The sequence below is a fragment of the Spinacia oleracea genome, chromosome 1 (genome assembly GCF_020520425.1).
Source record: "Spinacia oleracea cultivar Varoflay chromosome 1, BTI_SOV_V1, whole genome shotgun sequence".
Taxonomy (NCBI): Eukaryota; Viridiplantae; Streptophyta; class Magnoliopsida; order Caryophyllales; family Amaranthaceae; genus Spinacia; species Spinacia oleracea.
In genome coordinates, this window is record NC_079487.1 from 100,151,068 (window position 1) to 100,212,015 (window position 60,948).

At 38.3% G+C, this 60,948-nt stretch overlaps 2 long non-coding RNA genes across 4 annotated transcripts; both read right to left on the reverse strand.

Annotated features, from left to right (window-relative positions):
• Window positions 1-41,717: 41,717 nt before the first annotated feature.
• On the reverse strand, window positions 41,718-43,042 carry LOC130466066 (uncharacterized). 2 transcript variants are annotated; one of them, XR_008926088.1, is made up of 4 exons: window positions 42,687-43,042; window positions 42,483-42,545; window positions 42,298-42,398; window positions 41,718-41,781 (listed from the first exon to the last, which is right to left on the reverse strand). It is a non-coding gene; the product is annotated as an uncharacterized lncRNA (long non-coding RNA). The 2 variants fall into 2 exon arrangements; XR_008926087.1 differs by lacking the exon at window positions 41,718-41,781 and having other exon boundaries at window positions 42,043-42,398; window positions 42,687-43,007.
• Window positions 43,043-48,952: 5,910 nt separating this feature from the next.
• On the reverse strand, window positions 48,953-50,287 carry LOC130466067 (uncharacterized). Of its 2 annotated transcripts, XR_008926090.1 has the most exons (4): window positions 49,922-50,287; window positions 49,718-49,780; window positions 49,533-49,633; window positions 48,953-49,016 (listed from the first exon to the last, which is right to left on the reverse strand). It is a non-coding gene; the product is annotated as an uncharacterized lncRNA (long non-coding RNA). The 2 variants fall into 2 exon arrangements; XR_008926089.1 differs by lacking the exon at window positions 48,953-49,016 and having other exon boundaries at window positions 49,143-49,633; window positions 49,922-50,249.
• Window positions 50,288-60,948: the final 10,661 nt, after the last annotated feature.

Consider the following 60,948-nt stretch of genomic DNA (forward strand, 5'->3'; position numbering starts at 1 on the left):
GAATTTCTACGAGGGCGTAAGAAAAGCACTCGATTCTAAGAAGCGACTCATAAAAAATAAATAACTCTTTGTGTCGTTGTTAGGCCTCCTACGACGACAATGCTCGGCACCAAAAACCGAACATGCTAATAATTATGAATGCCACACGGGCAAGTGTTTCGAAAATCCAAAGAATGACCAAAGAAAGAACTAAAAGTGTACCAACAAAAGAAAGAGTAAAAAACCAATAGAGAGAGTCGAAGTCTAGACTAAGTAATACTTGAAACTTTGGGACCTAAACTTTAGCTTATCTTATGCGTAGGACTGGTCCTGCCACTTGGTGCCGATCAGGAAATCAACGGTTAGTGCGCCTCGAAGATACATCGTCAACACCAGGTTTAGTGACTCCAAGCTCCGTCCGTCATCCCTCATTTCAAGGATCTCCGCTTCCCCAACCTCGATTCGCACCCTCAAACATGTCCATCGAAGAATTGCAAGAGCAGATGGCTCAAATGACCCAACTCATGGGCCAACTGAAAATGGAAAACGAAGCCTTAGCGGCTGCACAAGCCAAAAATGACCTCGATAACGAGAAGAGGATTGAAAAAATGGTCCTACAGCAAACCATGGGGAGCAAGTACTTCTCCCTCGATCCTGAACCTTTTCCTGGCAAACTACCAGAAAAGTTTAGTTCATCTGACTTACCAAAGTTTAAAGCCACGGATAATCCCCGTGATCATCTATTGAGCTTTGTGAATGCCATGAACTTGAAAGGCGTGGACAAGTCCATGTATTTACCCGCCTTTCCTTTGTCCTTGGAACCTGTGCCGCTCAAATGGTACTATCACCAGGACCCTAAGCTCTTCCCCACTTGGGAAGACTTTGTCAATGTCTTCATCAAGCAATACTCGTCGAACATGGATTTTCAAGTCACCATGCGCGAGCTGGAAGTTCTCTTCCAAAAGAAAAATGAGGGTTTCACAACCTACTTTGCTAGATGGAGGGATCAGGCGGCCCAGCTAATCAATAGGCCTCCCGAAACAGAATTGGTCCAAAAATTCATTGACAACCTGGACCCGGCCTACAGACAGTACCTTAGGTACCTGGGACTTGACACTTTCAAAAGAGTTTATGATGTGGGAATAAAGATCGAGGATGATCTCGCAAAAACAATACAAAGTAAACCCGCATACAAAAGCAATACCTACAACAGGGGCAACACATCCCAAGCCCAAGAAGTCCATGCCGTAGAGGAGACTCCCGCCCGAAGAAGCCCTGGAAGATGGGTCCGAGACCGAAAGTTTGCCCCACTCGGGTCGACTTTGGTACAAGACTTTGAAAGACTAACCAATCAAGGAAAGTTGAGACCTATGAAGGAAATAATTCCCTTGGTCCAAGTATGCATTCAATGTTAAGTCTAATAAATGCGGTTCAGTATTAATTAACAAGTTAATAATTCAGTGAGATCAAGTGAGCTGAATGCCTGACTAGAGGCCGCTTCAGTTCAAGTGGAATTAATTATATTAATCCACAGCTTACTCTTGACTGAACCCGTAGGGTTACACAAATAGTACGTAAACGGATCAAGTATTTAATGGCATTAAATACTCCATCTATGGATATTCGGAATCGACGGATCTTGGTTTCAGTGGGAGCTGAGATCGTCACAGGCAAGAAATGAATACTCCGGAAACGATGATATTGCCGGAAACGGAAATATGGATCGTATCGGAAATATAAATATTATCCAAGTCGTAGATGTTGCCGGAAACGGAAACATGGTACGTATCGGAAAATATTATCGGAAATGGAAATATTGCCGGAATCGAAAATATTGCCGGAAACGGAAATATTGTCAGAATCGGAAATATTATCGGAATCGGAAAATAATTCCGGAAACGGAAATATTAAATATTTGTTCGAAACGGAAATTGATTCCGGAATCGGAAATATTAAATATTGTTCGTATCGGAAATGAATTCCGGAACCGGGAATTTAATCGGAAGCGTATCGTACGAATAAACATCGGACGAGCTTGCTAGACGCAAGGCCTAGCACGAAGCTAGGCCCAACGCCTAGCAAAGCCCGCGCGCGACCAAAGCAAGCAAAGCCCAAACGCGAGAGCAAGGCCAGCAGGCGCGCGCCCCTCGTGGGCTGCGAGCACTTGCTGGGCCTGGGCTCAGCGCGCGCATGGCGCCCCTCGTGGGCTGCTGCGCCTGCGTGTGTGTTTGTGCTTGCGTACGAAACCTTGATCGGTTAGGATTCGTATAAGATTGATTTCCTAAGTCTACTAGATAAATTAAGTGATTGAATTTTAGATTAATTCAGATTCACTAAATCGTTTCCTAGTAGGATTCTAATATCCGATACCCATGCCCTATAAATAGGTGATCAATGCTCACAATTTATATCGAGTATTCAAGTATTCAAAGTGATTTTTGAGAGCAAAAATTCAGTCATACAATTGCCTATATGTGCCGAAAATTCTAAGTACCTTAAGGGCGATCCTAGTTGGTCAAGCTTAAGGCGGATCCGGACGTGCTGTGGACTATCTACGGAGGGACGACACTTGGAGTCCTAAAGACTTGTTCTTGTTCGGTTCGGGCGCAGCTAGGGAAGGCACGCAACAAAGAGTATGCATCTAAACTATGCTAAATGATTATGTGTAAATAATATGCTTTCCTGGCTTTATGGTTTTTCCGCATGATTTATGAATTGTCATATGTATCATAACCTAACAGTGGTATCACGAGCCTCTTATTATTTTCATAATCTAAATTGCATGAACATGGTTAAATATTACAAATTTGCAAGAATTAAAAGGGGTGATTAATTTTCGTAATTGTTAATTAATTGCAAATTGCGTTTATTTAATTATACGTACGCAGTTTTTCGGCAGTTTCTTCGTTACTCATCCAAATCGAGTGATTTTTGTGTCAATTCCGCATGTAAAAGGCATTCTTAAATTTTGACAAAAATAAGTATATTTCGGCCGAACCCAGAATTCTCAAATTCGAAGCCTAACTATGACTTTTCAGAGGTTTTAGTTTTTCGAATCTAAAATTTCGTAAATTTAAGATGTTAAATTAAATATTTGCTATTCTTGTTGATAAATCTTGAATTTTTGATTGACCTACTGTATATGTTTAACAAGTTTGAATGCCTAGCCTTGTTAATTATGCAATCTAATTTGTAATTATGATTAATTTGTTGAAAATTGGAATAATTTAGAATTAATTTGATTTTCATAATTAGTTATAATTTAATTAGATACCTATGATTTAAAACCACCATAAAAATTGTAAATTTATGTTAAATTTTAAATATTTATGACCTAGACTTGAATCCATGTTAATCGGAAATCAATTGAATAATAAATTTTTGATTTTTCCCCCTAAAATTATGAAATTAATAATATTTATTAATTTGTCATTAATTTTGAATATAAATTTTAAATTTTTATGCGATTCGCTCATATAACTTGCACGCACAAAGCAATGGACGCTACGTGTTACCCTTAAGGGGTGTTGTATAGTGCGGGCATGTGACGACGAGCAAGGGAGCTCGTCGCCCATGCTGTACGAATGCAATGAGCAAGGCCATGGTGCACGAGCACAAGGCAGCAGCCCTGCCTTGTGTCGTGGGCTGTGTGCGATGGGCGAATGGGCGAGGGCGAGAGCAAGGCACGAGCAGTCGCGTGTGGGCAGCAAGCGAGCTGCGCCACAGCGCGCACTGCCTCGCGCAAGCGTGCGGAGCCTCGCGCGCAGCGAGCGCAAGCTCGCGTGCCACGAGTGCTACGCCCCAAGCATCGATCGCTCGCGCGCAGCGAGCGCTATTGTGCGTGCGACGAGCGCTGCGCCCAGCGATGGCGTGCGAGTGCTTGTTGCGACGTGCGACGAGCGCTGCGCCCAGCGATGGCAAGCAGCTCGCTATTGCGACGTGCGACAAGCGCTGCGCCCAGCGATGGGCTGCGGCAGCATGCTCGTGCGTCGAGCGCTGGCGCGCGCAGCGAGCACCAGCTCGCGTGATGCCTTGCGATGGTGAGTAGTAGCGATGCGAGGCAGCGCATGGGCTGCGCGCACATGGCCAGCGATGGCTGTGTGCGTGTGGCCCATGGGCGTGCGTTGCGTGGGATTGTTGCGTTGCGATTAGATCGTCTTGAAATTTTAATTTGAAATTTTCAGTTTACGTAATTTTAATTAATTTTAAAATTGATAATTTAAATTATTTTCTTGGATTTTAATTTTGAATATTGTAATTATAATAAATTTTATTTATTCTAATTATTTTACTAAAATTAAAATCATGAATTAATTTAAATACGACTGAAATTAAATTAAACTTTTGGATTCAATTATAAATTTATATGAGCTTTAAATTTTAATTAAATTTGTATGTTTCCGGTTAGACTAGAAATACATTTTTATGTTTAAAATTAGTAAAGCATATGAATTTGTTGGTTTAAGTGGGAGCCCCTTTTAGTCATAAACTCTTGATTAGGTCTACAAATCCTTAAGGTTAAAACAACTTGATTAGAATTAATAAGGACTGAATAATTTGTAGATTATTGGTGCCCTTGATTAATTGCTGCAAATGTTTATGTGATGCATAATGTGTTTTACTAACCAGCTATGTGGGCCATTCATGATAATGAATGGGTGAGTGGTATATATTGTATATGTACTGTTTTGCAGGTTATGAAGTGACTAGTATGGCCCAAATAGGATAGAAAATATGGTCTGCGTACCATTAATTTGAATGTAATTGGTCTAAAGTATCAAAGTTGTTTTTCAATTCAAATATGGTCTGCGTACCATCAAATAGTTGTAATTAGTTTTAATTATAGCTTATCCTATTTGAAGAAAATGGTGCCTCCCACGGAGATTTTCAAGACGGACTTTGAAGTTGAAGCTTCAAGATGAAGTCGGGCCATACTAGATCACATTTATCTTATGCATGCTTTAAGTTATTTATTGCTTTAAATATGTCTTAATTATGCATGAGATCAAAGCTTGATTATGTTGCATGATTAAGGATTTTAGTTCACTTAAAATCTAACCAACATAGTAAGAGCCTTAAGTTCCAAACTTAAAAATTGAGTTAAAAGGTGCCATGCCGAAATATACACTTGCTTGGATATCCTTTACATCAATCTAGTAATAGTTTTCGCTCAGCGAGGTGTTACTTATTGGTCCTAAAGGGGCAAGGTACACAAATAATTGTGAGTACATGTTAGTTTTGGTGAAACTCAACGATATAAGTAAGGAGTCCTTTTATGTCGTGGCAAAATCGATAGGTTTACCTAATAAGTTCTTAGACGTACCTATCAACCAAGAGTAGTTTCTAGACTATTAGCAAAAGGCTTTTGCTTACCTAAAATGTTTTAGAATTGAGTCGACAAACTGTGCTTAATTCTTCAATGGTTTTAGGGTCTTGGAATCATTTTATTCACACCTGCCGGAACACATAATTCGAATAAAATGCTAATAACTTGTTTGAATTGCATGATTGCTTTAATTTTCAAGTTATTATTCATGATAAATGTTTAGACTTTGCATGCTTCAATGTATGTTTTAATTATTTTTTATAATTAAATATCTTGCACTGCGGTAAATCCTTCTAGAAAGGTAACAGTAAATTTCCTCGATTGGTAGTGAATCCAAGAACGATTCACGGAAATGAGAGAAAATGAGCAATTTAAAATGTACGTTTCTTATAGCGACTTTGATGGTTGTTTTCGAGTATCAAAATCGAATGGCAAACCAATTGGTGCTTGTGAATTCAAAATACAATGTAGTTTTGAGATCATAAAGCATTGAGTTTAAACGCTCAGCTTTACCAATGGTTAACAACCTAATATATATCTTTGTCCATTTAATTCTCGAATGAGTCTAGTCCCTAGACATTCGAATAGATCGATGCTTAGAGAACTTTAGAAGCTTCTGGTAAGATCATCTAGTTGAAACTTAATATTCAACATAAATTAAATGGTAAGAACCTTGTTCGGGTGACATTGGACATGTCTAACAAAGTATAAAAGTCAACACTAAAGAATTCAATTCTTAAGACTATAAGAAAGGGTACAAGAAATAGGAAAACGAGGAACAAATGAAAGGAATTTACGATTCCGTTTCTACCTATAAGTTTATGTTTAAAGAGAAGTGACCTAGCAATCAAACTTCCTTGGTATCATATACCGCTTGAGGTTCTTACTTCGGTAATAACTCAAACAATGGAAGCTAGGATACACTAATGACCTACAAGTGGGAAATGAAGCATGGCAATGCTACATTAGTTGTAGGGTCATCTAGTTTGTTTTAAGTCCTTTCAAAGGCTGGAACTTAATGGCTATTTTGTTCCATAATCAACATACCTAAATTTCTGTTTTCAAACACAGAAAGACTCACATTCAAGAAAAACAAAAACAATGTTTGTTTGTTTATTTGAATGAAATGATCAATTACAGGTTGAGTCAATATGCTTGATTAAAACAAACAACTCTTTAAAGAACTTTACTAGGTTCAAATCAACCCCTTGATTTGAGTTCCACTAATCTTTGGCATTGTTGCTTAGACCATATCAACAAGTTAACATTCATAAGCTCTATTTCGATGGACTTTTGAAAGTTGATTGATTTCTAGATCAATTTAAGACAAGCTAGTCTTACTTGTTGAAAGTAACAAACGATATGAACTGTTGTTAGAACGCCTAGACAATAGAGTTCAAAGCTAAAGAAAGATTTTATGACTTTATTATTTCACATGGATTTGAGTGAATATAGGTTTATTTACTCAAAGTGATATAAATTTGAATCAGTTTGGCTAGTTCAAATATTCAGAAGTATAAAATCCACTTGGCAAGAAATCATAAAGATCTAGGTTAGATCATGTTGATGATTACTTGAGACCAAATATGATCATCAATGATTGTGTGTTGTAATTTCACAATCTAGCTCCATAAGATATGGCATATCTACGTTGGAATGATCGAAGTCAATTAGTACTTGATTCGATCAATGATGAATCATAAAGACTTTTCCTATAATCTCTAAAACAAAATGCTCAACTACCACCAAACTAAACCAAATCCGTCAAAGCTGTTGAAAAGTAATTTCAGAATATCTTTTCATAATATATATCTAGGGAGTTGCTAAACTCAGTGGGAGCTTAGTGTTTGTTATTCGACAAACTAAGGCCCATGTCTAGATATATGTTTCATTATGATTTATTCAAATGAGACACAAGGGTATTGTTTCTACCACGAATTTTTGAGAACATAATGTTTGTTTGCTCGAAATAATGTCCTTTTGGAGATTCGTTTCCAAAATGACAAGTGGGAGAAAATAGACCTCGAAAGTGTTCAAGGCGAACAACAAACATAAACGGACATTCCGGAGACTTTTCGAAGTGCTTCAGAAAATCCGAACTTATTCTTTAAGGACTTTAGAAGTGGTTTTAGAGAATAGACATCTCTTAGAAGACTTCACAAGTGCTTCAAGGAGAAACAGAATATTCAAAGGACTTTCAAGTGGCTATTGATATTCTATTTGTTTGATGTTCTATACCCAAGTAGGCATAGAGTTCAAGTCACTGAAACTATGCGATTCTTCTATTAGATAGTGAAGAAACCTACAACTTGCAGTCAAACTATTATCACAAAGGTTAATGAGTTTATGACTTGTAAGAAAGCTATGACGAAACCCAGATTCCCTAAAATGGTTAGAGGCCATATATAGACTCAAATGTTTTAAATGGTTAGAGGCCATAAAACATACTCAATGTTTTGATGACAAAATTGAAATTTTGTTGATTTGCAAGAATAGTTTCACACCTATTGGTTGCAAGTTTTTTTTAAACCATCAAACATGAAATTGTGTTCACAACACAAAGCTAGATTAGTTGCTAAAAGGTTACAAGCAAATTCACGGTGTGGATTGTGTTGAAACCTCATGCATAATCGTAATGCTCAAGTCTATAATTCAAGCAATGATTGCATATTGGTACATATAGCAATTGGATGACAAAACGTATTCCTCAATCAAATGTTGGAATAAACTATGTACATGGTATGTCATAGGATTTGTGGATCCAAATAAATGCTTGAAAAGGAAAGCTAGCTTATAAAATCTAAGTACAAATTTAAGCAAGCAATTGGGAATTGGAATTGTATTTTAGTGAAGCTAATAAGTATTTTAGTTTCATAAAATGTACATGATTCTTATAGATTTATAAGAAGTTTAGTGGGAGCACGTAAAACTTAATTGGTCCTATGTGTATCACACACATATCTCTCTATTGAGAAATAACATTCAAATACTAATGACTTAGATTTGAGATTATTCATCAATGATGGACCATGGCGGAACTTAGTACATACTGGGTATTAAGATCTATTTACAAAGATTTTATATTATTGTTTTGGATTAAGTAATGGCATTTACTAAATCAAACACGAAATACTCCATTGGAGATATTCGACCCATGTGAATAAATCTAAGTAAAGAATGTTTGAACTATGTATAAGCATTTACTAAGTTAAACATCAAAGGATCTGAGTAAGATTCTTAACCTATATTATATGTCAAAGAATTTAGCTGGATTTAGTATCTACTGAAACTAGATGAGCTAAAGTTACATGAATAGAATTCAATTGGAATTATTCTGCAAAAGAATTTATCATGTATGATATAATATGAGGATCGCCAAAAACGTATCGTATGACTTTAGGCATGACGAACATATACCAATCTCTATTGATCTAAGTAAAGATCAACTAGATTGAGATCAAGAATACTTATGGTACTTGAAAAGGTACATAGGAATAGTTCTTGATTCAAGGAAATAAAGATATGCTAAATATTGATGCTACACGCATAAACACTGGCAAAGGATCAAGCAAAGACCCTTTGGAGTTAACCATTGACAAGGACGAGCTAAAGAGCATCGTGTTTCGAAATGGCAACATGGATTGGAGACCATGAGTTGTTGCGTGGGAAATTAAAATATTAATTTCTACGTTCTAAGATACAGCTGGAAAGTCTTCCACATATCTGTGAACTGCTTGGATAAGCAAATCCAAACAAAGCATCACTAGCAACCTAAACAGTTGAAGTAAAAGTACTTATTGCCTAAGAAGCAATAAAACAGAGTTGTTTGTATTTATGAGTTCTTCATTGAACTTAGGTAGATCACATGTCTGCTGACTTGATGATTCTTCATTGAAAAATGCGTAGAACCACTCTTGTAGCTGGACAGACTAGATCACAAAATACACATACTCAGAAGATCTTATCATCCTATCTCAAAGAACATTCGGTGAAAGGGATATTAAGATTAGCAAAGCATGATAACTAAACCTATGCAACAAGTGAGAAGCAACATTCACATTGTAGCACTGGAAATCAAGGATAGCTTTGAATTCCATGAAATGTTTTAAAGATGGGTTAGAGGCCCATGGTTGTAAAACGTTGGGGTTGAACATTTATCATATATGAAATGTATTTTCATATTCCATTTAATCTTGGTTTAGTGTTAAATGATGAGTCCCTTCAATTTGACGATATATTCAAGATAGACTGTCAGGACCAGTCCTGTGACTAAGAAATGTCTATCAAGTGAACTTGAATGTCAAAAGGTTGAAAATGGTCCCTAGTCGGAGTTTTCTATAAAATTGGACGTATAGAAAACGTTAGACGACTAGAATGCAAGATGACTAGTAGTTCTGTTTCTTGAACTATGTGGACATGGCAATGTCATAATCATTTGCATAGATACTTACTTTGGGAAGACTAGTATCGGACAAGACCTATGAAACTTTACTGTAAGAGATGAAAATCTGTCATAAGTAAATTTCATTAAAATTATTAGACACTAAATCCTCAATACCTGAGTGATTTGAGATTACTTGTTTGAGAACTGGTTGCTTTGACGTTGACCAACCGTCTCACCGTAAAAGGAGGCTATAAAGGCAACGCTCAGGTAATCACCTATCAAACGAAGTCTAATCTCAAGATCGCAAGATTGGGATTGTCCTCCCATAAATCGGGATGAGATGCTTAAAAGTTGTACAAGGCCACTCGGAGAGCTAGAAACTGTGAAATGCATGGCCGTGCTCGGATGAATCATAGGCTATGATTATATGTTTATTTGATCAGTTGAACTCTGAAACCGAGGAACACCTCTAGACATAATAAGGATGACAACTCTTACCTTATGTTCAAGAGCAAGCATCGAGCGACAAAGGAATTAGGAAATGCATACTTGTCCCTAAGGACAAGTGGGAGACTGAAGGAAATAATGCCCTTGGTCCAAGTATGCATTCAATGTTAAGTCTAATAAATGCGGTTCAGTATTAATTAACAAGTTAATAATTCAGTGAGATCAAGTAAGCTGAATGCCTGACTAGAGGCCGCTTCAGTTCAAGTGGAATTAATTATATTAATCCACAGCTTACTCTTGACTGAACCCGTAGGGTCACACAATCAGTACGTAAACGGATCAAGTATTTAATGGAATTAAATACTCCATCTATGGATATTCGGAATCGACGGATCTTGGTTTCAGTGGGAGCTGAGATCGTCACAGGCAAGAAATGAATACTCCGGAAACGATGATATTGCCGGAAACGGAAATATGGATCGTATCGGAAATATAAATATTATCCAAGTCGTAGATGTTGCCGGAAACGGAAACATGGTACGTATCGGAAAATATTATCGGAAATGGAAATATTGCCGGAATCGGAAATATTGCCGGAAACGGAAATATTGTCAGAATCGGAAATATTATCGGAATCGGAAAATAATTCCGGAAACGGAAATATTAAATATTTGTTCGAAACGGAAATTGATTCCGGAATCGGAAATATTAAATATTGTTCGTATCGGAAATGAATTCCGGAACCGGGAATTTAATCGGAAGCGTATCGTACGAATAAACATCGGACGAGCTTGCTAGACGCAAGGCCTAGCACGAAGCTAGGCCCAACGCCTAGCAAAGCCCGCGCGCGACCAAAGTAAGCAAAGCCCAAACGCGAGAGCAAGGCCAGCAGGCGCGCGCCCCTCGTGGGCTGTGAGCACTTGCTGGGCCTGGGCTCAGCGCGCGGGCGCGCATGGCGCCCCTCGTGGGCTGCTGCGCCTGCGTGTGTGTTTGTGCTTGCGTACGAAACCTTGATCGGTTAGGATTCGTATAAGATTGATTTCCTAAGTCTACTAGATAAATTAAGTGATTGAATTTTAGATTAATTCAGATTCACTAAATCGTTTCCTAGTAGGATTCTAATATCCGATACCCATGCCCTATAAATAGGTGATCAATGCTCACAATTTATATCGAGTATTCAAGTATTCAAAGTGATTTTTGAGAGCAAAAATTCAGTCATACAATTGCCTATATGTGCCGAAAATTCTAAGTACCTTAAGGGCGATCCTAGTTGGTCAAGCTTAAGGCGGATCCGGACGTGCTGTGGACTATCTACGGAGGGACGACACTTGGAGTCCTAAGACTTGTTCTTGTTCGGTTCGGGCGCAGCTAGGGAAGGCACGCAACAAAGAGTATGCATCTAAACTATGCTAAATGATTATGTGTAAATAATATGCTTTCCTGGCTTTATGGTTTTTCCGCATGATTTATGAATTGTCATATGTATCATAACCTAACAACCTATAGGCCCCACCCGTGACCCTCCTGTCAAGGGCAAATATTGGGTCGAAGGTACTTACTGCAAATTCCATCAAGGAAATGGGCATGACACTGAAAACTGCTGGAATCTAAAACATACGATCCAGGACATGATAGAGGATGAAGTGATACCTCTCCCTAACGTTGGCAAACCCAACAACAACAAGAGCCCAGTCGGCTCTTGTCACATCTCTCTCGACCAACCAGAGAACTTCGACCCCACGGTGTATATTACACCTCAAGGTGCACCACTCGCTGTGGTCCCTATGGATCGAATCGAGAGGGAAGTGTGCGGTGTGTGGGATGATGATGCTGAAAAAATTTACCTATCTCAAGTGTCGGGCCAGGACCTCTTTACTGAAACTTGGCCCGGGCATGCTCTCATTGACACCACCCCTCAGGAGCCCGAGGTCGACAACCTCACCCGATCTGGAAGAATATACCAACCGGATATTCGCCCACCTCCTACGGACGATATCCCAGTTAGACAAACTCCTGGGAATGGACGGCACACCACCGTCGCAGAAGTCATTGAAAATCCTCTCTTGAAACAACTAAAAAGAACTAAAGCCGAAATTACCATCTGGGATCTCATGTGTACTTCAAAGGAACATCGCGAAAAGCTTATTCGCTCACTCGACCTCATCTCAGTACCTACAGATATCACACCTGACTCACTGGTTAGCCATGTCACGAGAGATGCTGGAGAAAAGGCCATAGTTTTCACTGACAAAGACTTGCCCAAAGAGGGGGGTGCTCACAATAAAGCCCTTTATCTAGTGGTTGGATGCAAAGGACAAAACATCCCCCTAGCGCTCGTAGATAACGGTTCGGCGGTTAATGTTTGCCCATTACGAACCGCCCATTGCTTGGGGCTAGGAAACGATGACTTCCAAACCTCCACGCAAGGGGTACGAGCTTATGATAACTCCCGAAGGCCTGTGTTGGGAAAAATCAACCTTACCATACAAACCGGGCCTGTGGCACGCACCACGGAGTTTCAAATAATTGACATCAAGCCCACTTTCAACCTCCTCTTGGGGCGACCTTGGCTCCATGACTTAGGAGGTGTGGCTTCTACCTTGCACCAAATGGTTAAACTTAACCATAACGGCGTAATACTAGAAATCCGCGCCCCTCCTCTCGACGTCAGTTGTACTATGGTTGGAACGGCCGAAACTGCAGACGACCTTTACGGGTTTCAAATGGAAGAAACAATCCAGTTCATCGAAGATTATGATCCAGCATTCCTAGACCCGCATGCATCCCGAGTCATCCCTAGAATGCTGTTAGCTCAAGGTTATTTCCCTGGAACCCCATTGGGCATAAGGAAGAAGGAATGCTCATTCCATCCTTTACCCAACAAATCTACTCCCTTTGGCTTAGGCTATGAACCAACGGAGGAAGATATTGCTGACCACCTGTCTAGGCTACGCCTTAACAAGGCCAAACAAACCACCCTCCTTCCCCCATATCAAAGAACCCTTAACGGGATGTTCGTTCGGGAAGGAGAAGGACACCCATGCTGTGATTTCCCTGAACCCTTCGTTCAGGATAGCTTGCTAAAACCAGGATTTGAAATCTTCCATGACTGCCACACCCTGGATGAGGCACCCCACCTCACCAAGACTAAAACAGCTGAAATATTGGACGACCAGGCTCTATGGACATTGTTTAACGAATCGAGGCCTATGGAGGACGAGACTGTGACGACTACCCTAGCTTTACAAGATGATGGTTTCGATCCAACCCGGTTAATCGCTCCTGCATCAACACTAGAAGAGATCGAGAACGGATGGGTGAAGACATATTAGTGGGTCAATGCAAAAGGAATAGAATTCAAGATGAGTACCGGTGAAGGACCAAAGTTTTACGAGACTAAACCCAAGGCTTGAGCCACATAGAGCACCGTAGTAAAAAGCGCCTAGTAGTTCTTTAGATTGGTAGAAAAATAATAAAGACTTTAGATGGTCCTAAGACCCCTTAGAATATAGGTCAAGTTTGTTTCAGTGTGTTTTCCTTACTTTCCAAATTAATAAAGGCGTAATATTTCTCCTAAAAATTTATTCTAACACTAAGCAAACACCAAATTTACTTGCAAAAATACAAAAATAAAGAGGCGGCCCACTCTAGGTCCAACAAACGAGGCCCACTCGGTCTTGAAATAGTGCCATGGGAACCAATTCCCGAAACCCACAAAATAAACCGTACTCTCCCCTTCATATCCCCAAAAACATAAAAGTCAACCAGTATCATCATAAAAGTCAATCCATGCAACCCAAAGAAATCAAAGGAAATCAAAATCCAAAACAATGCAAATGTTGCTTAAAAGGGGAATTAATAAAATGTAACCCCATCAAATCCTTCAAAAACGACACGCACCTCAACCCACCCAAAAGCCTACACAAAGATCTTCATATCTTCCACACCCTAACTCCATTTTTAAAGCCGTTTCGAATCACGGATAGAAAAAAATAATCCGGACAAAAATGCATCTCACGCTAACAGTAAAAAAAGCCTCCGAAATAGCTTCAAAATCAATTTTTATACAAGTAAAAAAAAGGCATAGCACTAAAACGAAAAAAGGAAATAAATGCAAGAACACGTAAAGCAAAACGTCAAAAACGACCGCCCAAGTCATTTTCAGCGCCCAGGGCTGGGCGCCGAAATCTTTGACGCCCCAGCCTGGGCGTTGAAACTCTCTGCCTGCCTAAATTTTTTAGAAGTGCTCGTCATTTTATCCGCACATAACGGAAAAATAACGAACACTTGGGGGGTACAACACGTATCCAAATAGGCTCACCAAAAAAATATAGCCATACAAAAAGTAGTCGAATTTCATTTTTTACGCGACTTACGACAAACAAAAAACGGCAGACGAAAATAATGATAATACTTCACTCATTTGACCGGTTAAGTAATATGCTACCACCTCAGGGCATATCTATTAAAACTGGCATCTTATAACTTATTCTAGCTAGAACTACGCGCGACCTGATTCTGACAAGATACGTAGGCAATCCTTACCAAGGATTCGGTCCAATAAAAAAAAACATACATAAATTGTGCAAAAAGTGTTAGACATATAAAAAAAAAGGGGGGGAGAAACAAAAAATGAAAAATAAAATACGCCTTTATTAAAAAATAATAAGAAGGAAAACAAAGTGCTAAGAAATGAAAAAACAAACACAACTAAAATAAATAAAGGGCATCTACACCCTAGCAAGAACTACACTACTCTAGTTCTTCCGGATCATCAAATAAAGTCTTGTAGAGGGCAATGTTCGCAGGGTCCACCCCCACAGTCTTCTGCGCTGCCCCTATATCAATCTCCATAAGAACCGGCTCCGGGACACTAACTTCCCAAGATGCCAAGGCTTCAGAAACATTCTCAGTTATAGCCCGCTCAGCCTCAAGGGCACAGACAATGGTGGGAGAAAGACTATTATCATCAACTAGACTAGCCACTGTTTCTACAAGCGGCTGAGCCTTCCTAACCCATACATTGTTCCGGCGACGATCTCCGCGAGAGCTTGCATTTCTTTTAACAACAGCAGGCCCCTTCATGTTAGGCATCTTTTTAGGCCTGAAACTGGAACGGGGAGGAACTTCCTTTCGCTTTCGATCAGGACGAGCTTTCACAGTCTTAATACCATGAGTACGAGGTTTGGCAGAATCAGGACCCTCATACTTAACACGAATACGAGGTATCAAAAGCTCAGCCGGCTCCCCATTTCGAGCCTCGGTCCTCACAGCTTTATCATCGGAGCTCATCCACAACTTGTAGTTTTCAGAAAGACCCACAAAGCCATTTGTAGCTACGGCCCAACGCGGGAGACCATCATAATACTTAGCCCACGCTTGAAGCCGTGCTTGTGAAAAGGCCGCTACTTTAGGTGGTACCGTATCAGAAAAGGGGATAGTCTGCCTTAAACCGTATTGATGCATGACTCGGTAAGGGAAAATATAAATGGGCCAAGATAGCCCCAACAAAGAAACATAAACCGATACATTAGAACCCCCCGTCATAGTAGTCAAACCCCACCATGGTACCACCCACTTAATAGAACAAATGCCATAAGTAAAAAAGGTGGCCCATTCGGCCTCGTCCTGGCCTTGGTGCAAGTATTTTCGGTTACCCAAGGCTATAGGGCGATAATGTTTAGGATCGGCAGGAGCTTCCAAGAGTCTAAGCCGTTCCACGAGCCAAATCTGCAAAAACGGGTACGATAAAAAAATAATAACAAAAAGAAAACGGTTCCTGGGGCGCAGTTTCAACGCCCAGGACCAGGCGCCGAAAATTCTAGCGCCCAGCCCTGGGCGCTGAAACTCAGCCCCAAGGCAGGACGAATAAAAAATATGTATGCAAAAAAAAATGTGTACGTGCGCAAGAAAAAAATCGATTACCTGCAGTAATAGGGGGCTTCCCTTAAAATATTCAGATTTGGCATCCTTCTTCAGCTCATCCGCACTCAAAAAAGTCACGGCAACAACCAACGGCATAATAGAATAGCAACTTTCCATCTGGCTAATCAAGGGGATCAGCCTTATATCACTGAACTCACCATTGTTATTCGACAGCAAATAATGATTCAACAAGCAAAATACAAGGGCTCGAATATTCAATTTCTGTTCGGTAATATTCTTACTAGGCCTAAAGTGGTGTTTTACAAGTTTTTCCAAATTAACCTCATCACCTACAACAACTTCAGCAAGCATGTTAGCATCTAGTCCTAGAAAAGCCCCTATGGTTGTTTTACTCTCTTCAATAGTGCCAGGAGTGGCAGGGGTAGCATTAGTAAGATAACCAAGGATCGCAGCAAATTCATCTGGCAAAGGACATATTTCGTTGCCCCGAAAGACAAAAACATGATGATCGGAATCCCAAAAGCTTAGGGCTGCGTGCAGAAAATTATAGTCAATGTTAATTTGTTGTAAGCCTAAAAGTGCCTCTAAGTGGTATTCTTTCAACAAAGCCTTTTCTGTAGGATTAAGGGCCCGTAGCCAACGCCTGACAGCCCGTTGGAGTGAGAAAGTGGGAATCGACATGACAAAAGCAAGGAGTAATTGAAACACAGCAAAGTGTGAGGGGGTCGAAAAAGCACGAGGCTAATGCGTGACCTAGTCCCTCGTGGGTGTGACGCTTCTTTTTTGTCAAATCAAGTGTAATTGGATTCCCTGTGAGTTTACACCCAATTGACTAGTAATATAGGAGTCGCCATTCAGTTTTTAACGACAATGAGAAAAACTGATAAAACCCGGTTATCGTGACATAAAGGGAGTGCAATTATGTTTGACCACGACGACCGTAGGTTCCCTTGTGATCCCTGGTGGTGGGGATCGCTCAACGTACACCCGCAGGGTAGAGATTGAGGGTTCGGGGGACTGTAACTACCGAGAGGAGTACTCGCTCTTCGATAACTCCAGAGGCAGGATATCCTTACTAGCTTAGCATAAATAATTGAAGGGACATGCGTTAACTATTAAACTAATCTGAGTTGATTTTAATAATATGCAACATATAGTACTAGATCGAGCGCGATTATCTGATTTAGATTGTTTTAAGGGACCTAGCATGATAATCCAATTTCCCAAAAATATCATATTTATTAAGCGTGATCGAACAATCAGATTTTAGTTAGTTTAACAGTTCATAAAAGGGCGAGGAAAGCAATTAAACCATGGAAAAAGGACACATTACGACGCACCCTTGAGAGGTGTGTCACGGTTCTCAGAAAACTAACCACTTTGACTTTGCTATTTCTCCTTTTATTTAATGAATCTCAAATTATGGGACAGGATACGTGTAACACCCCGACAATTCCCTTTTTCTAAAACAACCCTTTTATAAATATAACTATAGAGAATTATCAAAGTATTATCGTCCGTTGTAAAACGTAACGGCTTATTCAGAATTTTGCAGCGGAAAACATAAAACTATCTTTTAGGTTCATAAATAATCGATTACATATTAAGTCCAAAACCAATTAACGGAAATAAGGAAATACGAATAGTACGACAAATTTTAAATCCAAGTTAACAAACCAAATCACTTAATAAAACAAATATAACTACAAGCTCTCTAATCCCGATCCCAATGATGCATCATCTTCAAACCTGTAGATGGGCAACGCTTATTGATCCTTAGAGACTGCTCACCAAAGATGGGTCATCACAGGATCAATAAGGCATAGCCATGATCAACACACACAAACAAAGCACGTAATCAGCAAAGCTGAGTACTACATACTAAAACAATAATAATCCTAACATAATACTATTAACGAACAACCCTAACATGATACTAATGAACATAAACAAGGGCAGACAAAACATGATAATTCGACGACCATACTTAACTAGACTAGGCTAGACTGGACTGGACTTTTATAGCAATAATATTATTTTAGTTGAAATAGACAATGGACCGAGTTTTCTAGCTAGAGGCTTCACTAAGGAAGACGAGGTACGGGCGCGACTCCGTAACCTCAGTGACCTGCGATATCGAGGAACGTTTGAATAAAAATAGGACACGGTGATCAATCCGGTCCGAATTAAAGGCCACAGGCTACCACCATGAACCCCAACTCATGTTTTTCCGTCACTTTAGACGTGCACAGTCTAAAGCTATTGCTACTCAGTTTCACTTTACATGATTTACAAATTGACACCCTGTTATGACTCAACAATCACATAAGGCATACAATCCACATTTATTTACAACTGTTTTTATCTTGGAATTAAGTAAGTGATCACAAAGGCATCAAATAAGACTCATTCCAATTAACTCCAATCTTTCTTTTAATACTGATCAACCCTGTATATGGGTATAAGGTTTCAACTTACTAAATGAGGTCCTCGGCCCTCATAAAGTAGTGAAAAGCTAAAAGGGAACAACAATCCACTGATCTAAGTTATATACAAAGTAATCTAGTGTTCCCAATCAAACATGTTTGTATCAATCATCCATACTAACATGCTATAATCCTCAAATGCAATATAGGTTTAATATGTCTAACCAACAGTATTAAACATGCAATATTCAACCTGACTAAATTCATCAACGATATCAACATAACCAAGTTCATCAACAATTCAACATGGTTTCAACAATTAGCACACATTCCAAGCACACAGGTATGTACGTACCTTGTGTAAACAAACTGATAGCCCACTTTAACACTTTCAAAAGTCGCCTAAAGAGAATTCTCCGCCTAAACAACCAACAAGCAATCTCAATCAATTTCTAATCATTGACAACCATAATAAAGCATTCTAAATGCATCCTAAACATATTTAGAACTTTCCCCAATATCAAAACTTGAACATTTGCTTTCCTAGCATCATAATTATTAAACTAGTGATTGAAATTCGTTGAAAACTTTTGCAAACATCGTACTTTAAATTTTCAGCAATATAAATTCATTTAAAAGCTTCACCAAGGTCAATCTACGTTCCTAGTATCTCAAAACAACCAATTCAATAATTCATACTCAACCTATCATGATTAAAAATCATAAAACCTTGAATTTCATACATTAAACAATCAAAAACCAATATTTCAATGTAATTAGATAATCTGAAAATTAATAACTTTATTATAAAATTCATATAATCTTAAATTTATAATTTAAATCATAAAACCCATAACTTTAATTCAAGAAAACATAATTCAAATTAATAAATCATGATTAAGCCCTAATTTAATTTTAATTAATCAAAACTGAAAATTAATTCGTTTTTAATCTCAACATCAAATCTGAAAATCATATTCACCATAAAAATTATAAATTTAATTTAAGAACATAATCTAAATTAACAAGCTTTAATTTAAAATAATTAGTTACTTAGGGCTTAAGAAAGTAACCAATTCAAGAGGGGGAGAAGGGAGCTGGCCGGCGGACGGTGATGGCTCGCGGCAAGGGCTGGAAACGGTGGCTGTGTGCGGTGGTCGTGGCCTGGGTCACGGTTTGCTGCGCGAAAACGAAGGGAATCGAGCCATGAGAATAAGAACGAAAATAAAAGAAATAAAAGAAAAGGAGGAAGGAGGAGAAGCTTGAAGAAGAAGAAGAAGGAGTTACCGCGCTAGGTGGTCGGCTGGGTCGCTGTCGCGGTGGTGCGGCGGCTGGCAGCGAGTAGTGAAGGCGGGAGAGGGCTGAGTTGTGCGTGAATTGCAGTAGGAGGGTTTCTCTTTTTTTTTTTTTTTTCTTTTGGTTTCACGTAAGAATAGAGGAGAGAAGGGAGTATTTTGTTGGGTTTGTTGGTTTGGGCTTTGCCCAATTGGGCTAGGAGTAGGATTTAGGTTGATGAATCCAAAATGTTTAGTATTGCTTTCTAATTTCAATAGAACGTGGTTTCGAAATTCGAATTCGTTTTAAAGTAAAATTCGAAAATACATTTTGATTTCATAATATTAAAAGTATTCGAAATGAAATAGAATAATTACATTTCAATTACATATTCGTTTCTAAAATCCGTAAATTATGTTTAAATATATATTAAATATATTAAATATTCGTTAAAGTATATAAATAAAATTACGGGGGATTACAATCTACCCCTCTTAAAAGAAGTTTCGTCCCGAAACTTGACACGAAAATTCACATGTCTTTCCAAACTTTTCAACTTATTCTTATTGTAGAAGTACTTTGTGCCACTCTTGTGCACTCTTTTGCCAACTAAAAGTTACTTGTAATACTCAAGAACACATTTTCTTATGCGGAGAATCTATTTACTTGCATCAACATGTAAAGGTGGCTAAAAATAAGCATAAAATGCATAAAAATACCATAAAAATAGGTAAAAAGCGCGAATTTCTATCGCATTCTACCCCCCTTAAAGAAAACGAGTTACGCCCTCGTAACTCACCTCAGGAAATAACTCTGGATACTTGATCTTCATTTCAGCTTCGGCTTCCCACGTTGCCTCTTCGTACTCGTGGTTTGACCAAAGCACTTTCACTATGCTGACGTCCTTATTGCGTGTACTACGCACTTTCCTATCAAGGATTTTCACAGGCCTTTCTTCGTATGTGAGGCTACTATCAATCTGGATTCTCTCAGGCTCTAAGATATGACGCTCATCAGGGATATAGCGCTTTAGTTGGGAAATGTGAAACACATCGTGCATCTTTTCGAACTCCATTGGCAAGGCTAACTTGTATGCTACTTTCCCTATTCGTTGCAGAATCTCATATGGGCCTACGTACTTGGCACTTAGCTTCCCCTTTTTCCCGAATCTCATCACACCCTTGGTTGGTGATACTTTCAAGAACACTTTATCACCTACTGCAAATTCATCATCTCTTCTTTTCAAATCAGCATAACTCTTTTGCCTATCCTGGGCAGCTTGAATTCTAGCCTGAATCATTTTTACATTCCTGACAGTCTCCTCAATGAATTCCGTTCCCAAGACTATATTTTCACTGAAATCATTCCAGCAGGTGGGACTTCTACACTTTCTCCCATATAGTGCCTCAAAAGGTGCCATCTTAATGCTTGCATGGTAACTATTGTTGTATGAAAATTCGATCAAGTCTAGATGGTCCTCCCAACTACCCTTAAAGTCAATCGCACAAACTCTCAACATATCTTCCATAGTCTGGTTAGTTCTCTCAGTCTGACCATCGGTTGCAGGGTGGAAAGCAGTGCTCATTTTCAAAGTTGTCCCAAGGTTCAACTGGACCTTCTGCCAAAATTTCGAGAGGAATCTTGAATCACGGTCTGAGATAATATCGGTTGGGACCCCATGCAACCTCACTACATGCTTAATGTAAGTCTTTGCAAGCTGTTTCTTTTTCCATGTCTCTTTTATCGGAATAAACACGACTGATTTTGTTAGACGGTCCACAATTACCCAAATGGTATCATTTCCGTTCTTTTATCTAGGCAAGGCAGTAACAAAATCCATAGAAATGGAATCCCACTTCCATCCAGGCACTTCTAAAGGTTGAACTTTCCCCATGGGTCTTTTGTGGTCTATTTTGACTTTCTGACAGGTTAGGCATCTAGACACAAACTCGGCAACTTCCCGTTTAATATTAGGCCACCAATAGATTTGCTTCAGGTCTTTGTACAACTTGTCACCCCCAGGGTGCACAAAATATGGAGTATTATGCCCCTCATCCATAAGACGTCTCTTGAGTTCTTCACACTTCTGTGGTACACACCATCTCCCTTTGAACCTCAAACTACCATCTTCATGAATCTTGAAATCTACTTCTTTCCCTTGTCCCATCTTTTCTTTGATTTTCTCTAAGTACTCATCCCTAGCTTGACTTTCTCTAATCTCCTCGAATATAGACAACCCCAACGATAATGCACTCAGTTTTGCTTTGGTTTCCCCAGGATTTACTATTTCCAGGCTAAGTCTCTGCATGTCTCGACACAACTCTTCAGGCACTACCAAGACATTCATACTATGCCTAGATTTCCTACTCAATGCATCGGCAACTACATTTGCTTTCCCCTCATGGTACTGAATGTTAAAATCATAGTCCTTGATCAACTCTAACCATCTTCTTTGTCTCATGTTGAGATCTTTCTGGGTGAAAATGTATTTTAGGCTTTTGTGGTCTGTGAAGATCTTACATGTTGCCCCATAGAGGTAATGTCTCCAAATTTTCAAAGCGAAAACAATCGCAGCTAGCTCTAGATCGTGGGTAGGGTAATTAGCCTCATATGGTTTCAATTGACGCGACGCATACGCAATCACCTTCCCATTTTGCTGTAACACACACCCCAACCCATTCTTCGACGCATCACTATATACCTCAAACCCTTCATTCCCATCAGGCAAGGTCAAAACAGGTGCTGAAGTTAAACTTTCTTTGAGAATTCGGAAGGCTTCCTCACATTTTTCGCTCCACTCAAATTTTGATTCTTCCTTCATCAAGTTGGTCATGGGTCTTGCTATCTTTGAGAAATATCTCACAAATCTCCTATAATAACCAGCTAGACCTAAGAAACTCCGAATATCAGACACATTCTTCGGAGTAGGCCACTCACTCACAGCTTGAATCTTGGCAGGATCCACAGAGACTCCTTCCTTTGACACATAATGTCCCAAAAATGCTACCTTTTCCAGACGGAACTCACACTTAGAGAACTTTGCATACAACTGGTTCTTCCTAAGCGTCTCCAAGATAACCCTCAAATGCTCATCATGTTCCTTTTCATTCCTCGAATAGATCAGAATATCATCAATGAATACCACCACAAACTTATCTAGGAATTCATGGAAAATCCTATTCATCAAATCCATAAATATGGCGGGTGCATTGGTTAACCCAAAAGGCATTACTGTAAACTCATAATGGCCATAATGAGTCCTAAATGCAGTCTTAGGAATGTCTTTTTCAGCTACCCTCAATTGGTGATATCCCGAACGCAAATCAATCTTTGAGAATACACTTGCCCCGTTCAACTGGTCAAACAGGTCATCTATCCTAGGCAAAGGATATTTGTTTTTGATTGTTACGTTGTTCAACTCCCTATAATCAATACATAGCCGCATACTCCCATCTTTCTTTTTGACAAAAAATATTGGAGCTCCCCACGGTGATGCACTAGGCCTAATGTACCCCTTGTCGAACAAATCCTGCAATTGAGTCTTTAACTCACTCATTTTTGGGGGTGCCATCCTATAAGGTGCTTTGGATATAGGTGCGGTTTCGGGATTTAACTCTATGGTAAACTCAAGGGCTCTAGCCGGTGGCATAACCGGAATCTCATCCGGAAATACATCTACGAATTCTCTTACGATTGGGACATCCTCTATCTTCACCCCAACTTCTTTACTTACATCTTGGACACTACAGAAAAATAGTTCACACCCTTTATTGACCAATTTCCTCACTTGCATTGCAGAGATCACCCCAAAGTTCCTAGACTTCCCAAAACGTCTATATGATATTGATTTCCCAGTAGGGTTCTTTAGGCTTACTTTCTGAATCTCGCAATCTATCATGGCCTTGTATAAGCTTAGCCAATCCATCCCCAGAATCACATCTAGGTCCCCCAAACTAAATTCTATCAAATTAGATGGAAAAGTGCAATCTTTTATCTTCAAAGGCAAGTTCTTAAATAATTTCATACACTTTATTGTTGCACCATTAGGCATACTAACAGGTAAATCAATTGTCTCAAAATCTACTAACTTCAAACTTTTAACAATAGAGGACGAAATAAAAGAATAAGTTGCCCCTGAATCGAACAACGTTTTAACAGGTAAGGAGTGAACAGAGAAAGTACCCGAAACTACATCTGCAGAACGTTCAGCTTCATTTCTACTCATTACGAACAGCTTTCCGGGAGCCTTGTTGTTATTGTTGTTTCCATTGGCAGGTTTGTTTTGGTTTCCCTGGTTATTTGGTGCCCCAACAGGCTTCGAACCTTGGTTCCCCGAATGGTTAAACCCTGGTTTCCCTTGGTTACTACTCCCACTACCATTATGCTCTCTCTTCTGCTTTGTAAATCACTCATACTCTCTATGCCCCTTCTTACGACAGTAATTGCAAGTTACCAATTCCCCCTTACAATCCTTCCCAGGGTGGTTGTTGTTGCACATCTTACAGTGATGCACTCTTTCAGTTTGGTTTCTGTTGTTATAGTTATTCCCCTGGTTGTTCCTCCCTTGGAAATTACCATTACCATTCCCATTTCCATTTCTATTCCTTTTGAAGTTCCCCTGACTTCCCCCAGCATTAAACTCTTTCCTTTTATCCCCAACAACAACATTCTTCTTGTCTCTCCTGGTCTGCAGGCCATAAATATGAGCAGCTCTCCCATACACAATGTCTAAGGACGTAAAGGTTTCCCCGCCTAATCCCAGTTGGATCTCATCGGTTAACCCCTGCTCAAACCTCTGAGCCTTTAGCTCCTCAGTAGCTACCACCTCAGGTGCAAACCTCGACAAAGCTATAAACTTACTGTAGTATTCAGCAATGGTCATATTCCCCATCCTAAGGTTGATAAACTCTTGTGCTTTCTGCTTCCTCATAAAAGGAGGATAAAACTTCCCCCTCAAGGCAACAATAAAAGAATCCCAATTGAATCCCTCAGCAGCACTTAGTCTAGTCCCATTTTCCCTCCACCAAAGGTCGGCCTCATCTTTCAGGTAGAGGACAGCTTGGCCTACTTTCATATGCTCAGGACAGTTTACCACCCCAAATAGTTTCTCAAATTCCCTGATCCAGTTTTCAAGGAAGGTGGGGTCTGCCTGCCCCTTAAAGTATGGTGGCTTAACTTTCGCAAGCCTTTCAAACATGTCCCCTGCAGAATCGGGGCGCTCAGTTCTTTCCTGGGTTAGTTTTTCCGCCAAGAGGCGAATAGCAGCAGCCAGGTCACTATTATTGGCCATCCTAGAGCGCGACCTGAAATTAATATACTCTAATTCAGGTTCAAAACTTTACTTATATTATCCTCTAGTAATGCAATATCACATCAACATTCAAAATTCACACAAAATGAACAATCATGCAAAACATTCAACCGAGAGACAAGGAATAACTTCAAACATGACGAATAATAAGGTAGAATAAAAGAATAAAACATTCCCCCTTGCGTGCCCGTAATAAACCTTGATATTTTAGATAGTCAATAATCTAACTTTTATTCCTCAGAAGAATGTCGATAACCATCCTAAATATTAACACACCTGTTCTCAAAATAAAGTAAAAAGGTTCTACGATATAAACATAAACTATGGTTGGGCGAATTGTCCAACATTTTTCTCACACACAACTAAATATGCAAGCAAAGCTAAAGGGAGACGTCATCAGACTTGTCCTTTGATTCTCTATAATCTTCTAGGGTGAATAACTCATACTTAAGTTCATCATCATCATCCATATCAAAATAATAAGCTTCTTTTCTTGGCCTTGAGGATCTTCGTAGACCTTGAAGTTGATGATTAGCTTCCTCTGGCTCAGGCTCAGGTTCAGGTTCATGTTCAGGCTCGGGTTCAAGCTCAAACTCAAACTCAGGCTCAACCTCCAATTCATGCTGGTACTCAAACTCAAATTCATGTTCGAACTCAAACCCAAATTCATGCTCAAACTCAGGCTCCGAATCGCTTTCAGGTCTCAAAACAGCTTGATAAATATCGACCCTAGTTTGCCCTCTAGCACGATCAAATTCACGAAGGGCTTCATCATCACTATCAGGTTCTCCTGCTCTTAAAACTCGACGCAGAACAAGTTCATGGCTGGTGTAACTGTTAATGTCAGACTCGTAATCCATTTCATTTTCATCACCGCTTAGAACAATAGGGTTAGAATTGCTCCCTATTCTATTTCCTTGTATGCCATACATGATTAGTGATCTATAACAATTAAACATAGTTTCTATGTTAGTAATTAGTACTCTCGCTTACCGTATGATCCCACAATACACAACAAGTAAGAATATGTATCAATGGCAAAGCATAGGAAAGACACGTTAGTTAGCAGGCACAAAAGTACAATCATGTTGACATAATGCAGACACAATGCTTCTATTCTATATGCCCTTTCCTATGCTACCCATCTCTCAAAATAAACATAGTATATCAAACATTGAATCGTAAAAGAATAAACAAGAATGATTTATAAGAATTAATTTGATTAAACGAATAAGTATTTAAACGTCAAATAATAATAAGGAAAATAATAACTTTTTTTTTCGAAATATTAATTTAAATTTCAAAAATGAACGAAATTCATTAATTCACATAAACAAGAACGTATTTCAAAGCACGTAATTCAAGAATCATTTTCAAAATAAATTCAAACATTTCTGACTAATAACTTTCAATTCATTCACTAGTTGTAGTTTAATTCAATGAAATTCTTTTCACGTAACTAATTAGTTAGTTAGGCCCCTAAAATTCAAAAGGTAGACACGAAATGTCAGTAAAACCTTTAGCTCCGATACCACTTTGTAACACCCCGACAATTTCCTTTTTCTAAAACAACCTTTTTATAAATATAACTATAGAGAATTATCAAAGTATTATCGCCCGTGTGAAAACGTAACGGCTTATTCAGAATTTTGCAGCAGAAAACATAAAACTATCTTTTAGGTTCATAAATAATCGATTACATATTAAGTCCAAAACAATTAACGGAAATAAGGAAATACGAATAGTACGATAAATTTTAAATCCAAGTTAACAAACCAAATCACTTAATAAAACAAATATAACTACAAGCTCTCTAATCCCGATCCCAATGATGCATCATCTTCAAACCTGTAGATGGGCAACGCTTATTGATCCTTAGAGACTGCTCACCAAAGATGGGTCATCACAGGATCAATAAGGCATAGCCATGATCAACACACATAAATAAAGCACGTAATCAGCAAAGCTGAGTACTACATACTAAAACAATAATAATCCTAACATAATACTATTAACGAACAACCCTAACATGATACTAATGAACATAAACAAGGGCAGACAAAACATGATAATTCGACGACCATACTTAACTAGACTAGGCTAGACTGGACTGGACTTTTATAGCAATAATATTATTTTAGTTGAAATAGACAATGGACCGAGTTTTCTAGCTAGAGGCTTCACTAAGGAAGACGAGGTACGGGCGCGACTCCGTAACCTCAGTGACCTGCGATATCGAGGAACGTTTGAATAAAAATAGGACACGGTGATCAATCCGGTCCGAATTAAAGGCCACGGGCTACCACCATGAACCCCAACTCATGTTTGTCCGTCACTTTAGACGTGCACAGTCTAAAGCTATTGCTACTCAGTTTCACTTTACATGATTTATAAATTGACACCCTGTTATGACTCAACAATCACATAAGGCATACAATCCACATTTATTTACAACTGTTTTTATCTTGGAATTAAGTAAGTGGTCACAAAGGCATCAAACAAGACTCATTCCAATTAACTCCAATCTTTCTTTTAATACTGATCAACCCTGTATATGAGTATAAGGTTTCAACTTACTAAATGAGGTCCTCGGCCCTCATAAAGTAGTGAAAAGCTAAAAGGGAACAACAATCCACTGATCTAAGTTATATACAAAGTAATCTAGTGTTCCCAATCAAACATGTTTGTATCAATCATCCATACTAACATGCTATAATCCTCAAATGCAATATAGGTTCAATATGTCTAACCAACAGTATTAAACATGCAATATTCAACCTGACTAAATTCATCAACGATATCAACATAACCAAGTTCATCAACAATTCAACATGGTTTCAACAATTAGCACACATTCCAAGCACACAGGTATGTACGTACCTTGTGTAAACAAACTGATAGCCCACTTTAACACTTTCAAAAGTCGCCTAAAGAGAATTCTCCGCCTAAACAACCAACAAGCAATCTCAATCAATTTCTAATCATTGACAACCATAATAAAGCATTCTAAATGCATCCTAAACATATTTAGAACTTTCCCCAATATCAAAACTTGAACATTTGCTTTCCTAGCATCATAATTATTAAACTAGTGATTGAAATTCGTTGAAAACTTTTGCAAACATCGTACTTTAAATTTCAGCAATATAAATTCATTTAAAAGCTTCACCAAGGTCAATCTACGTTCCTAGTATCTCAAAACAACCAATTCAATAATTCATACTCAACCTATCATGATTAAAAATCATAAAACCTTGAATTTCATACATTAAACAATCAAAAACCAATATTTCAATGTAATTAGATAATCTGAAAATTAATAACTTTATTATAAAATTCATATAATCTTAAATTTATAATTTAAATCTCAAAACCCATAACTTTAATTCAAGAAAACATAATTCAAATTAATAAATCATGATTAAGCCCTAATTTAATTTTAATTAATCAAAACTGAAAATTAATTCGTTTTTAATCTCAACATCAAATCTGAAAATCATATTCACCATAAAAATTATAAATTTAATTTAAGAACATAATCTAAATTAACAAGCTTTAATTTAAAATAATAAGTTACTTAGGGCTTAAGAAAGTAACTAATTCAAGAGGGGGAGAAGGGAGCTGGCCGGCGGACGGTGATGGCTCGCGGCAAGGGCTGGAAACGGTGGTTGTGTGCGGTGGTCGTGGCCTGGGTCACGGTTTGCTTCGCGAAAACGAAGGGAATCGAGCCATGAGAATTAGAACGAAAATAAAAGAAATAAAAGAAAAGGAGGAAGGAGGAGAAGCTTGAAGAAGAAGAAGAAGGAGTTACCGCGCTAGGTGGTCGGCTGGGTCGCTGTCGCGGTGGTGCGGCGGCTGGCAGCGAGTAGTGAAGGCGGGAGAGGGCTGAGTTGTGCGTGAATTGCAGTAGGAGGGTTTCTCTTCTTTTTTTTTTTTTTTTGGTTTCACGTAAGAATATAGGAGAGAAGGGAGTATTTTGTTGGGTTTGTTGGTTTGGGCTTTGCCCAATTGGGCTAGGAGTAGGATTTAGGTTGATGAATCCAAAATGTTTAGTATTGCTTTCTAATTTCAATAGAACGTGGTTTCGAAATTCGAATTCGTTTTAAAGTAAAATTCGAAAATACATTTTGATTTCATAATATTAAAAGTATTCGAAATGAAATAGAATAATTACATTTCAATTACATATTCGTTTCTAAAATCCGTAAATTATGTTTAAATATATATATTAAATATATTAAATATTCGTTAAAGTATATAAATAAAATTACGGGGGATTACAATACGTTCTGTTCGATTTATGGATCAATTGCGACAGAACGCGTGATCAGTTTTGCAGCGTGAGGCTTAGGCTTAGGGGTTTAGAGTCAATACTCAAAATATAATTGTGTGTTGTGTGTTTCACGTCGAACTTAAGGCCCTATTTATAGAAAAGAGTTCGTGGAAAGATAGAATTGCAGAACTCTAATCCACGAGGAATTAGGAAAAAACACGTACCAGGTATTTTCAGCGCCCAGGCCTGGGCGCCGAAGATTTCGGCGCCCAGAGCCAGGCGTTGAAAATAGGATCTGGGCTATTTTTCTTAGTCAGATTCGGATTCCTAGAATCCGGAGTATTTGAGATTTAATTGAGTCTTTTAGTGCGTATTAACCTTGTGACGGGATGCGTCTGGGCCCGTTACGAACTCTAGGCTCGCTAGGATTTTAATTAATACGTGACTCTTACTTTCTAATCATATTAGGAATAGGATTCTCTCGCAATTTCTATCTCATTTAGGATTTATGTTGGAGTGCAACACCTAATTCTGACAGGTTTCTATCTTTTATGACTTGCCACTTTTAACAACTACCCATTACGGCAGTTACTATTTTTAAGAGGTTTCCATAAATAGCAGGTTTCGGGTGAAATGAAAAGGGGTAATGAGATTCGTTATTTTATAGGAGATGCGTTGTCAAGTGGAGATTTACGTTTTCATCATCGAACCTTCCCTTTCGGGAATGGGGACAAAAGTAGGTGTCTATAGTTAGCCTCCACTTTGACTGAGTCTTGGAATAAGACGATGGTCAAAGTACTAGACGGAGTGCGCCGCACAAGCCATGGTGACCTGTTTTTGCGAGGGTCTCACGAGCCCCCGAGTGATAACATTTGACTTAAGGGTCATCATTTGGAGTGTCGACATATCCCTCACGTGTCATTGGGATTTGTCAACGGATAGTATAGAAACTTCCTCACTTTGTCATTGGAAGGATCTAAAGAAGTGTAGAAACTCCCTCACTTTGTCATTGGGAGTAGCTACAGATGTTTTCGAAATCAAAGCTATAAAGTGTAATTGGGCCTGGCCAAGCCCAACCACGAGGTAAAAATGTTTTTAAAGATTCTCATTTTCAGGGCTAGTTAAACGAGAAAAACCCCCTTGTTTTTATGGGACGTAAAACGAAGGAAAATCCAGCACATCGCTCTTTTTTTGGAAAAAACGGAAAATCAATCCTTTAATTTTTGGAAAAAGGGAAAACCAATCACATCGTTCTTTTTTGGAAAAACGGAAATGTAACACCCCGACAATTCTCTCTTTTCTAAAACAACATTTTAATATAAAACATAGAGAATTATCAAGGCATTATCGCCCGTGTGAAAACGTAATGGCTTATTCAGAATTTTGCAGCGGAAAACATAAAACTAACTTTAGGTTTATAAATAATCGATTACAGGTTTAATCCCAAAAATCATCCAATGAAAATAAGGAAATATAAATCGTACGACAAGTTTAAAGTCCCAATTAACAAACCCAAGTTAACTTAGCAAATCAAAATTAAATACAAGCTCTCTATTCCCGATCCCAATGATGCAACATCTTCAAACCTGCAGATGGACAATGCTTATTGATCCTTAGAGACTGCTCACCAAAGATTGGGTCATCACAGGATCAATAAGGCATAGCCATGATCAACATGCACAAGCAAAAGCACGTAATCAGCAAAGCTGAGTACTACATACTAAACCAATAATAATCCTAACATGATTCTATTAAACGAACAATCCTAACATGATACTAAATAAAACATAAGCAAGGATAATCAAGATATATTGACTTGACGACTATATTTGACTGAACTAGACCTTTGTATCATTAACATTATTTTAATTGAAATAGTCAATGGACTGAGTTGTCTACTAGAAACTTCTTCTTCTTCACTAAGGAAGACGAGGTACGGGCGCGACTCCGTAAACCCCAATGACCTGCGATATCGAGGGACTTTTGAATAAAATAGAACCGGTGATCAATCCGGCCCCAGAAAAAGCCATAGGCGACCCATGACCCCAACTCCTGATTGTCCGACACTTTAGACGTGCACAGTCTAAAGCTATTGCTACTCATGTTCACTTTACATGACTTAACTTTTAATACTTGGTTATGACTCATCAAACATAAATATTATATTCAACAAGTAAACACAACTTCTTTTATCTTTGAATTAAGCAAGTGATCACAGAGATGTCACACAAGACTTATTCCAATTAATTCAACCTTTCCTTTAATACTGATCAACCCCTCTATATGGGTATAAGGTTTCAACTTACTAAACAAGGTCCTCGGCCCTTATAAAGTAGTGAAAAGCTAAAAGGGAACAATAAACAATCGATCTGAATCAATATATATAAATAATAATCTAATGTTCCCAACCAACATGTTCGCATCAATCATCCATACCAACATGCTATAATTCTCATAACGAAATATATATGCTTAACATGTCCACCCAACAATATTAAACATGCACTTTCAACATAACCTAGTTCATCAACAATTTCAACATAACCAAGTTCCTTAATCATTTCGACATAACGAAGTTCATGAATCATTTCAATATGGTTTCAACAAATCACACTCATTCCAAGCACACAGGTATGTACGTACCTTGTGTAAACAAACTGATAGGCCACTTTAACGAATTCAAAAATCGCCTACAAAGAATTCTCCGCCTAAAAACAACCAATAAAATTCCCCAATCAATATCCAACAATTTACAGCAGTACTAAAGTATTCTAAATACATCCTAAACATATTTTGAACCATCCCAAATATCGAAACTTAACTAAATAACCTCCAAGCATAATAACTATTAAACTAATGATCCCAAAACGTTCTAAACTCCAATAAAACATCCCTTTTAAAATTTCCAGCAATATAGAATAATTTCAAACGTCCACAAAACATAATCAAACGTTCTTAAAATCATAAAAATAATAGCTTTAATAATATATAATCATTCTATTATGATTTTGGAATATTAAAACCTTAAAAATCCATGCTTTAATAATTAAAAACTCTTATTTCAATTCAATTATGTAATCTGAAAATTAAATTATTAATTAAGCATAATATATAATCTGAAAATCTAACTTAATCATAAAAAACTTATAATTTATATTCGAGAAACATGAATCAAATTATTAAAACTCCATTAAAACTCTAACTTAAACGCAATTAACAAATCTGAAAATAATTAAATTAATTTCAACAACATATAATCTGAAATTTCATAACTTAACTATAAAAATCATAAATTTAATTCAAGAAACATAAATTCAAATTAATTAAATTAATTAAAACATTTAAATAACTTAGGGTTTAAGAAAATAAACCAAATAGGGAGGAGAGAGAGAGCGACCGGTGGTCAGAGGCACGGCGGCGCGGCAGCGACGCTGCAGGTGGGCGGCGCAGCGAACGGAGCAGGGCTGGACGGCGGCTCAATGGTGGTGGCTACGACTGCCTTGAGCTTGCGGCATAGTAAGAACGAATGGGAGGAGTTCCGGCAAGCGAGAGGGAGAACAAGGAGGAGGACGCGGCGGCGCAACAAGGGGTTGGGCGGCGACGCGGCGGTGGTGCGGCGGCTGGTGGCTGTTGCACGCAAAACAGAAGAAGCAAATAAGGAGAGGAGGAAAACGAGAGAGAAGAAAGAAACAAAGAAGAAGAGGAAGGAGGAGTTACCACGTACGAGGGTCGACGGTGGTCGTCGGTGCAGGTGGTGGTCCGGCAGTCAGAGTGCGGTGCGGCGGCTGACAAGGGAGAGGAGAGGGATTGCTGGTGTTGTGCGTGAGGTTGAAGGGGGATGGAGGGGTTTTGGTTCCACGTGATTTTGAAAAGAGAAAAGGGAGTATTGGTTTGGGTTTTGTTACTTTGGGCTTCACCAATTGGGCTAGAGTTAGGAGTTTAATTTTAGGATTCGAATCCAAAACCGAAATATGATCGTTTTCTAAATTCAATCGATTTTCGTAATTCAAATTCTTTTTTAACTTAAAATTCTAAAATTATTCTTTATTGCACAAACCGTTAAAATATTTAGAATATATTTAAATAAAATTAAATATACATTAAATATATAATAAAGTTCTAAAATCGTTAAATATTTAGAACGTACTTAAAATAAAATAAATAAACGTTAATTATATATTTATTACTTAAAATTCATAAATTCTATTTAAATATAAATAATGTACGTTAATATATATTAATAAAATTTATAACTTTACGGGGGATTACAGGAAAACCAATCCTTTAATTTTTGGAAAAAGGGAAAACCGATCACATCGTTCTTTTTTGGAAAAACGGAAAACCAATCCTTTAATTTTTGGAAAAAGGGAAAACCGATCCTTTAATTTTTGGAAAAAGGGAAAACCGATCCTTTAATTTTTGGAAAAAGGAAAAACCAGAAAAAGTTATCGCTGCAGCGACTAAGGACCTGCGGGGTTAGTAGCGTAGACCCCGCCGGCTAAAGATGGCGAGCCTGTCCGCTAAGGGTGGACGCCTCGTCCGAAAGAGTGGACGAATCTTGTTTTTAAAATTTGAAAATAAGGACCTACGCGGCTTGTGACGTAGACCCCGCCGGCTAAAGATGGCGAGCCTGTCCGCTAAGGGTGGACGCCCCGTCCGAAAAAGTGGACGAATTTTGTTTTTGAAATTTGAAAATAAGGACCTACGCGGCTTGTGACGTAGACCCCGCCGGCTAAAGATGGCGAGCCTGTTTCATTGTGTTTTTTTGAAGATTCTATTTTTCGAAAGCTGAGGATCTGCGCAGCTAGTGACGCAGACCCCGCCCGCTGAAGGTGGGCGAGCCCTGTCCGCTAAGGGTGGACATCGTTGAATTCGTTTTTCTATTTGGAACTCGCGCGGTTCGTGGCGCGATCTTGCCCGATTGTAGTGGGCAAGTCCCTATTTCATTTGTTCTTATGATTTCTTTAAGAATTTCTTTTCTTATTCATTCTCGCAGGAGCGAATTCTTTCGAGGGATGCTCGGGTTTAGTTGTAACCTGAATGTGGGTTGACAACGTGCTTAGACGGACCATTGTCTTGTGGTCATCATCTTTCATGGTTTTGAGCTAGTCTTTACGGCTCAATCTTGCCACTACCTGGGTCCTTGATTAGGGGACTATGTATAAGCATCAACGGCGACCTTTGTCTTGAGGTCGTAAACCGGTTTTATTTTTTGAGACATCCAAACACGGGACTTCGTACAGCGTAGTTTGGGAATATTGTTTTTAACTTTACATAATATATTTTCTCTCGAGCCCCCAAGCACTCGTGCTTGACGGTCATTTTTTGTCAAAGAGGTTCCTACGCATTTTGTAATGTCTTTGATCGTGTTTGGGATCGTGCTCGTAAGTGCGAGCGATCTTTGTAGTGGAGTGCTACTTTGACAAAGTCGTGAGGTGCGACTTTCGGCAATTTTCAAGTCGAATGAGTATGGCAGGGCCCACTAGAAGTTAGGGCCTTTTTTGAGCCTGGGTACATTTTCGGCGCCCAGGCCTGGGCGTTGAAATAATTCACGCCCAGATGGGGCGTTGAAAGTGTTGTTTGGGCTGGTCTTTTGATGACACAGTTGGCCTTTTGTTCATTCGTTTATTTCACTTGGAAGTTCTATGTATTCTCTTTTCTTTTGTTTTTTCTTTGTTTTTAGAACGTGATGATTTTCTTGAAAAGCCGTAGCCGATTGGTGGACTACGGTGCTTGTCGCTTTGGGGCGATTATTTTAAGGAACTGTTGCTATTAAGGCGTACAGTTATTGCGATAGTTGGGCGAGTCTATATTGCCCGAGGAACATACCTTGAGGCATAAGACTTTGACCGCTCTTGTTTTTGTATATTTTTCCTTTTGAACGCGTTCGTGAATGTTCGATGATGATATGTATGTGCGAACGAGCGTTCATAGTATGGTCGTTGTGTGCGGTCCATTAATCAGTTTGCTTGAATCATTTTTTTTTTAGCAATGACTGATTTTGAATAGTTTGCTTAGAAGCTTGACAGGGTTCAGGCCCATTCATGAAGTGGGATCAAGTATCGTGCCCTTTCGATTGTTCAAACATTTGCTTCGAGATTTTTTTATTTTGCTATGGTTGTTTCGTAGCTTGGAGCCCCCAAGTATGCATGTTGGGGTGCTTCCTTTTGGCGTACGATTTTTGTAGGTTCTTTCGAGAAAGATGCCTTGGGGTTCCGCTCGTGTAGGTGCGAGCTATCCCTTCCGTGGCAGGTAACGTTTTGCTACTTTCAATCCTTAATGTAGAAGTCGTGTGGCTTGCATTTTGAATCTGGGCGATAAGTAGTCTTTGCCTCTTTTACACGTGCTCTTGGTCGTGCCTACATTAGTGCAATATGCCTTACTCTCGTTTTTTAGACTTGCACCGTGGGATGGCTGAACTTATGGTGCGACGTAGGCTTGTGTGGCCTAACAACATGTATTAGAACATTTCTCTAGGTGTTGGGATATCATTGCATTGGAGTACTTCATCACGCCTCGTTCAGGTGCTCGAACAAGTGTAGCACCTTCTGCGTTGGTTTGCACGGCTTATTACTTCGTTCAATGCGAGGATTCATAGGTGTTTCTTTCTTATTTTTATGTCTGGGAAAAACTTGGTTAGCAGAAAGAATCAGCGCCTAGGCTGGGGCGTCAAAGATATCGGCGCCCAGCTATGGGCGTTGAAATTGATTTCTGGGTATATTTTGACAGTTCTTGTAATCCCCCTAAATTTATAATTTTATTAATATATTTTAACGTATAGTTATTTATATTTAATAGAATTTACGAGTTTTAATAATAAATATATAATTAACGAATATTTATTTTAGTTAATTACATTTTAAATATTTTAACGATTTATGAAATTAAAAATAATTTTAGAATTTTATGTTGAAAAGAACTTGAATTACCAAAACACATTGAAATTTGGAAAATATGCCTAATCGATTTTGGATTCAAACGTAAAAGTTCAATTCTAATCCTAGCCCAATTTGATAAAGCCCAAAACAAATAACCCCCATCCTAATTTCAATTTTCACGTGAAACAACTCATTGAACTTCACTATGCAAACCCTCAACCCTCCTTTCACTTTCACGTAAAAACTAAATTCTCCTCCTATTCCCTCACGCTGTTGCCGCCGCCGTCGAGCCACCACCGCCGGCGTTCCTCCCTTCTCCGTCGTTCCGGTACTCCGTCTCTCTTCCCCTCCTTCTCTTATACTTTCCTTATCTCTTCCGTTTTGATTTATTTAACCATGGTTCTGTTTGGTTTTCTCCTTGCTCGCAGCCACCGTGCTGCCACCGACACAACGACCGAGTGCCACCACCACTTGCGCCCCCATTCTGCGGCGCGCCCCAACCATCGTTGCTGCCTCCGCGGCCAGCATTGTTCTTGCTCCTTCTTTCGTTTCCTTCGTGATTGCCCCTTTCTCACGTCGCTGCAGACGCACCACCACCACCAGCGCGCACAGCCAGCCGTGCGACGCCACCAGCCACCGCCAACCTACTGCCGCGCCACCTTACCGCCGGCCAGCACTTCCTTTATTCTCTCTTTTTGGTTAATTTCTTTAACCCTAAAACTAATTAATATTTTATTTTTGTTTATGTAATTTAATTAAGGTTTTCATAATTTAAATTATTAGTTTGACAATTTATATTTAGAATTCAGATTATATATTATAAACTAATTTGTTTTCAGATTTGCTAATTATGTTTAAGTTAGTTTTAATTATGTTATTAATTTAATTCATGTTTTCTTGAATTAAATTTATAGTTTTATGATTTAATTATGAATTTCATATGAATATGTTTTGCATAATTAAATTATTAATTTTCAGAATTATATAATTTGATTGAAATAAGGGTTTGAATTATTTAAAGTATGAATTTTAAGGTTTTAATGGTTTTAAATCATGGTAAGACGATTGTGGATTATTAAATTTATTGTTTTGATGTACTAGGAACGTAGATTGACCTTGGTGAAGTTTTTAAATGAACTTATATTGCTGAAAATTTAAAGTACGATGTTTGCAAAAAAGTTTTCAACGAATTTCAATCACTAATTCAATAAATATGATGCTAGGAAATCAAATGTTTAACTTTTGATATTTGGGAAAGTTCTAAATATGTTTATGATGCATTTAGAATGCTTTATTACGGTTGCCAATGATTAGAAATTGATTGGGATTACTTGTTGGTTGTTTTAGGCGGAGAATTCTCTTTAGGCGACTTTTGAAAGTGTTAAAGTGGCCTATCAGTTTGTTCACACAAGGTACGTACATACCTGTGTGCTTGGATGTGTGTTGTATTGAGAATATGATGAATATATTTATGAACTTGTTTCTGTTGGAATTTCATGTTCAATGTCGTTGAATTAATGCGCTGAGCATAGAACTTTATTTATAAGAATTGAATCATGTTAGCATGGAATATTGATGCAAGCATGTTGGTTTTGAGGAACTTTATAGTATTTAATATTGTTTTAGATCTTTATTGATCGTTGTTCCTCTTTAGATTTTCACTACTTTATAAGGGCCGAGGACCTTGTTTGGTAGTTGAACCTTATACCTAATAAAGTTTTTTAAATACGGATAAAGGAAGGATTAAAATAGTTGGAATTGGCTCTTGGTTGAACGTTGTGATCACTTGTTTAATTCAAAGATAAAAGAAGTTGTGTTTACTTGTTGAATATAATATTTATGTTTGATGAGTCATAACCAAGTATTAAAAGTTAAGTCATGTAAAGTGAAAATGAGTAGCAATAGCTTTAGACTGTGCACGTCTAAAGTGACGGACATGGGTAGCCTATGACTTTTTCTGGGGCCGGATTGATCACCGGTTCTATTTTTATTTAAAAGTACCTCGATATCGCAAGTCATTGGGGTTTACGGAGTCGCGCCCGTACCTCGTTTTCCTTAGTGAAGAAGAAGAAGTTTCTAGTAGACAACTCAGTCCATTGACTATTTCAATTAAAATAATGTTAATGATACAAAGGTCTAGTTCAGTCAAATATAGTCTTCAAGTCAATATATCTTGATTATCCTTGCTTATGTTTTATTTAGTACCATGTTAGGATTGTTCGTTTAATAGAATCATGTTAGGATTATTATTGATTTAGTATGTAGTACTCAGCTTTGCTGATTACGTGCTTTTGCTTGTGCATGTTGATCATGGCTATGCCTCATTGATCCTGTGATGACCCAATCTTTGGTGAGAAGTCTCTAAGGATCAATAAGCATTGTCCATCTGCAGGTTTGAAGATGTTGCATCATTGGGATCGGGAATAGAGAGCTTGTATTTAGTTTTGATTTTCTAAGTTAACTTGGGTTTGTTAATTGGGACTTTAAACTTGTCGTACTATTTATATTTCCTTATTTTCGTTGGATGATTTTTGGGATTAAACCTGTAATCGATTATTTATAAACCTAAAGTTAGTTTTATGTTTTCCGCTGCAAAATTCTGAATAAGCCGTTACGTTTTCACACGGGCGATAATGCCTTGATAATTCTCTAGGTTTTATATTAAAATGTTGTTTTAGAAAAGAGAGAATTGTCGGGGTGTTACAGTTCTTATCCTTGATTTTTTTTCTTTTGTTTTCGCTTTGGAACGAGGTAGACTGTGTAACGGGCGCTTGTAGGGCGAGCGTTATGTGCAGTAGTTTGATCGGAGTTTTGGTGACTCGCGATTTTCAGTTACCCTTGTTAGTGGGGTGACTTTATATATTCTAAGTAGCGCTTAGAATTTGTGAGGGGTTGTAGCCATTCTAAGGTTCTCTTTACACGATCAAACCTTAGGATTGTGCCCCTATGATGTATGCATGTATAGCATTAGCGTCGAGAATTTGTGATGAAATCGTCATTTCGAGCTTTTTTAGAGTGTTTTTCTCAAGCCCCCAATTGTAGCTACGGGATTGGCTTGGTGCTATAATGCTTTGCATACATTTTTATGCATTCATGGTGACATGGATCATGAATAGTTTGAACCAGACTCGTTTAGTGCGAGGTACGTTCGAGTAGTGATTTTGCTGCTTCTCTTGTAAATGTCGTATTGTGCGACATTGCCATGGTCAAGGTAGTCACATGTTGAAGTGTGCCTTGTCCAAAAGCTAGGTGCCTTTCTTTACCCATAATCATATTTGGAAATCTTTTGACTTACTTGCAACATTGAGATAAACGCATACTTAGCTTAAACCAGCGACACTTTATTATGTTCGAAAAAGTCTTTGAAAATTTTTGAAAATTATTTAAAATCTGAATCCTACTGTGTACAATCCGAGGTGTCCTAAGTAGGTTGACTTATAGAAGGGTTCGTACAGGATTACATGAGTGAATCAAAATACTGTTACGATTTTTGGAATGTTGTCTAAGGATTTGCTGGGAGCCAGGGTGCAGGCGTCAAGGTATACTTGTGCCCGTTTGGCGTATGCTTTAGGCTTTTAGGGCCATCTTTTCCAGAATTTGCGGGAATATAAATCGTTTTCAAATCGACTTAGATTTACTTGGTGTATGTCTGCATAAAAGGTCAAGGTATACTTAGTTCTTTCCCTAGCTCTTTCATTTCAATTTTTAGCCCCCAGTTGCTGTTATGTCTTCCCATTAATGATGCTTTCAGATTTCGATTTTAGATGCCCGTGTCATATGTCTACGTAGGGTGAGCCTTGGTTAAGTGCCAAGTCCTATTGACAATGTCTGATTTTTTTTTCAAAAGGGATTCGCAAGCATTTGAATTATCATGAACGGGTGCCCTGAGTTCGAAGGAACGATGGGGCGATGCCGTAGAACAATCCTCTTTATTGCAAGCTTACTGCCTTTACTACTTGTCGGCGATTATGACTGTGTCTAGTGGTGAAAGAAGGTCTTTAAGCGAACGGCTTATGTCTAGTGGTGAAAGAAGGTCTTTAAGTGAGTTAGTTCGCTTTAGGGAGGGTCAAGTCGAGTACTTTAGAGGTCATGGACGCTTGCGCTAGCCCCCATTCAACTGAGGCAAAGCGATCTTTTGAGTCTTGGCTAAGTGCCTAGGAGTGTGAGTGTGTAACACCCCAACAATTCCCATTTTCTAAAATAACCTGTTAATATAAAATATAGAGAATTATTAAGGCATTATCGCCCGTGTGAAAACGTTACGGCTTATTCAGAATTTTGCAGCGGAAAACATAAAACTAACTTTTAGGTTCATAAATAATCTATTACATATTAGGTCCAGACCAATTAACTGAAATAAGGAAATACGAATAGTACGACCAATTTCAAATCCAAGTTAACAAATTAAATCACTTAATTAAACAAATAGAACTACAAGCTCTCTAATCCCGATCCCAATGATGCATCATCTTCAAACCTGTAGATGGGCAACGCTTATTGATCCTTAGAGACTGCTCACCAAAGATGGGTCATCACAGGATCAATAAGGCATAACCATGATCAACACACACAAACAAAGCACGTAATCAGCAAAGCTGAGTACTACATATTAAAACAACAACAATCCTAGCATGATACTATCAAACCAACAACCCTAACATGATACTAATAAATATAAGTAAGGACAGACAAAACATAATAATTTGACGACTATACTTGACTAGACTAAGCTAGGCTTAATAACCATAATATTATTTTAGTTGAAATAGACAATGGACCGAGTTGACCATCCAGAAGTCTTCACTAAGGAAGACGAGGTACGGGCGCGACTCCGTAACCTCAGTGACCTGCGATATCGAGGAACGTTTAAATAAAAATAGGACACGGTGATCAATCCGGTCCCAGAAAAGGCCATGGGCTACCACCATGAACCCCAACTCCTGTTTGTCCGTCACTTCAGACGTGCACAGTCTAAAGCTATTGCTATTCAGTTTCACTTTACATGATTTATAAATTGAGATTCCGTTATGACTCAACCATTACATAAGACAGACAATTCACATTTGTTCACAACTGTTTTTATCTTGGAATTAAGTAAGTGATCATAAAAGCATCAATCAAGACTCATTCCAACTTAACCAACCTTTCCTTTAACCATGAGCAACCCTGTATATGGGCATAAAGTTTCAACTTACTAAACAAGGTCCTCCGCCCTTATAAAGTAGTGAAAAGATAGAAAGGGAACAACAACCAATCGATCCAACCCAATCATATAGAATAATCTAGTGTTCCCAACCAACATGTTTGTATCAAACATCCATACTAACATGTTACAGTTCTTATAGTGCAAAATAAGTTCAATAGGTTTGCCCAACAGTATTAAACATGCACATTCAATATAACCCAGTTCGTCCATAATATCAACATCACCAAGTTCAACAATAATATCAACATAACCAAGTTCAACAACAAGATTCAACATGGTTTCAACAATTAGCACACATTCCAAGCATACAGGTATGTACGTACCTTGTGTAAACAACTGATAGGGCACTTTAACATTTTCAAAAGTCGCCTAAAGAGAATTCTCCGCCTAAAACAACCAACAAGTAATCCCAATCAATTTCTAATCATTGGCAACCATAATAAAGCATTCTAAATGCATCCTAAACATATTTAGAACTTTCCCCAATATCAAAACTTGAATATTTGATTTTCTAGCATCATATATATCGAATTAGTGATTGAAATTCGTTGAAAACTCTTTGCAAACATCGTACTTTAAATTTTCAGCAATATAAACTCGTTTAAAACTTCACCAAGGCCAATTTACATTCCTAGTACATCAAGACAATAAATTCAAGAATCCACCATTGTCCTACCATGATTTACAACCATTTAAACCTTGAAATTCATACTTTAAATAATCAAAAATCAATATTTCAATGTATTTAGATAATCTGAAAAATAAATATATTGTTTAAACATAATATATAAATCTGAAATTCCAATTAAGTCATAAAAATTACAAATTTATTAAATCAAAGCATAAATCAAATTAACAAAATATAATTAAAATAATTAGTTTACTTAGGGTTTAAGAAATAACCAAGAAGGATTCAAGGAGATGCTGGCCGGCGGAGCACAGGCGCGGCAGCGGTGGAACGACGGCAAGGAGGGGCACGACGGCGCACCGGTGGTGGTGGTTGGCTGCCGCAACAACATAAACTGGTGAGAACTGAGAAAGGAGAACGAAAGAGAGCAAGACACAAAATAGAAAGACGAGAAGGCTACCGTACAAAGGTCGCCGTCTGGCGACGGCAAGGTGGCTGTGCTGGCGGCGAGTACGGCGGCGGGCTGTACGAAAATAGAAAAGAAATTGAGGAGAGCAATACTCGAAGCAACGTGAGAAGAAGAACAAAAGGAAAAACAAAGAAGGAACAGTGAGGGAGGAGAACGACGAAGAAGTAGGTCGAAGAAGAGGGGGAGCAAGCTAACCGGCGGCGACTGGTCCGGCGGTGGTGGCGGCTGAGCTTGGAGGCAACGTGAGGGAGGAGGAGTTCTTGAGGGTTTGCTTTTTACGTGAGATTGAAGGAGGGAGTTTGGTTGTTTATTTTTTTTTTGTTTTACGTATTGTTGAAAGAGAAGGGAGTAGGGTAGTTTGGGGTTATGGGTTTATAATATTGGGCTTTGTCCAATTGGGCTAGACTTAGGAATTTAGCTTTAGGATTTGAATCCAAAACCGAATAGGATCGTTTTCTAAATTCAATCAATTTTCGTAATTCAAATTATTTTCAACTTAAAATTCTAAAATCATTTTCGATTTCGTAAATCGTTGAAAATATTAAAAAGTAATAAATAAATATACGTTAATTATATATTTATTTCCAAAATACATAAATTCTTATTTAAATATATTAAATATACGTTAAAATATATAAATGAAATGTATAAAATTACGGGGGATTACAATCTACCACTCTTAAAAGAAGTTTCGTCCCGAAACTTGACACGAAAATTCACATATCTTTCCAAACTTTTCAACTTATTCTTATTGTAGAAGTACTTTGTGCCACTCTTGTGCACTCTTTTGCCAACTTAAAGTTGCTTGTGTTATTCATGAACACCTTTTTCTTATGCGGAGAATCTATTTACTTTGCATCAACATGTATAAGTTGCTAAAAATGAGCGTAAAATGCATAAAATTGCTATAAAAATAGGTAAAAAGCGCGAATTTCTATCGCATTCTACCCCTCTTAAAGAAAACGAGTTACGCCCCCGTAACTCATCTCAGGGAATTCTATCCCCAATACAATATTTCCCCTAAAATCATTCCAGCAAGTAGGACTCCTGCAATTCTTTCCATACAACGCCTTAAAAGGTGTAATCTTAATTCTCGCATGGTAACTATTGTTGCGCGAAAATTCAATCAAATCTAGATGGTTTAGCAACTGCCCTTTAAAGTCAATAGCACAGGCTCTCAACATATCTTCCATGGTTTGGTTAGTCCTCTCAGGCTGACCATCGGTTGCAGGGTGGAAAGCAATACTCATTTTCAATGTCGTCCCCAAAATTCAACTGGACCTTACTGCCAAAATTTCAAACTTTTGTGCTCGGCAAGGATCTTACATGTTTCCCTATAAAGGTAATGTCTCCAAATATTCACAGATAACACAATAGCAGTTAGCTTTAGGTCATGGGTAGGGTAATTAGCCTTATAAGGTTTCAATTGATGCGACAACAGGTGCGAAGGTTACACGCTCCTTTAAAACCTAGAAAGCTTTTTCACATTTCTCACTTCACTTGAATTTCGATTCTTTTTTTTCAACAAGTTGGTCATTGGTTTTGCTTTCTTCGAAAAGTCTTTCACAACTTCCTATAATAGTCGTCTAGGCTTAGAGAACTTCAAATATCGGACACGTTCTTTGGAGTAGGTCACTCAGTCACAACTTGAATCTTAGTAGGATCTACAGAAACGCTTTCTGCTCACTTTTTTTTTTTTTTTTTTTTTTTACCGAACCTCATCACGCCTTTCATGGATGTATAACTCTTGGGATTAACTCTTAGCTCTTTCACCAATTCGTATATTTCCCATCTTTTCAAGACAACAAATGATTTTCAACGATCCTGGATCACTCGAATCTTCTCTTAATTTTATTCCCTTAAGTAACGTAGTTTTCAATCAATTTAGTCTTCACTTTTCCGTCGGTGTCACTTATACACACGTGACTTCAAGATTTGTATACTTCATTCACATAACACTAGATTCTTTCTAAGAGTCTCCAAAACAATCCTCAAGTGTTTGTCATGCTCTTTCTCATTCCTTGGATAAATCAGGATATCATCAATATAATAACGAACTTAATTCGGAATTCGTGGAAAATCTTATTCATCAAATCCATAATTATGGCAGGTGCATTGTTTAACCCAAAAGACATTATTCTAAACCCATAATGACAATAACGAGTCCTAATGAGGTCTTAGGCCCTTATCAGCTATCCTTAATTGGTGATACTTCAAACACAACTCAGTCTTCGAGAACACACTCGCCTAATTCAATTGATCCAATATGTCATCTATCCTAGGCAAAGGATACTTGTTCTTGATGGTGTTTAGCTCCCTAAAATCGATGCATAATTCCATACTCTTATCTTTCTCCTTAACAAACAACACAGGATCTCCCCACGGTGATGCACTAGGCCTAATATGCCCCTTAACAAAACAACTCTTGCAATTGTGTCTTAATTTGCTCATTTTGAGAGGTGTCATTCTATATGGTGCTTTAGTTATAGGTGTCGTTCCAGGAACTAAGTTTATAGTGAACTCAAAGGCTCCAACAGGTAACATACTTGCAATTTCACTCGGAAACACATCAATGAATCCACTCACAATGGCAACATCCTTGATTTCCACTCCAACTTCTTTACCCACCTCTAACACACTACAGAAAAATAGTTCACACTCCTTATTCATCAAGTCCTCACTTGCATTACAGCAATAACTAAAGGTTCTTGGACTTCTCAAAACATTTATAGGAGGTCAATCTTCCAACATGGTTCTTTAAATTTACTTTCTGAATTTCACAGTACGTCCATCTTAGCCTTGTACAAACTTAGCCAATCCCATCCTAAGGTTTATGAATTATTGTGCATTTTGCTTTCTCATTAAAGGAGTTTCCTTAAGGCAGTAACAAACGAATCCCAATTGAATCTCTCAACAACGCTAAGTCTAACCCCATTTCCTCTCCACCACAAATCAACTTCATCTTCCAAGTACAGTACAACTTGACCCGCTCTTATGTTCTCAAGACAGTTCACATCCCAAACAGTTTCTCAAACTCTCTAACCCAGTTCTCTAAAAAGGTAGGATCAGCTTGCCTCTTTAAGTATGGTGACTTAACTTTGGCTAGTCTCTCAAGCATGTCTCCAGCAGAATCGGGACGCTCAGTCCTCTCTTGTGTCAGTTTTTCCGCCAAGAGGCGAATAGCAACAACTAAGTCATTATTGTTGGTCATTCTATAACATGGCCTAAAGTTAATATACTCTATCTTAGGTTCTAAACCTCACTTACATGTCATTCTATATCAAGCAATATTTGATTTGACCATAGAGATCGCCTCAATAAACAATATTCACATAAAATCTTTTACGAAGGTGCAACAATCATTGCAAAATAATTCTCCTCTATCATTTGCGAACGACATTCACATAAAGGACATCCGATCGAGGGAAACAAATCAAATTCAATCATCACAAATAATAATAATAAAAGAAATATTCCTTTTTGCGTGCCCAAACTAAATCATTGACCACTTGGATAATTAAATATTTAACTTTAATTCCTCAAAAGAAACTTGTATTTCCTAAAGAAAATTTTATTCCTCAAAACAATATTAATAACAATTTCTAAACCATAATAAAGTACTTGTCCTCAAAATAAAATAAAGGTTCTATGACATAAATATAAACTACCGCTGGGCGAATTATGGAATTCTCAAATTGGAAACGAATACTTTAACTTTTATTGCTAATTCTATAAAGGTTTATTACATCCTTGAAAAGAATAAACAATAACTCGATCTCATATTACTTTAACTTTAAACTGTTATAGCTTTGCTACTTATTCTTTAAAACATAAAGGAACTAACTAACTATTACAACTTCAAACGTTTAAGGCATCTTGCCTATCTGCTCTTTCCTTGGAAACTTGTGGAGTGAAATCTAGATTTTCAGTATTCGTTGAACTCTTCCTCCGGGTCCGAATCCTCTTTCACACCTTACCAGTGATCTCAATGGTAGGCTCATAGGTCTTTGGGTTAGGATTTTCTGCCTCAACCTCTACATTCTCGTCCTCAACGGCTACATCATTTTCCTCTAGATCATTATTTACACCAACTCCTATAGGTTCCTCTATAACGGCATCCCAAGCATGATTCCCTATGTCTTTACCCTTATTAATCCACTTTCTGCTACCTCAATAGTGGTGGTCATAATCTCTGAGTCGCATCTCGAACTACCATCCTAGTCCCATACTTAGCCGAATTTGGTGTTCCATAATGAGAATGCATGTCTTTAAACATATCTTTGAGTCCTAGGTATGACATTTGGTTAGGTAAGCAATGAACAATAGTGGATTCTATGATATCTTTTCTCATTAAGGTGGGTTGGTCTTGTATCTTAGCAAAATAATCATATCCAAACACGACTTGGAATCCTATGGTGGTGTACTTGGAAAGCCACATTTTATTCCTAAAAGAAACAACTTAAAGTCTCACTAACAATTTCCCAACCAAACCATAACCAAAGTTCAATAAAACGATAAGTTTGGTGGAATCAAACAATTTCTATGCACATTTAAATGCAACACTTAAACATTTAGCATATGCACGTAACAATTAACTTCTTATGCTAGCAATTAACTACTAATGCACATATAATTCTATCCTATATGCCCTTTCCTATATTACCCATCTCTCATAATAAATCATAATAGGTCAAACATTGAAGAATTTTAAAGAATAAAATAAGAAAATTTAGTAAATTTTTTTTTTTTTATTAAACGAATAAATAAATAACTTTTTTTATTATTATTATTTTTTTTTATTATTTTTATTTTTTTATATGTATATATTTCGGATATATTTAATTAAATTCGAAAAGAAAAAGAACGTACTTAATTCGAATAAACGCAAAGTTTAAAATAAATAAGTTAATTTCGAACTTAAATAAGAAATATTAATATACTTTCAAACAAATAAAATTAATTTGGTCCCCCAAAAAAAAGTACCAATTTTTGAACACTATAATACGTAGAAGCTCGATTTTTAAGAAATTGATTTTAAATTACTAGATAGTTAGGCGCCTAAAATTTATTAAAGTAAAACCTTAGCTTCTAGATACCACTTTGTAACACCCCAACAATTCCCATTTTCTAAAATAACCTGTTAATATAAAATATAGAGAATTATTAAGGCATTATCGCCCGTGTGAAAACGTTACGGCTTATTCAGAATTTTGCAGCGGAAAACATAAAACTAACTTTTAGGTTCATAAATAATCTATTACATATTAGGTCCAAACCAATTAACTGAAATAAGGAAATACGAATAGTACGACCAATTTCAAATCCAAGTTAACAAATTAAATCACTTAATTAAACAAATAGAACTACAAGCTCTCTAATCCCGATCCCAATGATGCATCATCTTCAAACCTGTAGATGGGCAACGCTTATTGATCCTTAGAGACTGCTCACCAAAGATGGGTCATCACAGGATCAATAAGGCATAGCCATGATCAACACACACAAACAAAGCACGTAATCAGCAAAGCTGAGTACTACATATTAAAACAACAACAATCCTAGCATGATACTATCAAACCAACAACCCTAACATGATACTAATAAATATAAGTAAGGACAGACAAAACATAATAATTTGACGACTATACTTGACTAGACTAAGCTAGGCTTAATAACCATAATATTATTTTAGTTGAAATAGACAATGGACCGAGTTGACCATCCAGAAGTCTTCACTAAGGAAGACGAGGTACGGGCGCGACTCCGTAACCTCAGTGACCTGCGATATCGAGGAACGTTTAAATAAAAATAGGACACGGTGATCAATCCGGTCCCAGAAAAGGCCATGGGCTACCACCATGAACCCCAACTCCTGTTTGTCCGTCACTTCAGACGTGCACAGTCTAAAGCTATTGCTATTCAGTTTCACTTTACATGATTTATAAATTGAGATTCCGTTATGACTCAACCATTACATAAGACAGACAATTCACATTTGTTCACAACTGTTTTTATCTTGGAATTAAGTAAGTGATCATAAAAGCATCAATCAAGACTCATTCCAACTTAACCAACCTTTCCTTTAACCATGAGCAACCCTGTATATGGGCATAAAGTTTCAACTTACTAAACAAGGTCCTCCGCCCTTATAAAGTAGTGAAAAGATAGAAAGGGAACAACAACCAATCGATCCAACCCAATCATATAGAATAATCTAGTGTTCCCAACCAACATGTTTGTATCAAACATCCATACTAACATGTTACAGTTCTTATAGTGCAAAATAAGTTCAATAGGTTTGCCCAACAGTATTAAACATGCACATTCAATATAACCCAGTTCGTCCATAATATCAACATCACCAAGTTCAACAATAATATCAACATAACCAAGTTCAACAACAAGATTCAACATGGTTTCAACAATTAGCACACATTCCAAGCATACAGGTATGTACGTACCTTGTGTAAACAACTGATAGGGCACTTTAACATTTTCAAAAGTCGCCTAAAGAGAATTCTCCGCCTAAAACAACCAACAAGTAATCCCAATCAATTTCTAATCATTGGCAACCATAATAAAGCATTCTAAATGCATCCTAAACATATTTAGAACTTTCCCCAATATCAAAACTTGAATATTTGATTTTCTAGCATCATATATATCGAATTAGTGATTGAAATTCGTTGAAAACTCTTTGCAAACATCGTACTTTAAATTTTCAGCAATATAAACTCGTTTAAAACTTCACCAAGGCCAATTTACATTCCTAGTACATCGAGACAATAAATTCAATAATCCACCATTGTCCTACCATGATTTACAACCATTTAAACCTTGAAATTCATACTTTAAATAATCAAAAATCAATATTTCAATGTATTTAGATAATCTGAAAAATAAATATATTGTTTAAACATAATATATAAATCTGAAATTCCAATTAAGTCATAAAAATTACAAATTTATTAAATCAAAGCATAAATCAAATTAACAAAATATAATTAAAATAATTAGTTTACTTAGGGTTTAAGAAATAACCAAGAAGGATTCAAGGAGATGCTGGCCGGCGGAGCACAGGCGCGGCAGCGGTGGAACGACGGCAAGGAGGGGCACGACGGCGCACCGGTGGTGGTGGTTGGCTGCCGCAACAACATAAACTGGTGAGAACTGAGAAAGGAGAACGAAAGAGAGCAAGACACAAAATAGAAAGACGAGAAGGCTACCGTACAAAGGTCGCCGTCTGGCGACGGCAAGGTGGCTGTGCTGGCGGCGAGTACGGCGGCGGGCTGTACGAAAATAGAAAAGAAATTGAGGAGAGCAATACTCGAAGCAACGTGAGAAGAAGAACAAAAGGAAAAACAAAGAAGGAACAGTGAGGGAGGAGAACGACGAAGAAGTAGGTCGAAGAAGAGGGGGAGCAAGCTAACCGGCGGCGACTGGTCCGGCGGTGGTGGCGGCTGAGCTTGGAGGCAACGTGAGGGAGGAGGAGTTCTTGAGGGTTTGCTTTTTACGTGAGATTGAAGGAGGGAGTTTGGTTGTTTATTTTTTTTTTGTTTTACGTATTGTTGAAAGAGAAGGGAGTAGGGTAGTTTGGGGTTATGGGTTTATAATATTGGGCTTTGTCCAATTGGGCTAGACTTAGGAATTTAGCTTTAGGATTTGAATCCAAAACCGAATAGGATCGTTTTCTAAATTCAATCAATTTTCGTAATTCAAATTATTTTCAACTTAAAATTCTAAAATCATTTTCGATTTCGTAAATCGTTGAAAATATTAAAAAGTAATAAATAAATATACGTTAATTATATATTTATTTCCAAAATTCATAAATTCTTATTTAAATATATTAAATATACGTTAAAATATATAAATGAAATGTATAAAATTACGGGGGATTACAGAGTGCTCCTTCCGGCAAGGGTACGTGCTCTTATTATTTTTCGATGTGTGCTCATTAATTTTGGCATCTTGATGACTTGGATTCTTCCTTTGACTTTAAATTTTTCTTTCGACTTGGATTGCAAGTAATTAAATTTCAATAAGGGACTTTTTATTCTCGTTATTTTAACATATTTGCAAATTGGTTGGACCGAATCATTGATTGCCTACGTATCCGCCTTAAATAGATTTAATTTGGAATCAGGTCTTGCGTAGTTCTTAGCCTAGAAAATGGTTTCTTAGAATGCCGAATTCGATAAGTATGTTCTGAGGTGGAAACATATTATTTGAAACGGTAGAATAAGTGAAGTTTATTATTATTTTAATCTGCTGCCTTGCCGTAAGCCAAAAAATTGTTTTATATATTTTATTTGATTGAGTACATGTATTTCTTTGGTGGTACGTATATCTGAATACGTGCTGTACCCCCCAAGTGTTCGAGATTGTTCCGTGTATGTGCGGATAAAATGACGAGCACTTCTGGACAAATTTTAGCAAGCAGAGAGATTCGGCGCCCAGGCTGGGGCGCTAAAGATTTCGGCGCCCAGCTCTGGGCGCTGAAAATTATTTCTGGGCGGATCTTTTTTGGTGCGCTGAATGCTTCTTTTTCTTTTTAGACTAATTTTAGAGGCGCTTTGCAAAGTTCTTTTTTTTTTATTATTCACATTTTATTTTTTATTTTTTTTCTTATGTTGAGTGTAGAATGTACTTTTTCATTTGTCTTCTTTTTTATTCGTGACTCAAGACAGCTTCAAAGATGGGTTGGATGAGTTGGGATAAGTTGTATAGGTATTGGTCAAGCATGAGGATTATATCTGCTAGGACTCATAATTTGCAGCCTCAAGCTAGTGTCATGATTTTACATCAACCAAGGCCGATGAGTAGCATGGGGACGGCTCAAGGGTATATCAACAGGATGTATCCAAACAAGTTATATGGTCATTATGCTAATGGTGGTGTAAGAGCAGGTTTGGGCTTTGGAAATAATGGGTATGACGCACGTATCAATGGCCGTGCGTGGTTTGCGGTTGACAATAAGTTCAAGAACAAGAGTCGAGGTAATGGTTTCTTGGGTTATGGCAATGAGAACATGGATGGGTTAGATGAGCTGAACAGGGGCCCCAGAGCGAAGGCGTCTAAGAACATAAGGATTGGAAAGGGTAGACATCGTAGAACTTTATGTAGTCTTTGTGGCATGATTTGGATTGGTTGACTCAATTCTTTTCCTTCGTCTACTTGGGTAAATTTTGCACTTTGGGAGGTACGGGCTAAGTATTTCATGGCTCGCTCTTTTCGCTCTCCCTTTTCTCTTTCTATTTTTTTCTTTTTGCTCGGGATTTCTCCCCAACATAAATCCTTCAATCAATTTGGGCTAAAAGGTAGATGGTTGTGGTCTTTGAGTCACGAGGCGGGACTGAGTGAGCCTCGTTTGGTAGGCCTATAGTGGACCTTTTAATTTTAGTAGGCCTAAGGTGGACCTTTAATTTTAGTAGGCCTAGGGTGGACCTTTAAATTGTCTTACTTTGCAAGCGTATTTAGTCGTTTCTTAAAATGTGCAAATAGCGTAGATTCAAAATGTTGTTTTTACCTTATTGAATTTTAACGAAAGAATTACATCGAAAATAATTTTTTGCTTCTTTTCAGATTCCAGTTTCTGGGATTTAATTGGAAGTTTTGATTTAGACTCAAACTTTCATTAATCTTTCTGATTATAACCCGTGTATGAATACAAGGAGGTGGCCTAGACTCAAAATAATGACATGGAGTAAGCCTATAATACTTGACCAAGCGACTCTCAGACTTAGGCTAATTGGACCATAGCTTTCGTTGGTTGACACTTTAGATTTTAACCCTTGGGTGTTCATTTGTCATGCGCCATTTTGCTTAATGTTGGCAAGGTAGTTAATTGGGGAGATCGAATTTTCATTTTTGCAAGACTAGAATCATTAGTGCGGCTTCTCTCTTAGTGTGTATTGCTTTACCCCAATGGTAGCCTTATGGTATGCCGATTTGGGTATTTTCATGGTTGGTCATGTTGCATTCATGGAAAATCTTTTATTCCGTACTTAGTAGTATTTCAAGGAGCGAGTGACTCGAGAGGACTATGATAGTCGTGACCCAATGTGATTATAAGCCTTGGGGCCATTAATTTTTTTCTTTGCCAATGGTATTAACGCCTTAGGTTCACTTTGGGGGTTGTGCGACTATGGGGGAATGATTTCCAGAATGTGTACGTTCCCATTTTGCAAATACTATAATATATTCTTTTTATTGGTGAGAGAGAGTATTGAGGCCGTGGATTCCTAGCAAGGGATGACAATTACATATGGGTGCTCATTGATTTAAATGTTAGGAATGGAGACTCAATATGGTTTAACCTTTTAGCTTGCAGAACAACACCAAGTATTAGGACCGATTCTATGGATAAGACAACTAAGACTTAGGATTTAGATTGTACTTCGGCATAGCCTAGTCTAGACTCGGATTTACTTATTTTTCATTTGAACATTATTTTTTTTTCTTTGAAAACTTTATTCGAACATCATTTTTTGAATACTTTGCCCATGTGACATTCAAGGTCATTTAATTAGCATGTTCGGTTTTGGAGCCGAACATTGTCGTCATAGGAGGCCTAACAACGACACAAAGAGTTATTTTATTTTTTACAAGTCGCTTTTAGAATCGAGTGCCTTTTCATACGCCCTCGCAGCAATTTTTTTCGAAAAGTTTTTTTTTGCTACGTATATTTTTTCATGCGCGGGCACCGAGGCTGTTGTGCCTGACTAGAAGGCCAAGCAGCAACTTCAGCGCCCAGCGTAGGGCGTGAGAAATTCTAGCGCCCAGCCAGGGGCGTTGAAAATGCGTCCCTGGCTGGTTCTCGTTTTCTGTTTGCGTCTACTTTTGTTTATGCGACTTCGATTTTGCGTGCTTGCCTAATAACGTCCTTTACGCGTTGTGCGGCGTTTGTGGGATTCGTTACAGGCCATCCCGAGCGTCGCTTATTTTTGTGGCGATCGTTCGGGTTTGCGGAACACGTATTTCGGTATAACTCTTTGGCAAATTGGTTTATGAATGTTTGGGCAATTTTTAAGGTCGATGGTTTTTCTAGGATAGTTTGTCACACGCAATCATATATTTCGCTACACATAACTAACATTCCATCATGAGGCAATAATAATATGTAATGTAGTTTATGATAGGCTTCTATGGGTAGTTATTTGTGCCTGGCTTGGTACCGCTTCTGTCGCAGATCCACCACATGCCCCGGTCGGGGTAGTGCTTTCAACAGACGAATTTCACCCCAGAAGGCCAACCCGCAAGTGCAAGCCAAGGGGGCATGCAGGCGAGAGGGATCTAGTGGGCGAGCGATTGGGTTTGGGACGGGTGTACTACTAGCGAAAGTGCCGAGTGGACAACATTCGAAGCGTATGCACCCCCCGGTTGGCGATGGGTATCCTTAGTCCCAACTCCCGAGATGAAACACCAAGGGAGCCAAGATTCGTTATGCGGTTCTGTCCGTTCACATTAATATGCTGATTTTCAGGTCGTCCCAACTTGATGGGGAAATAAACGCGGGGTAGGATCGTTTCACCCTTCGGCTATTTTGATTACCTACAAGCAAGAGTATTTACTTCACTATCCCCAGTGGAGTCGCCACTGTGAGGGGGTCGAAAAAGCACGAGGCTAATGCGTGACCTCGTCCCTCGTGGGTGTGACGCTTCTTTTTTGTCAAATCAAATGTAATTGGATTCCCTGTGAGTTTACACCCAATTGACTAGTAATATAGGAGTCGCCATTCAGTTTTTAACGACAATGAGAAAAACTGACAAAACCCGGTTATCGTGACATAAAGGGAGTGCAATTATGTTTGACCACGACGGCCGTAGGTTCCCTTGTGATCCCTGGTGGTGGGGATCGCTCAACGTACACCCGCAGGGTAGAGATTGAGGGTTCGGGGGACTGTAACTACCGAGAGGAGTACTCGCTCTTCGATAACTCCAGAGGCAGGATATCCTTACTAGCTCAGCATAAATAATTGAAGGGACATGCGTTAACTATTAAACTAATCTGAGTTGATTTTAATAATATGCAACATATAGTACTAGATCGAGCGCGATTATCTGATTTAGATTGTTTTAAGGGACCTAGCATGATAATCCAATTTCCCAAAAATATCATATTTATTAACCGTGATCGAACAATCAGATTTTAGTTAGTTTAACAGTTCATAAAAGGGCGAGGAAAGCAATTAAACCATGGAAAAGGGACACATTACGACGCACCCTTGAGAGGTGCGTCACGGTTCTCAGAAAACTAACCACTTTGACTTTGCTATTTCTCCTTTTATTTAACGAATCTCAAATTATGGGACAGGATACGTTCTGTTCGATTTATGGATCGATTGCGACAGAACGCGTGATCAGTTTTGCAGCGTGAGGCTTAGGCTTAGGGGTTTAGAGTCAATACTCAGAATATAATTGTGTGTTGTGTGTTTCACGTCGAACTTAAGGCCCTATTTATAGAAAAGAGTTTGTGGAAAGATAGAATTGCAGAACTCTAATACACGAGGAATTAGGAAAAAACATGTACCAGGTATTTTCAGCGCCCAGGCCTGGGCGCCGAAGATTTCGGCGCCCAGAGCCAGGCGTTGAAAATAGGATCTGGGCTGTTTTTCTTAGTCAGATTCGGATTCCTAGAATCCGGAGTATTTGAGATTTAATTGAGTCTTTTAGTGCGTATTAACCTTGTGACGGGATGCGTCTGGGCCCGTTACGAACTCTAAGCTCGTTAGGATTTTAATTAATACGTGACTCTTACTTTCGAATCATATTAGGAATAGGATTCTCTCGCAATTTCTATCTCATTTAGGATTTATGTTGGAGTGCAACACCTAATTCTGACAGGTTTCTATCTTTTATGACTTGCCGTTTTTAACAACTACCCATTACGGCAGTTACTATTTTTAGCAGGTTTCCATAAATAGCAGGTTTCGGGTGAAATGAAAAGGGGTAATGAGATTCGTTATTTTATAGGAGATGCGTTGTCAAGTGGAGATTTAAGTTTTCATCATCGAACCTTCCCTTTCGGGAATGGGGACAAAAGTAGGTGTCTACACAAAGAAAGAAGGAAATTGAGAGTGATGGAAAATAGGGACGTATCTAGCCTCTATATATAGCTGAACGCATCAAGTGACATCCTGATCCCATTCGGAAACGCGTTGAGAAATTCGAAAGTCAAAATTCGCCAGGAAAGGACTTTCGGCGCCCGAAGCTGGGCGCCGAAATAATTAACGCCCAGCCTTGGGCGCCGAAAATGCAGCCCAAGGCCCAGATTTCACAAAACGCGGAGCAGGAAAAGACTTAAAACCGTGTTGCTAGACACGAGGCCCTATGTACAATTAAGATCAAGCCCAAAAGCACCTTTAAGCTCACAAATAGCAAAAATGAATGGTAAAACTTGGTCGAAACTTAGACTTGTCTCAAGAAACATATATGTACACTTTTCAAAACAAATTCAAAAAATATCAAGGTCATTCTTTGAAACACCAAAAAATGTTGTTAAGTCGTTGGTTTCTCAAATAAAAAGTGTTTGTCTGTCAAAGGATTAAATCGGGCCAAGCTAAACCGAATGATATTAAACTTTGTCACCCGAAGACTGAAGTCGCACCCCATGACTTTGCCAAAGTAGCACATCACTATGAAAGGTCGCTCGCACATACGAGCTCGACCCCAAACATGATTAAAAGACGTTATGAAGTATGCGAAAAATGACCACCAAAGCCCGAGTGCTCGCGAAAAGTATACTCCAACAGAGAGCGCGCAATCCAAATCACATTCCAGGGCTGCGCTATACGCCGTCCCATGTTTGGATGATCTCAAAAGAACAGGTTCGACCTCAGAAAAGGGTCGTCATTGACATTTGTACATGGTCCTCTGATCAAAGACCAAGTAGTGGCAAAAATCGAGCCATAAAGACTAGCTCAAAACCACGAAAGCAGACGGTCACAAGACAAAGGTCCGTCTGAACACGTTGTCAGCCCACGTTCAGGTTACAACTACATTCGAGCATCCCTCGGAAGAATTCGCTCTTGCAAGAATGAACAAAAGAAATTCTCAAAAAAAGAAATCACAATGAACAAAAAATAGAGACTTGCCCACCTCAATCAGGCAAGATCGCGCCGCGAACCACGCAAGTTCCAAATTAAAGAAAAAACGAATTCAGGGATGTCCACCCTTAGCGGACGGGGCTCGCCCACCTTCAGCGGGCGGGGTCTGCGTCACTAGCCGCGCAGGTCCTCAGTTTTCCAAAAATGAAAATTTTAAAGTTAAAAAAAAACAGGCTCGCCATCTTCAGCCGGCGGGGTCTACGTCACAAGCCGCGTAGGTCCTTATTTTCAAATTTCAAAAACAAGATTCGTCCACTTTTTCGGACGGGGTGTCCACCCTTAGCGGACAGGTTCACCATCTTTAGCCGGCGGGGTCTACGTCACAAGCCGCATAGGTCCTTATTTTCAAATTTCAAAACAAGATTCGTCCACTTTTTCGGACGGGGCGTCCACCCTTAGCGGACAGGCTCGCCATCTTTAGCCGGCGGGGTCTACGTCACAAGCCGCGTAGGTCCTTAATCGCTGCAGCGATAACTTTTTCTGGTTTTCCCTTTTCCAAAAATTAAAAGGATTGGTTTTCCGTTTTTTCCAAAAAAGAGCGATGTGCTGGATTTTCCTTCGTTTTACGTCCCATAAAAACAAGGGGGTTTTCTCGTTTAGCTAGCCCTGAAAATGAGAATCTTTAAAAACATTTTTACCTCGTGGTTGGGCTTGGCCAGGCCAATTACACTTTATAGCTTTGATTTCAAAAACATCTGTAGCTACTCCCAATGACAAAGTGAGGGAGTTTCTACGCACCTTTAGATCCTTCCAATGACAAAGTGAGGAAGTTTCTATACTATCCGTTGACAAATCCCAATGACACGTGAGGGATATGTCGACACTTCAAGTGATGACCCTTAAGTCAAATGTTATCACTCGGGGGCTCGTGAGACCCTCGCAAAAGAAGGTCACCATGACTTGTGTGGCGCACTCCGTCTAATACTTTGACCATCGTCTTACTCCAAGACTCAGTCAAAGTGGGGGCTAACTGTAGACACCTACTTTTGTCCCCATTCCCGAAAGGGAAGGTTCGATGATGAAAACGTAAATCTCCACTTGACAACGCATCTCCTATAAAATAACGAATCTCAATTCCCCTTTTCATTTCACCAGAAACCTGCTATTTATAAGAACCTGCTATTTATGGAAACCTGCTAAAAATAGTAACTGCCGTAATGGGTAGTTGTTAAAAGTGGCAAGTCATAAAAGATAGAAACCTGTCAGAATTAGGTGTTGCACTCCAACATAAATCCTAAATGAGATAGAAATTGCGAGAGAATCCTATTCCTAATACGATTCGAAAATAAGAGTTACGTATTAATTAAAATCCTAACGAGCCTAGAGTTCGTAACGGGCCCAGACGCATCCCGTCACAAGTTTAATACGCACTAAAAGACTCAATTAAATCTCAAATACTCCGGATTCTAGGAATCCGAATCTGACTAAGAAAAACTGCCCAGATCCTATTTTCAACGCCTGGCTCTGGGCGCCGAAATCTTCGGCGCCCAGGCCTGGGCGCTGAAAATACCTGGTACGTGTTTTCTCCTAATTCCTCGTGGATTAGAGTTCTGCAATTATATCTTTCCACGAACTCTTTTCTATAAATAGGGCCTTAAGTTCGACGTGAAAAGGACACAACACACAATTATTATTCTGAGTATTGACTCTAAACCCCTAAGCCTAAGCCTCACGCTGCAAAATTGATCACGCGTTCTGTCGCAATCGATCCATAAATCGAACAGAACGTATCCCGTCCCATAATTTGAGATTCGTTAAATAAAAGGAGAAATAGCAAAGTCAAAGTGATTAGTTTTCTGAGAACCGTGACGCACCTCTCAAGGGTGTGTCGTAATGTGTCCCTTTTCCATGGTTTAATTGCTTTCCTCGCCCTTTTATGAACTGTTAAACTAACTAAATCTGATTGCTCGATCACGCCTAATAAATATGATATTTTTGGGAAATTGGATTATCATGCTAGGTCCCTTAAAATCTAAATCAGATAATCGCGCTCGATCTAGTACTATATGTTGCATATTGATAAAATCAACTCAGATTAGTTTAATAGTTAACACATGTCCCTTCAATTATTTATGCTGAACTAGTAAGGATATCCTGCCTCTGGAGTTATCGAAGAGCGAGTACTCCTCTCGGTAGTTACAGTCCCCCGAACCCTCAATCTCTACCCTACGGGTGTACGTTGAGCGATCCCCACCACCAGGGATCACAAGGGAACCTACGACCGTCGTGGTCAAACATAATTGCACTCCCTTTATGTCACGATAACCGGGTTTTGTCAGTTTTTCTCATTGTCGTTAAAAACTGAATGGCGACTCCTATATTACTAGTCAATTGGGTGTAAACTCACAGGAAATCCAATTACACTTGATTTGACAAAAAGAAGCGTCACACCCACGAGGGACGAGGTCACGCATTAGCCTCGTGATTTTTCGACCCCCTCACATTGTCATTTTGGAAACGAATCTCCAAAAGGACATTATTTCGAGCAAACAAACATTATGTTCTCAAAATTTGTGGTAGAAACAATACCTTTGTGTCTCATTTGAATAAATCACAATGAAACATATATCTATACTTGGGCCTTAGTTTGTCGAATAACAAACACTAGGCTCCCATTGAGTTTGGCAACTCTCTAGATATATATTATCGAAAAGATATTCTGAAATTACTTTTCAATAGCTTTGACGAATTTGTTTTAGTTTGGTGGTAGTTGAGCATTTTGTTTAGAAATTATAGGAAAATTATTTATGATTCATCATTGATCGAATCAAGTACTAATTGACTTCGATCATTCCAACTTAGATATGACATATCTTATGGAGCTAGATCGTGAAATTACAACACACAATCATTGATGATCATTCTTAGTATAAGTAATCAACAACATGATCTAACCTAGATCTTTATGATTTCTTGCCAAGTGGATTTTATACTTCTGAATCTTTGAACTAGCCAGACAGATTCAAACTTATATCACATTTGAGTAAATAAACCTATATTCACTCAAGTCCATGTGAAATAATAAAGTCATAAAATCTTTCTTTAGCTTTGTACTCTATTGTCTAGGCGTTCTAACAATAGTTCATATCCTTTGTTACTTTCAACAAGTAAGACTAGTTTGTCTTGAATTGATCTAGAAATCAACCAACTTTCAAAAGTCCATTAAAATAGAGCTTTAGAATGTTAACTTGTTGACATGGTCTAAGCAACAATGCTAAAGGTTTGTGGAACTCAAATCAAGAGATTGATTTGAACCTATTAAAGTTCTTATTGTTAAAGATTTGTTTGTTTTAATCAAGCATATAGACTCAACTCGTAAATGACCATTTCATCCAAATAAACAAACAAACATTGTTTTTGTTTTTCTTGAATGTGAGTCTTTATGTGTTTGAAACAGAAATTTAGGTATGCTGATTATGGAACAAAATAGCCATTAAGTTCCAGCCTTGGAAGGACTTAAAACAAACTAGATGACCCTACAACTAATGTAGCATTGCCATGCTTCATTTCCCACTTGTAGGTCATTAGTGTAGCCTAGCTTCCATTGTTTGAGTTATTACCAAAGTAAGAACCTCAAGCGGTATGTGATACCAAGGAAGTTTGCTTGCTAGGACACTTCTCTTTAAACACAAACTTTTAGGTAGAAACGGAATCGTAAATTCCTTTCATTTGTTCCTTGTTTCCTATTTCTTGTACCCTTTCTTATAGTCTAAGAATTGAATTCTCTAGTGTTGACTTTTATACTTTGTTTAGACATGTCCAATGTCACTCCAACAAAGTTCTTACCATTTTATTTATGTTGAATATTTTGTTTCAACTAGATGATCTTACCAGAAGCTTCTACAGTTCTCTAAGCATCGATCTATTCGAATGTCTAGGGACTAGACTCATTCGAGAATTAAATGGAAAAAGATATTAGGTTGTTAACCATTGGTAAAGCTGAGCGTTTAAACTCAATGCTTTATGATCTCAAAACTACATTGTATTTTGAATTCACAAGCACCAATCGGTTTGCCATTCGACTTTGATACTCGAAAAAAACCATAAAAGTCGCTAAAAGAAACGTACATTTTAAATCGCTCATTCTCTCATTTCCGTGAATCGTTCTTGGATTCACTACCAATCGAGGAAATTTATTGTTACCCTTCTAAAAGGATTTACTGCAGTGCAAGATATTTAGTTATAAACAATAATTAAAACATACATTGAAGCATGCAAAGTCTAAACATTTATCATGAGTAACAACTTGAAATTTAAAGCAATCATGCAATTTAAACAAGTTATTGGCATTTTATTCGAATTTATTGTTCCGACAGGTGTGAATAAAATGATTCCAAGACCCTAAAAACC